The following is a 72089-nucleotide window of genomic DNA, read 5'->3' as shown; positions in this document are numbered from 1 at the left end:
TACAGGAATACACCTATATAAGTTTTTGGATACATCTTTCCACATGTTCAATGGTGTAAATATTTTACTTAATTTTATCACTATACTGCCCAGAAATTTGTAAGTTTATGCAAAAAATTTTTAACAACAGAACAGTTTATCTTAACTTAAAAAAATGAATAATAATTAATATATAAAGAAAAGCATTGCTTTATTTAACACCTTTACAATTAATAAAAATAGTAACAATCGATTTCTTACTTTTCATGAAAGTTATAAAACGAATTAACTAAAAGTTTCAAATTTTACAATTTAAATCCTACCATATAGCATTGTATCTTAAGGAGTGAAGATACCAGCTATCAACAGAAACATTAAAATGTACTTAATATATTTTGATTATAGTTATATTAAATAACCTATTTTAAGTCCTCTTTTTTCACATCTGGAAAGAAAACCACATGACATTGTGATATTTTTTGACATAGTTGTCATATTACATAAAATAAGAAAATTAATACTTACGTGTGAAAAATAATGCCCGGAATTTTTTTCGAGAATCTATTTTTGCATCCATATGCAATACAAGCTGACATGCTTCAAAAAGAAAAGAAAAAAATGTTGCAATGACAGACTTCCTTGCACAAGTCACGGTGATAACAGGAAGATGGCCGCCAAGCTTCACCATTTGAGTTGAACCTTCCCTCCTTCTATTCTAACCTCCTTGTAAAAACCTAAGCTGTAAACTTTAATAATGTAAAATGTAAAAATGTTGTAACTTTGAGGCATTGGTAAAATGTGTAAAGAAGTAAAAATTGTGAACTGCTACTGTTTGTGAAAATAGATGTTGCAAACTACTAAAGCTGTAAAGATTTTGAAAAAATGCTTTTGAAATTTTTTTTTTAGTAAAACTAAAATTAAAATTTGAATAAGCATTTAAACTGAATTAATTTAATATGAATTTGAACTAGAAAATTACAAATTGAAATAATAGAGAATTATTGTAATAAATGTTTTGTACTAGACTGCATTATAAAACTGAAGTTACAAGTTCAATCAAAACTTTAACTAAATACTGGCCAAAGCTAAGGAAAAAATTCTTCACTCAATTCTGGCTATAGTTGAGACTTTTGAAAAGAGTTGGCCCTTCATCAGTAAAAGGAAGGAATACAGGATTTAGAAAATATACATTTTTACAAAATTAATTAATAATTAATATTTACAAGTAATCCCTTAACTCTTCAAAACCCTCCATCACCCTCCAGTTAAGGTTTAAGTAAGTTTAAGGTAATATTATCATACCATAAAAAGTTAAAAAATTAAAAAGAAAAGTTAATGCCTGCCTTTTTAATATAGAATTTAATAAAATGTTTTTGGACTTGGTTATTAACTTGAAGAAATAATAAAACTAGTAATTAGTTTTATTATTTCTTCCTTTAAATCTTCTAATTCAATACATATATTTTTAATTCTAATTATTTGGCTATAAAAGGTGTTACCTATTACCTTTTTTAGAGATATTAGAGTTCCAATAAATTATTTTAATAGTTTCAAACTGGAACGTCGGTCCTTTTATCATATAATTTAATTTTGTTGTGTTTAATTATTTGTTGCAGGCCTAGGTATTTAATATTATAAATTCAATATTGATTACCTAGACCTGCTCATAATTAAACACAACAAAATTAAATTACAAATAATTATAATTTAAAATATATGTACTGAAATAGAAGATTTAAAGGAAGAAATAATAACCATGTCCCAAAATATTTTATTAAATTCTATATTATTATACTTTTCTTTTTAATTTTTTAATTCTTTATGGTATAATAATATTACCTTAAACCTTAACTGGAGGGTAATGGAGGATTTTGACGAGTTAAGGGATTACTTGTAAATATTAATTATTAATTAATTTTGTAAAAATGTACATTTTCTCAATACTGGATTCTTTTCTTTTACTAATGAAGGGCCAACTCATTTCAAAAGTCTCAATTATAACCCAAATTGAGTGAAGATTTTCATCTAATTTTTCTAATTTGCCTTACCTTTAGCCAGTATTTAGTTAAAGTTTTGAATGAACTTGTAACTTCAGTTTTATTATTACAGTAATTCTATTATTTCAATTTGTAATTTTCTAATTCACATTCATATTAAATTAATTCAATTTAAATGTTTATTTGAATTTTAACTTTAGTTTTACTAAAAAAAATTTTCAAAAGCATTTTTTTCAAAATCTTTACATCTTTAGTAGTTTGCAACATCTATTTTCACAAACAGTAGCAGTTCTCAATTTTTACTTCTTTACACATTTTAACAATGTCTTTGCAACATTTTTACACACAAAAGACACATTTTACGTTTTACATTATTAAAGTTTACAGCTTAGGTTTTTACAATAGCTCTCACAGGTAGCAGATTTACACTCAACTTTACATTGTATTAGCGCCCTCTATTTATACAGTTAGCAGTAACAAACTACTCACTTCACCTAGTTTAGCAAATGCTAGTTCTTCTCAAAAATTCAAATCTGTAGTTCTGAGTAAATTAAATTAAAACTTACTATTTACTAGCCTTTTTATTATTATTATTATTATTACTTTGATAGATTGTATATAGTTTATTTGAGGTTTACATGCATAATTCGTGTTGGGGAAGTTTCCAGTAGGCACGAGTTTCTAAATTACTTTCGTTTTCTAAAAAATTTGTTTTTCTACACTTAATTGACACATAATTAATTTTAATTCTAACCATTTTCTTGCTAATTTCTCAAAATTCCACTATTTTAGTTTTAATTTCGTTTTTAGTAATTCATCACATTCGGTTTTACTTTTGCTTTTGAATTTTACTTTTATCGTTGCCTATATGGATGACGAAACACTAATTGAGTAATTGAAGAGTTAGGTTTGGGGGAAACTTCCTCTTGATAAGTCTGTCTCCTGCCTGTTCAACAATTATTCACTTATGCAGTTTAATTTTTTGGAATATATATTTTTTCATGGTTTTAGATAACAGCACTTAATTTACATATGCTCTTAGAAATTAAATGATATTGTAAATTAGTTAGCGGCAATAAAATTTAATTTTAATTATTTTATTTTATTTTTTATTTTTATTATCATTTTCTTTTTTTTCAATTAAGTTTCTTAATTAAATTTTATATTACCTTTTTACTAATGAGAATATTTGTTATATTCAAATTTCATTCCTTGCAGCAATGGCGCAAGAGAATTATTTAAATTTAATTTAACTTTACTATTCTTGTGAAACAATTTATATTTTAAAAATAATACATGTTGTACTTTTATTAGTATTTTTGTCTTTTTAAAAGTACTAAAGAACGATTACCAGAAGTGTTTGTTTAGGGTTTGGTGGGATGGGGTAAAATAGAGGAAGGGCATACTAAAGAATATGTATTGTATTGTAGAATTGTACATAGACGTTCTTTGGGCATACTGAGCTTATTAAAATGTATGTTAGTTTTTTTTTTTTTTTTTTTTTTTTTTTTTTGTACTACTTAACACTACGAGAAACAAATGATCTAACACCACATTATAATTTAATAAGATTAAAATTACAAGTCAATTGTATTTATATTTGTAGCTTGAAAAAAAGGATAAAATGATAGTTAAATTTTGTTTAAGAATATTAAACTTTGAATTTAAATGCATTTTGACCCAGAAGCACAAGAATTTCTAACGCTAATCTAGGCAACTGTAGTTGTTACATAATTTTATCGTTATCATTACGTTTTATTTTGGATGCAAGTAATAGTGTGATTTGGAAGAGAAGTATACAGCAAAGGTACACCTTACATAGAAAACAAAAGGGTAGGTTGACAGTTCTATGTCACCCATTCTACTGGACCAATTGTCGAAATTTAACTTGCGTTTTTCATATCTCAAAACGCAATCTCGAAACACCAAATCGGACTTTTTCTGAAATAACGGACCAATTTTTTTTCCATATTTCGATTTTACGACTCAAATTATGTCAAAGTGCCAAGTTTTGTAAAAAATAGCACCAATAGTTTTTAAAAAATTAGCTCTCAAAATTTTAGTTCCTCCATGTTGATTGAATTTGGCATATACTATATATTAATATCTCTTTTTTTTTTATTAAACTTGTAGAGTTCCTCACTTTGGAATTCCAAGTTAATGTTGGAAATGAAGAATCTAAGAACTGATAAGCGAATAATCGCTTGAGTTCGGTGACAAGAAACAACAAGATAGAAGGGTAACTAACCCTTTATTATTCCAATAAGATTTAACAAAACTCTGCCTGGGAGTGTACAAACAAAGCCCGCACTTGGACTTGAACTTAAAAGACTAAGAATTAAACTAAAACTAAGATTAACTAAAAGAAGTATAGCCGAAGCTATCAAGGTTCAAATCGAGTTGGCCCCTTATCTTATTTGACTACGAAGCTTAGCAAGGGCCTGAGTACGGCCGAGCGTAATAACAGCTTTGAGAGAGAGAGAGAGAGAGTGGCCAAAAAGGCAGACGCGCGTAAATCAGAAACTCTGATTCTCTCTGACTCAGTAATTAACTTCGTGGTTTAAATACCGCTCCTCCTCATTAAATATTCAGCAAGATTCCAAAACTACGTTCTGGACGGAAGTAGTAAGTTGAAGTTAAGAATTTGACAGGAAAGGAACTTATTATCCAGATGAACTTAAAATTTAACTGTTAATAAAATTAACATAATCCTTACAAACTTATTCGATTCTTCCTTTCATATTTTGAAATTTAGGTTCATTCCAAATAAAATTCGCCCTCTTTTTATGATTTATTTTCAAAATTTGTATTTTTAAATAAATTTTATAAATTTTTCGAAAAACATTTTGAATTATAACCTGTAAAACTTTTGCCATCATCTTAAAGTAGATTCATTTCTAAACACACCTGCAAAAAATTAGACTTTTTTATTCAAAATTGCCTAAAATATACGTGAATTTACATTTTGAAGTTTGGCGTATTCGTTACAAGCGATAATAACGCCAACTGTGATTTACACACTTTGTTAAAGTTATTTGAAAGTATGAATGATGATCTTTCTTCCTCTCAAGCACAATTAAAAAAAGGGGGGTGAAGAAAAATAGATTGCTATAAATTAAGAAGTTTGCCAAGTGAATTATTCTTGATGCAAACTGAAAAAAATCCGCCAAGATAATTTTTAAAATTTCTCACCAAAATTTTCAAAATTTAATATCTAGGCAAAATTGAATTGTAGAATCGAAATATAGAAAAAAATTGGTATGCTATTTTAGAAAAGTCCGGTTGAAAAGTCCGCTTTTGTGTCAAAATACCTATGCTAGAACAATGCTATATATAAGTCTAATATATATTCTAAGTCGCGCTTTCGAGGCTTGGAAAGTGCAAGTTAAATTTCGGTAATCGATCCAATACAACAAGAGATATAGATTCTGACCTCTTTTTTTTTTTCGTCCAAAGGGATTTGAATCCCGAAGGACTATTAGTTTCGTTTTGGCATTTTGCGTCGGACGGATAAATGTCGGTTCACTTTTCAAACTGTTGCCATAAAATGTTAGAGTCCTGCATTATATTTGAAGAAATTAAATAATGAAAAATCTGCATAAATGTATGTACATTTCTCGTATTGTGATAAAACTACGGTACATAGAGTCATCGAATTTTGAATAACGTAATCCTCCAACGAATATGAGCATGTGGAAGACCAAATTTGAAATTTGAAATTTGTTTTATGATCGATTTCCTATTTTTTAAAACTTTGACGAATTTTTGATTAACAAACTCAAGGATTTCAAAGCGAGCAATGGCAACGTTGTGCATAAAAAACATTTTTATCTCCAGCGCGTGAGTCTCTGTATCGGAAATTCTAAAGATATGCTCGTTTTAAAACTATTTTGCGATATTGCTGTTGCACTGGATCTTATGGTTTAAGTGCGAGGAACATGATATTTAATAAAGAAAGGTAACACACAAAATGTTAAAAAACGCCCCTTTGGACGTAATTTAAAATCTGAAACATTTCAGATTTTTTTTTTTTTTTTTTTTCCCAAACGGAATATCTTCGCTGGTAACCTTTTACGCCTCATTTTCAAAACAAGTCACAACCATTTCTTCAGATTGATTGTTTCTTTCAATACTGGCATACAATTACATAGAATTTTTACAAGCTAGTTAAATTTTATGCCCTAAGCCGATTCGCGGTAATTAAGTCAATTAGAATGCTATCACACCGCTCACCCAAAAGCGAAAATATAGAAAAGGCAAAATCAAGAGTTAAATTCATCAATTCTAATCAGAATGCACTAGCAAAGTAAAGCACTATACGGTTTTACATGATTTCTGAGTAAGCTATTCGTACTAATTGAAATAATTCTTGCCTTAAAACTTGTATTCCAAATTAAAATTTAACTTGAAATTAATGTAGATAATTAGAGAGAATTATATTTTTGTAAAGCAGTTTTCGTGAGATGAGATCACTTTGGGTCACGTGATACGAACCAGCGAATCAGATTGTTGAACCATGAAAGCATAGTAAATTCTTAAATGAATGTCTTTTTACAAATTTATTATCTTTATTTATTGGCATTTTACAAAATTTTAAACCACATTAAAATGTTTATGCCTTCAAAATAAAAAATTCTTAAAACTAAATTCGTTAACATTTTTTATGTGTATACTGTATGTTGTCGCCAACAAAGTCTGCTTGGTGAGATTTGCGCCGGCGAAACGGAAAAGTACTTTTTTTTTTTTTTTTTTTTTTTTTGTGTGTGTGTGTATGTGCAAGGTGTACATCCCTTCCCAAGCACTATTCATTAACTATTCAAATGACATAAACTTTAATAAACTTGCTGCAAAATATTATTAAGAAACAATTTTTTATACGAGTCAAAGATTATGTTATTGTTATGGGAAAGTTATTAAAAGATGATATGTGGGCCACCTCAGGATGAATTTTATCGAAAATGAAAATATTAACACCAGAAAGAATTTCTTTTATATTATTAAATTAATCGAAGCTAAGTTGAAAGAACTTTTAACTTTGAGAGCTGGAAAATATTTATTTTCTTCTAAAAAATGTCATAAAAAGAATTAAAATGTTCACCTAAGTTTTATAATTTTCACTAACGTTTTAAATTCTTTGGACTATATACCATATGTTTGACTGTAAAATTTTGATCTATATTTATCACTGAAATATTTTGTTATTTCACTTTCATTTTCAATTCTTTGAATAAATAGAAATTTCTAAGTTAAAAGGCTCAAATTAGAATTTACTTTGTTTTTCCTTGCTTTGGGGAAGGGCCAGAATCTTCGAGTGAACTATTATAATTAAAATACACTGAAATGGTTCATCGGCTAATTCTGGATACAGAAAAGCAAGGATTTTTGTAGAAAAGATTTTTCAATTGATTTCAATGTTCCTCTACCCCTGACGAAGTGGTACTGAAGGTGACTGAATTCCTCTTCTGTTTTGTGCTTTTTTCTTTAATTTTTTTAAATTTGGGTATTGGTTGTTTAAAAGTTTTGGTTTTGAAAATTTTTTGTTGCATTTATAGGATTATTTGAAATTTATTAACTATGAATTTCAATTTTTGGCCTTTATGAAAAATTAGTTCTAAATTTCTTACTTTATGTCTCTACTGATAATTTTTCAGCAGCTTAATGCGCGAAAATACTAGACATATTTATATTTTGATTTAAAAAAACTGTTTTGCAGTTATATATTATATATATAAAGAAACTTTCCAGTTTTCTAGCCAGTTTAGGTTAAACTTTCTTAAATATAAATACTACACTTTACGAAAACCATTTTACTTCTATCACTTGCATTTCCAGCCAATTGGTTTTAAAATTTTGCAGGCAAGTTAGTTAATTTTAACTTCCTGGTTAAATCTTTAAATTTCTAATTAACTACTTGTTTTAAACTTTAATTTTAAGAATTGTCTCTTTTTTTTATTCTCCTATAATTTTGAATTGCATTTTAATGTCCTAAAATGTGTTCTTTTGTTTTTACTTTTGTATTTGAGTTTGAAAATGAGAATGTAGGGGATCTTCTAAAGTAAGTATCCTGCTTAGTTGTGTTCTTAATGAACAACTTTAATTTTGAAGCTTATTTGCTATTTATTTTGTTTAAAAGGATTCTTTTGGCTTAAATGGATTAATGTCTTTATCTTGATTGAGTATTAATTGTGACTTACTATTTGGATCTAGCAAAAAATTTGATGCTTGCTTAAAAGTAAGATGAAGCACTCGCTCTTAATTTAGTTGTTGTTAATTGATGGATTGGTTTATCTTCTTGAAAAGTCGATAAACCTGCAATCAATGACAATAGCTACTTTTTCAATATTTAAAAAAATTTTACTTTTGATTTTGGTATTTTTTGCAGTTAAGATTTTTCTTAGCAGAATTTTATGTTTCCAAAGCAGGTCTTGAAAATACTAATTTAAAATTCTAATTAAAATACTGACAAAATTTTTTTCTTTGGTTGTTTTAAATTGAATTTCTTTTCCTTGGACATGGTATATGGAAAGTTTTCTTATTATAAATTATTGGTTTATATATATATATATATTCTTATTTTAAGTTTCGCCTAAGGTCTCAACATTTTTAGCTATGTTACTGCCTATAACTCTGTGTAACCAAAGGTTTCGTATGGAAGGCATGTAGTGGTGAGCCGCCGTCAAGAGCGATCCCTTTTAAAAAAGGATTCCCCTTTCATCAAAGTAGTCGATTTCTCTTCCATTCGAGGGATTATAAAAGTTCCCAGGCTCTCTCCAAATAAAGCCTCACCAAGAATCACTCTGTGAGCTGAATCTCGACGCATCATTGAAGTGAAGATCACTCTAGTCTTACTGTGTTCAAGGATTGCATGCCTAGCTAAAAAAGAAGGTTTTCTTCAGCGATGATGAGGAGATACATCCGCTGATCGCCGGATGTAAACGGCTTACTTTACTAAACGTCTGTATGCAGTTTGGATGGAACTTGTTCTTTCAGGTGCAGTAGTGAACTTTTGAGACATCTTTCAAGTAGTAAGGACCTGAAGCAGCTTTCTATGATGCTGTGCATTTATTTAATGATACGTACCGGTTTTTCGTAATTGTAGTGACTTTTGGACGGTCCTCTTGGTAATGGCTTCCGTAGTTTGAAATTATTGCCCATAACCTAGACAGCATTATTCACGACACTTGTAACCACCAGTCTACTGATCAACTTTTAAAACTGATCAACTTCAAGGCCTATCGTTGCTTTGTATCTCAATCCATTGTGTAAAAGAATACTAGAACTCATATTAACTGAGATCAGTCAGTTTTTGAGATTTTTCTTGCAACAAACAGAACTGTAGAGGAGAATTTCCCAGATTCGATAATCTGTCACTGTGTTTTCTTAAAAATGTATTCTTTTAACCATTTAACAACCACTATAATTTATACAGCTTAGCTGACGTTACATTCGAAATCGAAATCGTTGCATTGTTTGGTAAGTGCGAGCTCGTGAAGTGGTAAAAAGTTTGTCACATTTGAATTGAAGAATGAAAAGTTTTAAGCGATAAACAAAGCCGAAAGATGAGAATCAGAACTCCGACAGAGTGAGAAATTAAAACTTCAAAACTACTACCCATTACCGTTTCCCAAATTATATGTAACAGAAGCTTAAAATACTTAGTGCTAACTATTTTGAATTCATTTGATATACTCTTTTTCAGCCCCAACTTTGCTCCTGAGACAGAGAGATCTATACCTGATGTTCACTTATGAAATCGAGAGAGTTGGGCTACTGGTGCTCTACTAAGGCGACTCCACTGTAGTGACTGATGCTGGTTGCGTTTAAACTCCACTTTGAATTAAAAATACATTTATTATACATCTACAGGAAGTTCTATTAACAATATAGTAACAACAATTGTAACATTGAATTCATAGAGGCAACTTATTTGAAGGTACGTTATTGTCCTTATTATATGAGGATTTTGCTAGCAGCAAGAGTTAAAAATCTTCTTCGAGAGAGTTCTGAATACTTGCTCTGTCTGGAACATTTTGCAGAATGAATTAGTCATGCTCTTATTCGCTTAATTTTTTGGTTGTATTTTACGTTCTCTGATTCATTATAGCAGAAGACTATATCAGGGGAGCTATAGATTCATTGGAGGGTCAGTCCCCCTTAATTCAGAGTCAATGACGGCAGACACAATGCAAATGGGTAAAATGCCTCGAGACTGGCCGTGAATTTGTGTGACTGCACACACATGAATTTCTTATTTTTGTGCGGTCCGCCGCAAAATTTTATCCAAAATTTATGCCAAACTATGGTTGCCTTTTTTTAAACCTATTTTACTAGTTTTAATTGTAATTTCAATTTTTACGAAGTTTTGCAATGACTAAAATAATACAAAGACTGTTTGCAAATTTTTAGACTATTTTACTTTGCTACAAAAAATTGTCGGCTTGGAAATTACTTTTTTAACTGCAGCTATATTTTTGAAAGTATAAATTATCATCTGCTGCTCGACAGTTGTGATTTCATGCAAAATGGAGCTTTTAAAGAAGCAGTAGGCGGAAGGCTATGTTTGTGCTTCTTCTGAAGAAACAGTTGACTTTTAAAAACTGTTTCTTCGGAAAAAGCACAAAACTCTTTACTCATATCCCTCGTAGCTAGTTATTAAAAACCGCTGTGAAAGCCATAGTTTTCCGATATCTAAAGCTATGATAGGCAATATCGTCAACAAGAAAGGCAAAAATGTCAAAGTTTCGCATTATGTGAAATGTTGTTTCAAACACATATCCAAGGAAACAACGGAATGTTTCGAATGTTGCAAAGAATAAGATATTTAATATCAAACAAAATCTGCCAAATCGAAGGACAATTACAAAGTCATTAAAATGCTCAGGGTTACAAGGTAATTAATGTTTATTTGAATCTTAAAGGCGAAAAAACATAATGTGCATCGTCTTTCTCCACGACATATCGCCAAACGCGCTGCAGAATGCTTTATGCAAAATAGTTATCCGAACAAAAATTTAAAAAAAATGTTGTCAAAATAGATGAATCTTGGGTGTATTTAAATGACTGCAACAAAAAGAGATTAATTTATTGTCATCAAAGGGGAGAAAAAAAATCCTAAAACATGGTTCAAAGAATCTAAAGAAAGGTTTTTAAAGGGATTTATGACTGTTGGCTTTTCATACAACCATCAATTAAAAATAAAGAGAGTGCAGAAAAATGTTAAGATCAACTCCACATATTTTCAGGAAAATATTTTATACCCAGTTTTCAAGTATGAAATACCTTCTGTTTACACACAGTGTCATCCAGCAGTAGAATTGCATCAAGACAAAGCAAGCAGCCACACGTCAAAATCCACTGTTAATTTTCTGGAAAAAATGGAACAAGAAACGAGTATCGCTTTACTTCCTATCCCTAGTAAATCGTAAATCTCCTGATGTAGTACCTATGGATTTTTGCGCTTTTGGACTTTTAAAAAGCGGATTCATCACAAACATCACATACATTCATCACAAATGTCGACCTTGAAAAGCTGTTGAAGAGGAATGGAATACTGAAGAATAAGAGTTATCAAACAGAAGATTTAAAATACAAAATTTTAAATAAAATATTTCTGTAAGTGAAATGAAAATCGTCTAAAAAATGTGCGAACAGCCTCTATATTTATAATTAATTTGAAATAATATGAAGCATTTTATTGGTTGTGTGAATTTTGATCAACAACCAGTGTTCTATTACCTTTGTTTTTCTTCCTTTCTATGCGATTATAGAAAAAGAAGACGGAAAGAAGGAATCTCAAGGGAAGAAAATAATGACGAGCCACTTTTTTGACATGAAAAAATTGAATAATCACTTTGTCAAGGGCAATACCGTATCGTCGGTGTTGGATTAAATTAGCGGTATCAAGACAAATTTATACATTGTAAACTCCTTTTTCTCTTTCATTTTTTACGCTGTTCCTTCGTGAATGAAAAATACGAAGAATCTCTACTAATAAATCTTGCTTATTATGCGGGCACTCGTCATGCAATCTTTAACTTTCCCTTCTTAATACAACTTAGAATAAAATTTTAGTGACACATATCTCCTTGATATGACGCTCCTTCTAAAGAAGTGCCTTTATGCGAGGCACACCCGCATGAAGGGTCCTCTTTTTGAGTCTTAAAATATTAATAAATCTTTTCTTTTTCTCATTTTGCATGAAAAGTAAACTGTATGGAAATTAAAACTGTTACTCCTTTTCCGAATATCGCATTTAGAGTTTATGTGCAATAATGCCGCCCTGACTGGTACAGTGTTTAGTGCTCGTTCGCTGTGCCCGAGTTCGAATCCCAGAAGGAGTAGCAAAATTGCGACAGAACTAGAAAAGTCGGTCTGTCACCTATGTGGTACTCAAGACCCACGCGGTCTTGCGCTCCTTGCCACGATAAAATTTGTGGACCTTGTTCTGATTAGGTCAGAAAAGTGAGATAAGCCCAACAATGCTGTATTATCATGGCAATGATGACCATAATTACCAACATGTATGCATGATCAAGAAACGCAATTCTGCTAATGTGTTTAGCAGATACAGGTAGACACTAGGCACGCAAAGTTTTTATATTATAAAATCACTACTACAGCTTCATACCAGAAAAGACATTTTTCGATAATAATATATTAAAGATATTGTTAGAAGCTTCGGAATTTATTGCCTCTTATAGGACGGTTCTAAACGTTTTGGTAGAGCATGAATAATAGTCGCGAGCCGTGATCAAAGAGCAGTAATCGACAGGGAAATAATCGCCTGTTGTTACATCATCTTAGTTCAGGATATTTTCATAGAATTGTTTAGGTTAATTTATTTATAACGGCAAAGCACTCCATAGATACCTGACTTAAAAGGCACTTTTTTTTAGAACTTTCTAATGAAAACTATCTTATATTTGCCACAATTAGTGGAACAAAAGGAATCCTATGCAGCTGGTCTGTTCATCGGAGAAAACAAATCTAGGGCAAACTATCCAAAACTACAATCATCGTTGTGCTAATAAAAAAGAAGCAATGTTTAATGCCAAAAAATTATAACTTATATTGTTATGAGCCTGAAATTAATCAGTTCTAAAGAGATTGGTAAAGATTATTTTGCATTATAATTATCACTCTTTACAAAAATTTAAAATGACAGTAAATAATATGTTTCATCAGTTGTAGGACTAAAAAATCTACTATAATACATTCCTAAATACATAAATAAAATAAAATAAATAATGAATTCAGATACCACAAATATTTTAAAAATATTTATTTTTCTACATACAAATAATTGATGTACAAAATATTTATGAAAATTATATACAGTTTTAAAATTTATTATGCATTTAACATTTTAAGACTTATGAAACCACTGCTGTTAAAATACATTCATCACAACCCATCAAAAAGTATCAATAATTTAAAATGGAATTAGGAACATTTTACAATCAAACAAAACATGAAAATTGCAAGCAAGTAATTAAAAGAAAATTCAGCTACAGTAAATACTGCAGAAGATAAAAGCATTTTTATTGAAGAGGTAAATGCAAAATTTTACATAAAGAAGGTATATTAATATTTAAATAGATACACTGTAACATTATATAAGAAAAACTTAACAAAATTATAATTAGAAAAAGAAACTGAATTTTAAATGTTACTAAAAATTTTAATTTAGTATAGAAATGTAAGCTGTACTCCTAAGGCTAATATATATATATTTCTATTCATTTACCTAAATAAGAATATTAAATTTGTAAAATATTACACATACATAGCTCAAAATGAAACTTACAAAACTATTTGAGTTTTTCTGAATCTACAAATGAACTACATTGGCCAAAATATAAGATCATATTTTTCTCAGTTAAAATACTTTCAAAAAAATGTTACCGCATTACATGTCAATAATATTAAAAATATATTAGGATAATTTATCACTTGTTTCTCAATGATAAAAGATAGCATGTTTAATTAAATTTTTATTTCAGGGTATCTTGGTTACACCATTTAATGCTTGCTTTTTTTTTTTTTTTTTTTTTTGTCTTTTTCTCCAAGATATGATTACAATTTATGTAAATATTTGCTAATATGTTATAATGGTACTTTTTATTTTCTACATTTTGTTGCATGTTAGTTTTTATTCATTTAGTTAAACATATTAGTAATTTTGCGTTTCCCTATCCAGCATTTTGTGTACCTTTTCTTCACATCCTTGTTGCAGGCATTTTTATTGAAGAGGTAAATACAAAATTTTATATAAAGAAGGTATATTTAAATTCAAATAGAAGCACTGTAACATTATTTTGTGGTGATTCCTTATACAACGAGAATGAAATATATTTTCAAGGGCGGGTTTCTCTAGAATTTTCTGCCAGTCTATCCCTCTTTTTGACTAGTGGGTTTATCACATACAGCAACGAGCAAAGTTATAAGCAACTTTTTAAGAAATATATATATGTTTATAAGAAACGTGTTCCTCTCAACACTAATTTGAACGGGAGGTTTTTAGCTGAAACTTTGCGCTTGACGATGTGTTACGAGGATGCAAGAAACAGAGATTACCGGAAATATTTCTTTTGACGCGCAACTGTGGGCAGCTGACAGGTCTGATACTGGTTTAAAGATATAAATAGACGACTATAAGAAACTATGGATTAATTAACCACCTATCTTGTTTTCAGAATGAAATGTACTTAAGTTATTTAAATAGTGATTTTAGCATTTGCTCTCATAACTCTGAAGTCATGAATGTTCGATTACAGTGACCTTGTATTTTTAGAATTGAGCCAGGGATATTAATGCCTGTATTAAAGATAATTTATAACACTACCTCTTATCATATCTATATCAACTCCCTTGAGCTATTTTTAGATAACAAAAGATATTTGCAAACATAATTATCGCAAGGAACTGCATTACAGGTTCATTTTACCTCTTTATCTGGCCTGCAGTATGAACATAAAAACGAAACTTTAACAAGTTCGTAAAGAAGGATTTTAGAAACTCTTAATATGTATTAATAAGAAGCTCATACATGTCAGGTTGTTTGATGCAAGGCACTTTGCTTCTTATACAGGAATTTCAGAAATGCAAGCTCATTTTATACATAAGCTATCTTATATTTGGGCTAATACAGTATTTCCAGTTTTCGTTCAAATTGATATAGTTAACAAGTAAAAGATGCTATGTTTCTAAAAATGAAATTGCATAAAGTAAATACACAAAAATTATATAATTTGGGAAAACAAATTTGCACCAACACAAATAATTTATTCTAATTTTTGAGCAATACAAATATTATTTTCGCATAATATGCAATATTATATATACATTGTACTAAAATACACTTTAATAAGTTACTAAAACTAAAACATTTACACAAGTTGTGTACATTATGCTAAAATTAAACTAAAATATGGGACTTCCCACTATTTTTTTATGAAAGGCAAAAGCTAAGAAATTTTTTAAAATATATAATTTTTCACACACACACAAACACATATTCATATATATATATATATATATATATATATATATATATAACCATAAGACAACAATATGCTAAACCTCTATTTATCTTTTTACACAACCTTTAAATATAAATAGTATTACAACAAAAGCTTAAGTAAAAATTTGTAGTATATATAATAAATTTATATTATTTTCCTCCAAATATGAATATTTTCAGTTATATGTACATATATTTTTTAGATATACAGTGGAATGAGATGAAGGTTTTAATTTGAAAGATATATAATGCCCACCACTTATTAAACTCACTGGTTAATAAACTAAACAACGAATACACATATTAATCATTAGAAAAACTGTCTTTTATTAAACTCATCTCCGCCATTATAAAACTCAGATTGGTAAAATAGTGATTTTTCAGTGCCAGAATATCCTATTTGTACCTATCAAAGCTTTTTGTAGTTCATCCATTTAAAGTATCATGGACTGTAGCTTTATTATTCAGGTTGAATCACTGGAAGAAGTATTAGTTTTAATTCTTCGGTGGTGCGATAATAAGTAATTCATTCCTCCCAAATATGTGCAATAAGCTGTAATAAATACATTTTAAGAATAATAAAAAACTAGTTTCCAATTTTAAATAATCCAAGCGCTTAGCAACTGTTTTAAGATCCTAAAAAAGTTCAACTAATATAAGTAACTGCTCCTTAATAGATTCATAATTTAATTAATAAGTAGACAATGATTTTTAAACAATAAAAACAAAAATCTCCTTTTCTGTATGACAGAGGGTGTTGTGTATAGTTAAAGCATTTTAAATATTAAACCATTTAAATTACATGAAATATATTTTAAAATTAAGAAAATTTAAAACTTGCAAAAAATTTCATAAAAATATATTAAAACAACAAACAAATTTTAAAATATCTTTCTGGAATTAATATTGAAAGCATATATTAATTAATCCACAATAAAGCAATACTAAGTTGCCATTAATTGTGTTAACATTTTTTGTTTATTTATTACATAAAATTAAGGAAATCACAGAAGGTCTGAAGTCCCTCTAACATTCCCTATTTTATCATTTTCCCAAGAAAGAAAAAACAAGATTAAACACTTTTAGATTTCCCATCTTAAAATCAAATCTTTGATTTCATTAGTTTTAAATATATATACTGAAAAGTAATAAAACCAAATAATTATAATTCATCAAAGCTTAAAGCTCAGTATGAACGATGGTATTATTGCACAGCGAATCTGAACTACTGTGTCGTTGCTGAAAAGCAGAATGCTGCTTCACATATTTTAACGCTTCCTTAAAAATTCGCAAAAATTCTTCACGATCAAATGAATAGTTTGTAAATTTTGCATGTGCTCCAAGGGTTGGATGGTGACCCTAAGAAAAAAGAGAAGAGGAAGGGAATTTTATATCTATAAAAAATAAAAATTAAGATAAATAAAATAAAAATTTTGCTATTTAATCAATACAGTTAAATACACTCTTTTTCAAAAAAATAGAAGCACCATAAAGGAAGTGGTTGTTTTAGATGAAATTGAATATGTATATAGCTCATATAAAGATAATAAAATGATTAAAAAATCAAGGTCATAGTACCTGTTCACAGCTCACAATCACCCATCGAGTGTTCAAATTAGTAGTTGGCCGAACCGCCCTTGGTGCCAATGCATGCTTGAAGTCGTCAAGGCAAGGAGTGGTAGAGACTCCTAATGTCATCTTGCGAAACATTCTGCCAGGCATTCATCAGTTGTCGCTCCAGATCTTCGATATTTTGTGGTGCCCGAATCTGGCAGTCCAGCATGCCTCAGACATGCTCGATTGGTGAAATATCTGGTGACCTTGCTGGCCAAAGAAGAGTATATCTCTGAACCGTACGGAGACAGTTCAGAGATATGCGAGCGGATGTGACCTGGCATTATCTTATTGGAAAATGGCATCAGAATGACATGCCATGAAGGGTAATGCAACGACCGCAGGATGGTATCAACATATCATTGAGCTGTTAAAAATGTACGGAGGATGACTAAAGATGACCTGCTGTCATAAGAAATAGAGCCCCACACCAGGGGTTACGGCTGCATGCCTTTGTAAAATAAAGACTGATTGGGACTGCTGGCCCTGCCCTCTCCAGATACGAACACGGTGGTTATCTGCTTCAGGGTGAAGCAGGATTCATCGCTGAACACGATGTGCCAGTCTGATGGCAGCCATGATGATCGGCTGTGACACCACTCCAGATGACTCTTCCGATGTTGTGGGGTTAAAGGCAAACGTCTTAAAGGCCTCTGTCAGCATAACCCCACCTCAGACAAATGCCGCAAGATGGTGGGCAGTACCACGGGAGGTATAGACATGGCTGTAGTGTGTTGAATAGTCGACAATGATACCGTTGGGGTGGTTCGGGCCTGGCGAATCACCCTATCTTGCCTCGCATTTGTGCTGCCTTGGCCTTCCAGAACCTTCATTTTGTTGGCAATTTCCTTGTAGCAACGATTGTTGCCAACATCTTTGCACAGCAGAGTCTGTACACTGCAGGTGGCGGCCTATTGCTCGGTATGACCATCCAGCTCCATGCAACCCTACATTTCGACCACGTTCAAAGTCGTTTAGTTGTCTGTAAGGTCTTCAATACTGTTTTAATGGCATCTTTAGTTGCTTCTTTACGCAATTACTATGGCAGAAAAAAAGGGGGGATAAATTTTCCGCCTCTGTTGCTGGTTTTATACTTTGCAAATTAAGCACTAGAAATGTCTGCTATGATCACAATTCCTGTTCATTTTCCTTGAAACTTTGATCATTTGCATGTTCGATCAAGATGTTTTTGCATACTAAATTTGTCATGATCAAAGTCCTTCTTTGTGCTTCGATTCTTTTGCAAAAGAGTGTATATTTAAGTTATATTTATACTACTGTTATTCAATATACATAACAAACATGAAAGAGAAATTATAAAAAATGCATAAAAATACTCCTGTGTTCTTTGTATTGTGGTAGTCGCATGTGTGAAACTTTGTGAGCAGCGAATGGAGTTACAGCATCTTTGGACCCCTCTCTCATTGTTGTAGTTTGAGAAAATGGCTCTTGTGAAAAGAAGCATCTGTTGGTTTTATTAGAAATAAATCCATCATATCACATTCACTCCCCCCCCCCCAGATTTTTCAATCTCTATCTCCACTATTATTTCTTATTACATGGTTCTATGGGGGTCAACATTTTCAGACAACCTATGCAAAACAGTACAATTGCTATTGTATGACAGATACAATACTTTCTAAACCTAAAGCATTTTATATATGCTTTAGGTTTAGAAGATTTCAAGAGCAATGGAACAAATGTGTGTGTTCTGATGGATGCTCTTCTGAAGGTGACTAAGTAAAAAGTTTTAACATTTCAAAGAAACCTACGAGTATATTCGCAAAGTTTTTGAACACAGCAGTATTATATTATATTCTCATCATTTATACATAAAAGGATAAAAAAAATGAAGTAATATTATAATTTACTAATAAACCATAAAATTACAACGTTTGTAAAATAGGTCATGAAGAAGCAATAGATAAATCATCAGTTTGAGAGCTTATCAAAAGGTAGGGCTACACCTTCTTATTTATAAAAAGTAGTGAATAAAACCAGAAGCACCTGAATACTAAACATGGAGTGACTAGTATCCATATCGACATGAAAAACAAAAATGAATTTCACTTAGTCGAATGGGAATTCAAACAAAAGCATTATGTTTTAGAATGACTTGAAGACTCCTTATGATACAGAAAATTAAGGTGAGGGAGTTAGTGAACATTCTGAGGCAAGTTGTGTGTAGTTTTTCTGTTTTAAGCAATGCACTGATTCACAATGTCTGTATTGTTGGTGAATCTATCATAGCAGATAAATTCACCAATAATACTTCAAAATAAAGATACTTATATATATTCAAAGATTAAAAATATTCAAAGATAAAAATATTCAAAGGAATTAGGTGAAATCATATGTAAAGACGGCTACAAAGATGTAAAAATATTCAACATTGATGAAACATCTATTCTGGAAAAACCTTCCACCATGAAGCTTTACAGCAGCCAATGAAAAGATAAGTATTGAAAACAAAACTTCAGAACACAATTTTACATTCTCAGACACAGATGATCTCTTTATGGATTGGCTGTTTAGTCACTGGTGCTAAAGATGCTAATGTATATCTGGAACACATTGAATTCCTCTGAATTGTTGCCTAAAGCTTGGAGACAATTAAACAACATTTTGTATGATTCCAAACTCCAATGCACTTATGGTGATTCTGATGTGTTTCTTTAACTTTTATGTAATCCTTCTGTATACAAAATCATTGGAATAATACATTTGAGACATGATAAAAATTTCACGATTTAAGTTTTTTATCCTTTCACCTCAAACTTTCTAACATATGCAGTTCATTTGTAATGTTAATTTCCTTTTTATTTGCATCTGAGTTACCATGTGATCTCAAAAGTGGAAATTTACATACTCACTGGCTTTGTAATGCATATATTTTAATTATACAGATTGCAAAACATGTTAAAACAAACTGATTTGTTGAATTTTGAGGCAACAGTTTTGCAAAATAATTTTTTATCTTAAGTTATGAACATGTGTGCATAATAAATACAAAATAATTTAACCGGGGGAGGGGGAAGAGATTTCTTATAAGGAATACGATTTCTTTACCTCATCTGCCGGGAAGATTTTCTCAGATTTTTCCCAGGTAAAATACTTCAGGCCTTTCAGTCTAGCTAAATCAGCATAACAGCTCTCATCTTCACAATTAAAACTAAGGTAAATAAATACATTTTATATTAAATTTCAAATTTAAAGTATTACAATTTTGCAAACAGTATGCATTTGTAACTAAAAAAGGTTTGACTCACATTTCAAACACAGATCCCCATTCTGGCATGAACAGCATATGTGTGAGGCCAGCACCATGTATACCAATCAAAATATCAGTATTGTAACTGATCTTTCAGTAGCACATATAACAAGAAAGCATTAACTATTATAACAGAATGCAGTATAATAAAAAATACATATTTATATATAAAATAAAAGACATATGTACATTCCACAGAATCACTGGCCTATGACTGCCAAAGTTTGCACTCAAAAAGTGGTTTAGATGAGATAATGCAGTTATGGCTAATTAGAGTAAGGCTACTTTCCCAAGAGAAGGGATGAATCTGTAGAAACTTTAGAAGAGAAACTAACTTTTATTTACATCGCACATGCAGAATCATAGAAAAATCTTAAGACAAACTACCAGCATTTTAAGTCCTTAACCCTTCAGCTACTGGTGGGCCAAAACAACAGGAAAAAAATTGTTTTTGGTTTATTTGGTTTAGTTTATGTGATTACGGTGAAGTATGGAGGGCCATCTGCCTAAGAGAATGGATGCCTTGGGGGACTTCTTTCTAAGGAAAACTGACTTGTATACACATTACACATGGAGAAAGCCATGAAAACGCCCATGCAGCCAGCACATTCGTGGGATTCGAACCTTTGAGCAAACTATCAATGTCCAGTGATTTTACCACTCAGCCACTGGTGGCCTTGGGTTTGTCTATGCTAATAGATTAATTTTTTGTTTACAATTTGTTGATTTTATTATATATGCCATTATGTTTAGGGAAAAAATTCAGGGTGTACTTGGCAAATAGGGAAAAGAAACATATCAGTATCAGTATGGCTACATCAGCACTATCAAAGAAACATATCAGTATGTGAAATGTCAAACTAGTGACGGAATCTCAAACTGGCACAGATTTTAAATAAAGCTATTGATTTCAAGAGTGAACACACACGGGGATCTTGGTTTTAGTTCCAAAATATTTTGCAGCAGGGGTGGAGCAAATAGCCAGTGGTAGCCTGAGCTACCAGGGAATAAAGAGGGCCTATCCTCAACTTTAAGGCTAATATTTACTCTTGTAAAAATTAAACAAAAAAAAAAAAAAAAAAAAAAAAAAAAAATTTAAAGAGATGAAATTAAAACTTTTGCAAAATAATATATATTTTTGATAATTACAGAGAACATCTACTGCATACATTACTGGGTATATGCAACAGGATATTAAATGCAAGCTGTAATAGAATGTTTAAAGCATCTTTACAAACTTTAAATTAAAGGTAATATTATTTAACAGTTTGCTTGCACTTAATATTTTAGACAATAATATGTAGCCAAAAAAATTTACAGGCAGTTATTTTTATTCATTAAATGATTGTGCAAATCTGTCAGTCGCTGCTTCTCAATCCAATTCATCTAACAGTTCCTTTCCTATGTATAATTTTAAGTTTTCAGGTAGTGATTTTTTAACCTTGTTAATATAATCCTCATTTTACAAAATTTTCTTTCGCACTGAACTTCAGTAACAGAAATCTTGATAGTGTTCATAAAAGTTATCAAATGATTTATCCGGAAATCTGCCATATACAGAAATTTTAGAAAGTAGGATAAATCTTTATGTAAGATGATCCAACTGAAAGATGCAGAATTTTGGAATGAAGTGTAGAAAATAGAATAAGTAATTAAATAACCATTACATAACTACTTACGTGTATACTGCTGAGAGATTGACAAGTTTAAGTTTTGAAAATGACATCCAATTAAATGGTCACCATTTCTGTCAAGGAGAGTTTCCAATAAAACTTTCTTCTTCCTTTAAGTTGTTTGGTTCTAGCAAGTTAACTGGCAGTGCCCTATATAGAATACAACTTTGTGGCAACCTATGGCAGCCGTTTAGTGATCTGATTATTTCTGGATTAGGCTGCATATCTGCCACCTAAATTCTTCTGACTTGATTGCCAATTTTTTTCTTGTGAAATCACTTTAAAGTAAAAACATCACTGGCTTGCTACTGTTGAAGAACTGAAGCAACAGATTAATGAAAAAATATCAAGGATTTATGGACATATTACATCAAGTTATGTAAGATGTTTTTTGACAATCGCAGGAATTTTTGTTTAGAAATGGTAATTATCTCTTGGATATCATATTCAACACATAAACCTACCCTTCTTTCATTTTACATATGAACGTACAGTATTAGTACTATTCATAACCTCTTTTAATGATTTATTTTTCCCTCTGTTTCTCCATTTCAAAATTTCCCATCCTCTTGATACTTCTTCATAAGCTTTTGAGTTATGCAATGCTTGAATTTAATGACTGGACAATGCAGAACATTATTATTAAGTTAAATACATTTATTTGAAAAATCAGCTAAGAATCTGAAGAATTTTCTTCATAATGCCTTAAAGGCAGTCCATATGGGAATATTTTTCTTTCTTCTTTAAAAGAGTACTTTTCAACTGACAATGTTGCTAACAAGGGGTCAATTTACAAAGTTGATTTTCCAATATATTACAATTTGAAATATTCCAGTGCCCTTCCCTTTTGCAATCACTATGAAATGTTCTCCTCTTTCAAATTCGTTTTAGGTAAATCAGGTTTATTACTTGATTACTTATCGGCAAATAATTTGACAATAGGGGTGTAGTTTCAAACATATGCAAGTAAGCAAATGCTACCATACTATTTAACATTTTAGATGATTTTTAAAATAAAACATTTGCTACTTTAGTTTTTGATTCATCTGAATAATGTATTATTGATAAGTACATCAATACCTTTAAAAATAACTGACAGTGGCATCATCAAAATGTTTGAATACAAATATTCCCGATGATCTTGCTTCACCAACCAATTACGTTTAATTCTTTCATTTCTACCTTATCCCAGATATTTTCCAACAATTTAATTGATACAGCCATTCTTTTATATGAAGCTTTCATTAAAATTGCTAAATTCTGGAACAAAGTGGGAAAAAAAAAAAAAAAAAAAAGCAAGTGTATCACATTTTGTTCATTCTATTGTCATCAAATTCGACTGACATAACATAAACATGGGTTTAACACCATATTTATTTTAGAATCTTACTGGATATGGTAGTGTGCATCCTAATCTACACAATCATATGTATAATTTTTTGGATTATTTTTAAAATGCTGTAATGTTTTGAGCAATTTAAAAAAAAGTCATATTATATACCATCAACATATGGTGCAAATGAATGTGTTGCTCAAAGATAATAACTTTAAACTTGGACCAAACAATAATGCTAAACTGACTGAAGGAGAAATTATTTTTAATCTACTTATATAGAATAATATTCTCCTTGAGTAACTGCATGGTCAGTTCTTCATTATTCGGATTAGCATGTACACTGCGGGGAAGGGGAGGAAAAAAAAAGAGGACAGTTCCATATCTCCCGTTCTACTGGGACGACTGACGAAATTCAAATTGCGTTTTTCATGTTTCAAAAGCATGACTTACAATATGTATTAGATTTATATATAACATTGTTCTAATATAGGTTTTTTTCACACAAAATCGGACTTTTTCTGAAGTTACATGCCAATTTTTTTCCATATTTCGATTCTACGACTCAAATTATGCCAAATCGCACGAATAGTTTTTAAAAATTAGCTCTAAAAATTTTAGCTCCTCAATGTTAATTGAATTTGATATATATTTAATAATATCACTTTTTTATTAAACTTATTTGATTCTTTTTTTCACATTTCGAAATTTAGTTTCATTCCAAATAAAATTCGCCCATTTTCTATGATTTACTTTTAAAATTTGTATTTTAAAATAATTTTTATAAATTTTCCAAAAAACGTTTCGAATTATAACCTTTCAATTTTTATCATCATCTTAAAGTAGTCGTATTTCTAAGCATACCTACAAAAAATTGCAGTTTTTTATTCAAAATTTCCGAAGATATACGTGATTTTATATACTGGCACGTTTTGAAATTTGGCATTTTGTTTAAAGCGATAATAACATCAAATGTGATTTAGGAACTTTGTTAAAATTATTTGAAAGTAGGAACGATAACTTTTTCCCTCCTCCATAAAGGAAGGGAAAGGAAAAAAGGTTGCCATACATTAAGAAGTTCGCCAAGTGAATTATTCTAGGTGCAAAGCGAAAACATTGCGCCAAGATATATTTTTGAATTTCTCTGTAGATTTCAATTTTACAAAATTTAATATTTAGGCATAATTTGAGTCGTAGAATCGAAATATGGAATAAAAATTATATGTCATTTCTGAAAAAGTCCCATTTTGTGTCAGAATACCTATGTTAGAACAATGCAATATGTAAATCTAATATATATCCTAAGTCGCGCTTTCCAGACATGGAAAACGCAATTTGAATTTCGTCAATCGGCCTAGTAGAACGAAAGATATAGAACTGCTCCCCCCCTTTATTTTTGTACAGTGCACATAGCTATGCCATTCACACATATAACAAGTCTACTAAAGCCAATATTTGGAACCTTTTCTTGAATAATTTTTCTTTCCACAGACTCATCTTATGTGGCAAAAACATGAGATGCCCCAATACAGTTATATTTTGCCATTCTTTGCATTTAAAAAAATTCAGAAGCTCATTATCCAGAATAAAGTCTGATTCATTTTTGTTAATTCTGGAAAGAAAGTTTATGCTATTTTAATATTTTTATGTTGCCTAAAATCATCATGATACTACTCCTCTGCTTACAAACTTCCTTTTAAGTGAATATACAAAAAATTATTTTAATGTGCCATCATTAATCACAATGATAAATTGCAGAACATTTTGACAGGTGTTATTGTCGATTCATATTGAGCCAAACTTATACGGCTAATCTACCTATCATCACTAAAACCACACATAAAGGGTATGCATTACATGTGTTATATGACTTAGAAGCCAAATAATATGAAAAATATAAATACCTATTTTCTTTGGCCACTTTCTTGGATCTGATAGTACCGACAGACATCATCAAATGGCTAAAATGGATTAAGACACAATAACACGCCGAATAAATACTAATTCAGAAGACAAACAACAAAAATCAGCGTTATATTTACAAAATTTCCACAGGACTAGTTTCGATGGTTTTACCGAACCACCATCCTCAGCTGCGAAACCACAAATGAACATGATAGGAAAAAATGATTAGATAAGATAAGAAAGCCTGGACAAGAATAAGCAAGTGGCGCCATCTGTTGGTGAAACCAGAACTAAAACATAATTTCTTTAAAGGCCGAAGGCAAATTTGGATTGGAATTAGGATCGTTAACTAGAACCACTTTTCGGACCAACAATGTTGCACAACAGAAGACTTCTGTGTTTCCTTTTTTCTAACATATGCCTCATGTTCCTTGACGACAAATTTTAAGGCTCTCTTAGTTTGGCCAATGTAAATTAAACCACACTGGCAAGGAATCCTATAAATACCCCATGAATTCATATCCGGAATGGGGTCCTTAAGTATGGAACTCGGAATTTTATTGATGGGAGAATAAACAACCTGAAAGTTAAATTTCTGCAAAATATGTGCAACTTTATAGCTAATTGATGGAATGAAGGGAATGACAACAGAATTTTTATGATCTCCTAAAACAAGAGTGTGCCTTTTAGTGTGTTGAGATGAGAATTTTTTAACTGCTTGATTAATAATGTTGGGTGAAAAGCCCCTGTCAATAGCTATTGCTTTTAAATAATTTAGTTCTTCATCAAGGGCTAGTTTGGAGGAGCAAACTTGAAGAGCACGGAAAACATAGGAATAAAATGAAGCTAACTTTTGTTTAGTCGGATGACATGATTTTAAAGTGTGGTGGAAGGCAAACCGATGAAGGTTTACGATAAACTGTAGTACTGAAGTTGGATGTGTTACGTGTGACCAGAATGTCGAGAAACGGAAGAGAATTGCAAGTCTCAAGTTCAAAAGTGAACTGAATAGCAGGATCAATAGAATTCATTGTTGATAGAACTTTATTTAAATCATCTTTATTACCTTCAAACAGGGTAAAAGTATCGTCTAAGTAGCGGAACCATGCCGGGAAGTTTAAAGTTTCAAACAATTTTGATTCATAATAATGCATGTAGATATCAGCCAGGATGGGACTGAGGGGGCTTCCCATGGCTAATCCCTCAGTTTGCTTGTAATATTTATTTTGGAAAACAAAATGTGTTTGTTTCAAACAGAGTTGAATGAGAGAAATTAGCTCATCAATTTCGATGCAAGAGAAATGAAATTCGCGAAGTCTGGCTTCTAGACATCTTAATGCACCCTCCACCGGGACATTGGTGAATAATGATTTTACATCAAAAGAAACCATGAGTAAATTACTAGGAGAAATGTTTTTAACCTTTTTTACAAACTCTATTGAATTTTTTATGGTGTAAATGTTATTGTCTAAGAGAGTGGAAAATCTAGAAACCAAATATTTAGCTAATGGATAGGAGGCAGTACCTAAATTTGATACAATAGGGCGGAAAGGAATACCACTTTTATGAATTTTGGGAAGAGCATATAATCTGGCACAATTCACAACAGATGGGATAAGCGATGCCTCGTATCCATTAGCTAAATATTTGGTTTCTAGATTTTCCCCTCTCTTAGACAATAACATTTACACAATTAAAAATTCAATAGAGTTTGTAAAAAAGGTTAAAAACATTTCTCCTAGTAATTTACTCATGGTTTCTTTTGATGTAAAATCATTATTCACCAATGTCCCGGTGGAGGGTGCATTAAGATGTCTAGAAACCAGACTTCACGAATTTCATTTCTCTTGCATCGAAATTGATGAGCTAATTTCTCTCACTCAACTTTGTTTGAAACAAACACATTTTGTTTTCCAAAATAAATATTACAAGCAAACTGAGGGATTAGCTATGGGAAGCCCCCTCAGTCCCATCTTAGCTGATATCTACATGCATTATTATGAATCAAAATTGTTTGAAACTTTAAACTTCCCGGCATGGTTCCGCTACGTAGATGATACTTTTACCCTGTTTGAAGGTAATAAAGATGATTTAAATAAAGTTCTATCAACAATGAATTCTATTGATCCTGCTATTCAGTTCACTTTTGAACTTGAGACTTGCAATTCTCTTCCGTTTCTCGACATTCTGGTCACACGTAACACATCCAACTTCAGTACTACAGTTTACCGTAAACCTTCATTGGTTTGCCTTCCACCACACTTTAAATCATGTCATCCGACTAAACAAAAGTTAGCTTCATTTTATTCCTATGTTTTCCATGCTCTTCAAGTTTGCTCCTTCAAACTAGCCCTTGATGAAGAACTAAATTATTTAAAAGCAATAGCTATTGACAGAAGCTTTTCACCCAACATTATTAATCAAGCAGTTAAAAAATTCTCATCTCAACACACTAAAAGGCACACTCTTGTTTTAGGAGATTATAAAAATTCTGTTGTCATTCCCTTCTTTCCATCAATTAGCTATAAAGTTGCACATATTTTGCAGAAATTTAACTTTCGGGTTGTTTATTCTCCCATCAATAAAATTCCGAGTTCCATACTTAAGGACCACATTCCGGATATGAATTCCTGGGGTATTTATAGGATTCCTTGCCAGTGTGGTTTAATTTACATTGGCCAAACTAAGAGAGCCTTAAAATTTCGCGTCAAGGAACATGAGGCATATGTTAGAAAAAAGGAAACACAGAAGTCTTCTGTTGCGTAACATTGTTGGTCCGAAAATCACACTTTCAATTTTTCTGCTGCCAAAATTATTCAAAAAACATCTTCCATTGGAGAACTGAATTTTCTAGAGGCATTTCACATTCATAAAAATCTTTCTGTTCTAGTTAACGATCCTAATTCCAATCCAAATTTGCCTTCGGCCTTTAAAGAAATTATGTTTTAGTTCTGGTTTCACCAACAGATGGCGCCACTTGCTTATTTTTGTCCAGGCTTTCTTATCTTATCTAATCATTTTTTCCTATCTTGTTCATTAGCGGTTTCGCAGCTGAGGATGGTGGTTCGGTAAAACCATCGAAACTAGTCCTGTGGAAATTTTGTAAATATAACGCTGATTTTTGTTGTTTGTCTTCTGAATTAGACTAAAATGGATATTCAGGGAAAAAAAAAAAAGTTTCAAATTTCCTTGGAATAAATACCGAAAGATTCCAGCCATTGAACTTTTATTTGCAATGATAATATTTACTTTCTCTGTACTGTATGTAATAGCTTGATACAAAGCTGCATAACACAATCCCAGGGTTAAGAAACAAAGCCAAACTTCATCATTCATGTATCAGTAATATATAAATCAATGCATTAGTTCCATAAACATCCATGCATATATAATGTATGTACTGTACTTCACATAACATGAATCAGAACTATTTTATTAGAGTTACTTATTACATTCTTAAATCTAGAGCATCTTTGAAAAATAATTTTATTCAGTTGCTTTATTCAAAATAGTAATACATTAGAAATTCTACTTTATCTGATGATATTAAAACTCCTATTACTTTTTTAAATTACTACAAAATAATTAATGCATTGTTTAAAGGTAGAAAGCTTGCTTCATCAAAGGTCTAATTGCTGTCAGATGAGCTGATAACATAGCTTGTCTGCTACCACAAATAGCCAAATAAATGGAAAATGAAAGGACAGAATAAAAAAAAAAAAAAAAAAAAAAAAAAAAAAAAAAAAAAAAAAAAAATTAACACTATCTTTGAGAGGGAGAGGGGGGAACTAAGCTATGATTTTAAAGAAATCCAATTCACCAAAGCAAATGAGCTTCATGGATAATTTTAGCTAATCCCACTGTTAGCAGCTTATCACAGTTGGTTGCTTAAAGACAATTTGACTCTAGATCAGGTAAAATTATCCATAAAACTTTTCCAATTAGGAAACTGAAATTTCCTTGATTTCTTTCAAATTCACCAAATTTAACTACTGTAATTAAAGATATTAATTATAATCACGTTTTCCTCAATGTTATCAAAATGTTCATATCTCAGCCTTTCCCATTGATATATTTTTTGCTCAAAGGCACTATATTCATTTCAGATGAGGGACCTGTGACAGGTTGCCCTTGAAACTGAAAGAGATTTATTTAAAAGTTATCCCAAACTAAGCCGGTTTTATTGCATAATTTTACAAATAGTCATAACATAACATAAAAAAAAAAAAAAAAAAAAAAAAAAAAAAAAAAAAAAAAAAAATTCAGATTTTAAATCACATCTAATAGGTTTTTTTTTTTTTTATAATGTTTTGTGTGTTACCTTTATTTATTAAATATCATGTTCTTTGCACTTAAACCATAAAATTTAGTTCAACAGCAATGTCACAAAATAATTTTAAAATGAGCATATCTTTAGAATTTCCGATACACAGTTCAGCTGGAGATAAAAAGCCCCCCCCCCCGGTAGAGTGTTGCCATTGCTTGCTTTTAGATCATTGAGTTTGTTAATAAAAAATTCGTTAAAGTGTAACAAAATATGAAATCGACAATAAAACAAATTTCAAATTTGGGCTTTCAGATGATAATTCACAGTATGATTACGTCATTCAAAATTGGATGGCTCTAGGTACTGTTGTTTTATCACTATGTGAGAATCATACATATATTTATGCAGATTTTTCATTATTTAATTCTTCAAATATAATACAGGTGGCAGTATAATATTATTTGGTGGCAATGATTTGAAAAGTGATACAGCCTTTTAAAGTTTTCAACACAAAACGAAAACTATAGTCATTCAGGGACAAAGCCCCTTTAGACTTAAATATATGTATATATATATTGCAATTTGAAAATTAAAGATTTGGTAAACACATTTTGTTTAAAACAAGATCATGGACCCCTTTTGTGGCAGACTGAATTTTACATGATCTTGAATTTAATACTTAGGTTTGAAGATGACAAATAATAATTATATAAAGCTGTTGTATACTTTTACTTTAAAAGTGAGAACACACACAAAAAAGGGGAGAGATAAATATGCATTCAAAATGATAAGTAAAAAGATAAATGAACTTACTTCTAACTGCTGCATGAAAGCCATTTGTCGATTAAAATTTACTTTCCTCACAACTAAATCAGGAAAAGTTTTCAAAGAAGATATAAGCTGCAATAAAATTAGGTTTATAATTACACAGGCCATCCCAAACTGATTTTATTAAATTATCAAAACACAGGAATTGCAACATACAGTTCTTGGAAAATAACATCTGAAAATAAGTCATACCTCATCTTCATTTAAAATTCTTCTATACTGTGTGCTTCTGGATATAAGAGTAACTCTTATTTTGCTACCCTGTTATAAGCAATTTTATATGTAAGAAAAAACATGAAAAACCAAATGCAAAGAAGATTTAAGATGAAACAAATGTAAATAAAACACAATGCAATAAGAAGGTGTTAAAATAATAATTACTCTAATGTAGGAACTTTAATTTTAAAGTAATAATTTTAAATAAAAGTTATTTAACAAGTAATCAAATCCAGAAAATTATATTCAAATACTATTTTTATTTCTTAATAAGAAAGTGACTTAGTAAGAAACAAGAAATACCGAAATATGCAGTTCTGTCTTTAAGTAGTCAAATAGCTGCTGCGCTCTTTCATTATTAAGAAAACATTTTGAAAATTTTCACTGATAACACACTATTTGATTAATTAATGTACAATTAGTCCAGCAATTAGACAAAAAATTACATTTTTGCACAATGTATCAAAAAAGTATATTTCATTTTCTCTTTATTTATAAGGAATGGCACCTTAATTAGAAATAAAAAAATTATATAGCATCTTTCCATACCAATAAAAAATGCAAAAAGTAAAAATGAAAATTGTTTGATTAAAAATTTATATTTATCATTTAATTAGCAAAATGTTTGAATAATGAAACTGAATCACTAAAGGTAGTCATGAAAGTCGAGATTTTCAGAATTTCAGCTTTCATTTTAATTAATCAAAATTTTGTACTGAATTGCATTACTTTTGAATCAATGGGAATTCACTACATTTTTAAAACATCCTTCTCAAAGCAGTTTTTAAAAAATATGCTATAGAAATGCTGTTGTTATGCCAAACTTCCTAATTTCTATGTGAAGATAATTCTGCATAACAATACTGATGTATACACAATTAATTGAATAATTGGTATAAACATAAAATTGACACTTACTTGCTTAAAAAGAGTAAAACTTGTAAAGCAAATAAAAAAGTTTGATAGTTAAATATTTTTAAACTGCATACACAAAATGAATAAATATGTTGCTTATTCCATTGTACATGAAACAGATTACTTCACCATATTTACTAATTAAGCTAAAAATCCTTAATATCAGCATTTGTAGAATAAAAGATTTTCAAGTAAAGCATACAGAACACTAATAAAATTTTAAATATTTATTATATATATTTAAAATTTCATTTTAAAAATTAAAGTACATGAATAAAAAAAATGAGTCACAAACTTAAAAAATAATTAAATACTCATATCCCAAAAGAAACATGTAATAGAAAATTAAAACAGAGATTAAGAAAACCAATTTTCAATTACATAATGGCATATTTTTCAAATACTTCTCAATCAAAAGATAATTTTTTATTTAGGTATATGGTTATTATTTGAAATTATTAATGCGAAATTTTTGTTAAAATACAAAAACAGCATTGAAAAAGAAAATAATGTTTGCAATTTTGTGAGTTTTAATATAGAGCGGTGATTTAAATTTTAATGCATATTTTTAACAATTTACGTAAACCTTCGTTTGAAGTAAAACTAACAGTGAAACACACTTACTTGAAAGCTATCTTTTATCTTTAATCGATATTTAAGATGCTGTGCAAATGCATGAAATAAGCCACTACCTTGACAGCCAGGAATCTATATAAAAAGTAAAATTACTGCTTCCTCCTCTCTCACTTTTTTTTTTTTAAATATGAGAACAGACATAACTTAAAAATTTGGTACTTACATATTATTTTCATTAATTATGAAACTGTATTTAGTGCCAATTATGAATAAGTATGACATCACAACATACGTGCTTTCTTTTGATGTAATGTTAATTGATTCTCTGTGCCATTATGATCTTTTGCCGTTATGAAAAAAGCTATAAACATGGCTATAACTGTTATTACATTTTTTCTATCCATTTAGTAAAAAATGAATACAATTTAGGACCTGCCTTCTACAAAGCAGCAAAAAGTAAATTACTTTCAAAGTTATGGGATTCCCCCCCCCCAAAAAGTAATTATGGACACAATACAAGTGACAAATGTAATTATGAACACAATACAGGTCAGCTGAATAAGGTGACAAAACAGTAACAAATTGGAACAATTACTTGCAGGAAGTTTCGACTCATGACAATCTAAACAACCAGTAAAATTGGAAGGCCTAAGTAAAAGAGTAAAAATCAATTAAAACCTTTTCACGAAATTAAAAAATAAAATAAAATAAAATAAACAAATAAATAAAGGGGGTCAAACACTGGTTGTTTATCAAATAAAAAGGTATCAATTCCTTCATAATTTCATGGGAAATCTACAGGTGGCAGGATCTCCAACTTTTATGTTCGATGGGTTAATACGCAAGTACCAAAATTTTACATGTTAAAAATATTTTAGTAAAATCCTAAGATTAATACTTAGGCATACAGAAATTAAATCTAAAAATCACAAAATACAGGTTTCATACTTCATTTAGTCAGAATGAAAGATTTTCATATTATGCACTATACTACTTGACTTCAAATTTTAAAATGCCTATATTATGATAGATTTGCTGTCTGTAATTGATACACTCAACTGCAATAGAAATCAATTTACCTAAGCAAACCGAGCTATGACACTTCAGCTAATGCTTTTTTATAGCCAGTAATTAAAAGTAAAAATAAAGACCTATAATAATAATAATAAAAGGAAACTTTAGGAATTCCTATACTATGGACAGTATGATGGTTTGATGGTTAGTGACATTGACTGCCCTACCAAAGGGCTCAAATCAGGGAGGAGGCATGAATGTTTGTAAACATATAGGTAAAAGGGCAATTAAAATACATGGTGTTAAATATAAGTTTATGACTATATATCCTTAGATTGCCAATAGATGGTGGTAGCGTTTGTAAAAAGAAACTGTGATGTTATGTATATGTATCAGTTTGTCTTTGGTGTTCGTCAATAAACGTTGTGTGAAATAACGCTCTCTGTTTATTACTTTTAGTTCGATCCAGTCTGATTTATTAGAGACTTATATACATTTTGTTTACATGGCAAGCCAAAGTCCTATCACAGTGAAGCTGATGGTAGGGAAGAGAGATCCTCAGACCATCTCCTGCCATATTCTCTCTCAAAACTGGGGGGGGGGGAACTGTACAGTTAGTGCAGTGGAACATGTATGACCAATGGTGAAATTCTAGTCTCTTGCTAACTTTTACTGTATCAGAATTGCGCACTAAAGCTCTGCATCAGTCAAGCAACAATAATGGAACATGCTCCTGTAAATTCCAAAATAAGAGCAGAAGAAACTTGTTTATGCAAAAAGCTCATTCTTTTTTTCTTCCCCTTTAATCTGTAACTTTAAAAACTTGTTTAACAATAACTGATAGAAAATTATTATTAATCACATCTGTCAGTCATCAACAAACAGATATTCCAAATGATTCTAACATGTTTTGAAATCAATTGCAGACTTTCTTTCTCATTTTGGAGACACTTGTGATATTCCAGAGAAGTAGAAAGTGGCAAGAATGTTTATCATACACATGCATGACTGTATATTATTAGTATATGTTTAAAGATGCCCAAATACAGCGAGTCATAAAATAAGTCTCTTACTTGATATATTCAAGTAAGTTCTACACTATATTCAAGAGTAGTGGTTGCTAACAGATGTGCTAAGACATTTTAGAACTGTGATAGACACAGGAAAAACTGTAATACAGAAATAAGGGAAAACATATAATATGTGCAGTGAACAGAATGTTTATTTAGTATAGAAACCAAAAATGATATAGAATCACTGCTCTAGGATGTATATACTAAGTAGTAGATATATACTGAACCAGACAATGTACTGATGTAGTATATATATCTAACCAGTAGATACTGATGTACATACTGAACCAGTAGAATAAATCATAATAATAAAAGTTTGATAGTAAAACCTAAGTTTAAAACATGACATACTTAAATTGTGTTCCTACAATATGCAGTGGAACAAGTTCTTGTTCTTTTTCCCTTCCCCGTTTTCTTACTTTTGGTTTTTTTTTTTTGGGGGGGGGGACAGATTAATTGCTTGAAGCTTGAAGATTTTTTTTTTTTTTTTTTTTTTTTTAAATGTGTAAAATTGAGTAAGTTTCATGTGTAAAGTCAGTTCCTTTCAAAAATTCTTTCAAATTCTCTCCATATTAAGAAAACAGTCCTTGCATGATTTTCTGCAATTTAGAAATCAAAACTGGAGCTTTTATGAATGATCTAGATATTAGTAAGGAATGTCTCTGATGTCTTATTCTATTTCCCCTTTATTCTTAACACTATCACTGTGCATGGAGATCAGATTCAGAATGATATGATCATAAAGAGTGTGGTCTTTGCTATTATTTGCCATAATGACCATTCAAATGTAGTACAAGAATTGGAATTTCTCTGTTACAGCCCATATTAGTACTGATTTTTATCTTTTTCTATTTTAAAATTATTTTTATAAAAAGGTTTGTTTATGATTTCAGTTTCATTCCAGATTTTTTTTAAATATGGATTTTCACAATATATGCATGACTGAAGACATGTTACTTTCATCTATGATGATATTATTAGGGAGTCTTATGGCTTTCATATACTCTTCTATTATAAAACTTTGCCCAGAATCAACATCTAAGTCAGATTTAAACTCAAACATATTAACTCTCTATGTTCAAACATGTTAACTCTGCAGAGCCAATATTTAAACGTTGCTATTTATAATTTAATACTAAGAGAACCCATGTATTTTTCAATGGTATAATACTGCAATCAAATGTTCCATATATTCTGAACATAAGCATTATTATAGGAAGAAATAAAACTAGTGCTTTTCTGCATCCAGTATCATTTTTTGGGGGAAAGTAGGTTGTCGGTTAACACTAAAGAAGAACTGATGCGGAAAATCTTGCAACACACAGTATTTGATGTTGATGCAGAATCGAAATGTGACATTTTCTTAATTGATAATTCAGTGATATGGGAAGCTATTAGTACATTAGTGGTCACTATTGCTATGTATTTGTTATATGGATATAAACAACTGCCATACATTTTCACAGAAATGGTCACTTTCTTTTCTAGAACAGAAATGCAGATGTCAACCTAGCTAGATCACACTCTCAGGCTGAAAATTCCCCAACTAAAAGTTATGGCTACTTCAGGGGTTAACTGATTATAAGTCTACTGAACTTGCAAAGAATAGTTTACACATAGCAAGATCATAACATTTTTCTTTCAGTATCAAGGATTTGCAATTTTTTTTAGCATGCATTATTTATTTAACATCAGTAACAATAAAACAACAGATAGATAAAAAGCACAGCAAACAATAAGTTTACCTATTGGTCAGATACAGAAAATGCCAAACTTTATACTTGTTTCAAGGACCACTAAGAGAATGATCCAATAACATTTCATATACAGTCTTGCCAGTGGTGATTTAGGATAAATGGGCCAAAATACAGACAGATATGGCAACACTAATACATTCAGTACTTTCTTTCCATGGAAAGCCCAATCATAAGTACAAATATGCATGCATAATTCGGGCTGATGTCCCACTGATTACGTAGTGCTTTGAGAAAAAAGCAAAACTTTTTATTGTTCTGTCATGTTTTAAAAATGTATGTGATACTACACAATGCAGAAACAATTTATTTGCAATGCATTATGATCAAGGCTTAAATGCCAGAATTCCTTAGCTTTGTATGCACAAAAGAAAGAGAGTACATTGCATCATATAAAACATATAAATACTTATTACTTCATATAATTTTGACAATACTTTTTAAAATATGTAATTTACAAATTAAACAGACTGTCCTTCAGTATTGGGGGTAATTTTACTTAACTGCTGTAGGTCTTGGAATATATTACCCAAAATACAAGTACATTACTGTATACATGCAAAACCACAAATTTGGGGAAATAAATTCAATATATTAAATTTTAAATAATCGTTCAATATTAAAAATATGTGTTTTAATCCATTAATTTACTTACAAGAGGCATATTGTAATACATCCCAAAGATCATTCTAGGAAGTAAAGGGAATACAGCATCTTTAAAACACACCTAAAATTATAAATTACAGAATATTAAATTAAGTAATGTTACATTTTACTCCAATAACTAGACAGACATGGAAAAATTAACAATATTCACCTTCTTTCCTTTGAAGTTACCAAGATTCATCAGTGGGTGTTTTGTAAATGCTTTCCAGGCAGGAGCAAAATTACTCATGTACGGTATCTGCAGAAAATTAAAAATTCCAAAACAGTAATGAATTACATATTAAACTATGTTTGAAACAAAAATAAAAAAACTGAAGAATAATAATTACTAATAGAAATGCACCAATATAATATATTTCTATAAATATGCCCTATTGCACTGATTAAAAATGAAAAATTCTAAATTGACTGAATTGATTAAATATGAAGACATAATGCAATCGCAGAAATATATTTGAAGGGATACTTAACAGCTGTTTAATGTTCCATCACAAAAAAACCTTGGTTAAGACAGCAGTTTTCCGCTTTCTTAAAATCTTCCTCTATTGACAGCAGTTTTCTGCTTTCTTAAAATCTTCCTCTATTATATTTTTTATTTTCCAAAATGATAATTTTTATTTTTAACTTAAAAAAGAAAGTGAACTTCACATTTATTTGTTAATATTTAATATTTCTCATCAGTTTTCCTATTCAATATTCATTCAGTATCTTAAACTAATTAATTTTACAAATTTCGTGATATTTCAGCATGTTTTTTGAAAAGATCAATAAAATCTAAAATAATGTTTTAAATGTATATTATTAAAAAAAAAACACCTTTATTTTTTTCAATTATAAAAATTAAGTAAATAAAGTAATAAAAAATACCAAACTGAGAAAACTTTTCAATTTAAAGCCTCTGCCTTTTTATGTGATTCTGGAAACTTGATTACTGCTTTAACTACAGAAATTGTGAATCTATTGTAATTAAGAGAAATAAAATTGAAATGCAAATTTTGGGATTAAATTGTATTTTTACTGGTATGTTCTGAGATTTCAAATTTGCTAGAGTTTCAGAACTCATCATAGTGGCTAAAATAACGAATATAACCTGCAAGACATATAAATAATGCAGATAAGATTCATGAAATACTCTTAAGATGTTCTAAATATGATACTGTTATGAGATAAATTTATGAATACCTGAATAACACTTTGGTCTGAAGCTTGAAATTAATCACAAATAAAATACAATTAAAAAAGCTTTCATTTAAAATGAATATGATAATTAATGTACTAAACGGAGAAAAAGAATTTATCATATAGTTTAATGAGACTAATAAATTAAATAATTCTATTTATAGAATTCATCTACAATTTTATATTGCGAATAATAAAAGCTTGAGGCGCCCATAATAAATTAAAAAAGATAATGGCTTACAGATTTGATAATGCAATCAAAGCAATAGATTTCATTATTTAGGTGCTCCATGCTTTTACTATTTATGATACAAAATTGTAGATGAATTCTATAAATATAATTGTTTACCTGTTATTCCTATTAAACTGCATGGTTTTTCTTGTTTTAGAGCTTTAATTATCATACCCATTTTAAATAAAAGCTTATTGTATAAAACCTTTTCCTTAACTGTGTTTTATCTTCTGTTTTTTTTAGTCTCAATGACATGTTAGCAATGATGAAAGTTTTAGTTATTATTAAAACATCGACAATAAATAAATAAATAAATAAATGAATAAATAAACATTAAAAAAAAAAAAAAAAAATTTCAGATTTTAAATTACGTCCAAAGGGGCGTTTTTTTAACGTTTTGAGTGTTACCTTTATTTATTAAATATCATGTTCTTTGCACTTAAACCATAAAATTCAGTTCAAGAGCAATATCGCAAAATAATGTTAAATTAAGCATATCTTTAGAATTTCCGATATACACAGTCTCGTGAGCTGGAGATAAAAGTATTTTTTTTCTATATAACGTTGCCATTTCTCGCTTTTAAAGCACTGAGTTTGTAAATCAAAAATTCGTTAAAGTTTTACAAAATATAAAATCTATAATAAAACAAATTCCAAATTTGGGATTTCAGATGCCCATATTCGCAGTAGGATTTCGTCATTCAAAATTCGATGGCTCTATGTACCATTGTTTTATCACAATGCGAGAAATAGACAATCATTTATGCAGATTTTTCATTATTTAATTTCTTAAAATATAATGCAGGACTCTAACATTTTGTGGCAACAGTTTGAAAAGTGAACCGACGTGAGTCCGACGCAAAATGCCAAAACGAAAGCAATAGTCCTTCGAGACTGAAATCCCTTTGGACTAAAAAAAAAAAAAAAAAAAACTGAAATGTTTCAGATTTTAAATTACGTCCAAAGGGGCGTTTTTTTAACATTTTGTGTGTTACCTTTCTTTATTAAATATCATGTTCCTCGCACTTAAACCATAAGATCCAGTGCAACAGCAATATCGCAAAATAGTTTTAAAACGAGCATATCTTTAGAATTTCCGATACAGAGACTCACGCGCTGGAGATAAAAATGTTTTTTATGCACAACGTTGCCATTGCTCGCTTTGAAATCCTTGAGTTTGTTAATCAAAAATTCGTCAAAGTTTTAAAAAATAGGAAATCGATCATAAAACAAATTTCAAATTTGGTCTTCCACATGCTCATATTCGTTGGAGGATTACGTTATTCAAAATTCAATGACTCTATGCACCATTATTTTATGACAATGTGAGAAATATACATACATTTATGCAGATTTTCATTATTTAATTTCTTCAAATACAATGCAGGACTCTTAACATTTTATGGCAACAGTTTGAAAAGTGAACCGACATTTATCCGTCCGACGCAAAATGCCAAAACGAAACTAATAGTCCTTCGGGATTCAAATTCCTTTGGACTAAAAAACCTCTCAATTAATATTCTTTTTACCATTCTTTTTTCAAAAGAGGGCGAAAAGTTTGTTTGATAATCTGTGAAAATTTCAAAACTTTTTAAACATTGAAATTTTAAAATCATAAGTATCAAAGAATCTAAAAAATTAAAAAATTTTCAAAAATTACTCTCCTTCCAATTCAGAAAACTAAGTTACATTATTCATGCAAGTTTCACTGAAAATATTTTTTTAGTCCAAAGGGGCCTTGTCAATGAAGGACTATTGTTTTTGTTTGCAATTTTGCGTTTAATCACTATAAATGTCGGTTTCACTTTTCAAACTGTTGCCACCAAATGTCCTGCATTATATTTGAAGAAATTAAATAACAAAAAATCTGCATAAATGTATGCATATTTCTCGCATTGTGATAAAACAACGGTACATACAGTAATCGAACTTTGAATGACGTACTCCTAATGCGAATATGGGCATGTGGAAGCCCAAATTTGAAATTTGGAATTTGTTTTATTATTGATTTCATATTTTGTAAAATTTTACGAATTTCTGAGTAACAAACTCAACGATTTGAAAGCGAGCAATGGCAACAATCTATGGGGGGGGGGATTTTTTTTATCTCCACGTGGAACTGTGTATGGGAAATTCTAAAGATAGGCTCATTTAAAAATTATTTTGTGACATTGCTATTGAACTGAAATTTATGGTTTAAGTGCAAAGAACATGATATTTAATAAATAAAGGTAACACACAAAACTTTAAAAAATGCCTCTTTGGACGTAATTTAAAATCTGAAACCTTTCAGATTTTGTTTTCCTACTATATTGCATAATGAAAATAATAAAATTCTGATATTTTGAAAACACTGCTTCCCTACATTGCACTATCATCAAGAAACAGTGAGGGAACTCGATAGATTAGGTTAAAATTGATGACAAGATTTCACATGCAGTGGAACAAAAGCTTATAAAAAAACGATGTTTAATAAACACATTTTTTTACATGTTTAGTTTACATACATAGTCATGCTTTACATATTTAGTAATATTTTGAAAATATCTGAATCATTTCTTCTAGTTTTACTAAACATGCTCATTTCATTTTCAAATAGTTAGACAGTTCTCTAAGATGAATTCAGTTTGCTTTAACAAATAATTTCTTATTTCAGTTTCTGCTACCATATATTTCCAGCATAACCATAAATTAACTACAACCACATGATAAACACAGGAACAGTGGTGATTATCAGCCATTTTGAGCCAAGAGAAAAACAATTTGCAGTGGCTACAAGAAATAAAAATTTTTTTGCCATTTTTAAAAATTGACCACTATATATTTCTGATTTTTAATCTTATCTATTACATATGCAACACACAATACTTCCAATTTTTTTTAATTAATCATAAAAATTTTAGTTTTTAGAAATTACAATCAGTTTAAATTATCTTCTTTTTCTTGGACACCAGCTAAACTTTTACAATAAAGTTATTACTAATTTGTTTCATCCTAGACTGATTGTTTCTTACTGTTATTCTGATAAATAATTATTGTCTTATGTTTGTTGAAAATTCACACTGCATTATTTGCAAGAATTATTAGCCATGTGCTGTGCCATTTTCCTAATTTATTATTTGCCAAATTTCTTAGTTCCTTTTCACATAACTTACTTGTACATTAATTTTTTCTTAATCGTAATCAATGTATTCTCCCTTGGATCATTACGTTTTCTACAAATTTATTACAGACTGCTGTATACCTATAAGATTGTATCAATCACATACCTGTTAGCTTGTCATTTATTTTTGGATTTTTCTCTCTCGTCCTTAGTAAAACATTTTAGCTCCATTTAAAATATTTTGCCGAATAAAAAAAATTATCTTTAAACATTTCAGCTATATTTACATGTCAAAAGAACTCTAGCCAGATGCAGCAACCATCACTGGTATCTTATGTTTTTGCTAAGTTTGTTTTTATATTAACATACCTGTTCTTTTTGTATACTTATTAATTTCTTTACATAAGCTTTATTTTTTGTTTTTTACAGAGTTTCAGTTAAATATTATTTTTTCATTCACAGTCTGCTGGGGTTGGGAACTAATGAGCAACTGGAAGATATTCAATTAATTTAATTTAATTTGTCCTTATTAAACTTCTAATTAGTTAGTTCAGAAATAAGTTGCATATTTAGCATTTCTCAGGACAGCAACTCCCTGATGAGGATATCATGAGAAATGCAAAACCTTTTCTGGGTTTTATGAACTTCTTCATGAATTTTTACATCTGAATTTCACTTATTACACTTTTCTGCAGTAGTTATTTCTTGACTCCAGTGTTCTTATTTTTCTTATTTAAAATTAAAGAATTAAAATTACTGCTATTTCTGTGGACTACAAAGTTAAGACTAGATCAATTAACATTCTTCTCTTTATATATTTATAAACATACGTTAAAATATTTTGCCGATTAAATAAATTTATCGTTAGGCATTTCAACTATATTCACATGTTACATAGAATCTAGCCACATTTGCAGCGACCATCATTGGCATCTTATGTTTTTGCTAAATTTCTTTTTATGTTAACTTACCTGTTCTTTTTGTATATTTATTAATTCTTTTACATAAGCCTTTATTATTTGTTTCATACTTTTAAGAGAATTTCAGTTAAATATCATTTTTTCATTCACAGTCTGTTGGGTGTTGGGAACTAATGAGCAATTTGAAGATATTTAATTCATTTTAATTAAATTTATTTAATTTGGTCTCATGAATTGCTGATTAGCTAGTTCAGAAATAGGTTGTGTTTTTTGCATGTCTCAGGACAGCAACCCCCTGATGAGGATATTGATACCAGAGTTAGATTTAGACTTGATAAGGCTCTAAACTATTTGAGATATGGGGTCCTTTATAAGTCTGTTATACTATATTTATACTATATTTTCATTTTTTGGGCCCTAAGCTATAGCTTGTGTAACTTATACATAAATGCTGCACTGAGGATATCATGAGAAATGCAAAACTTTTTCTGGTGACCATTTTCATGAATTTTTACATTTGAACTTCACTTATTAGTTTTCTTTAGTGGTTATTTCTTGACTCCATAATGTTGTTACTTTTGTTATTTAAAAATAAAGAATCAAGCATTAGAATAAAAATTTTTGCTAATTCAATGGAATATGAATATAAAATTGACCAGATCAATTAATATTTTTTCCTCTATTTATGAAAACACTCATACATTAAAACTTCTTTGCTTAGGTAAAAAATGAAATTCACATTTAGTGCATTAATTTTCAAACATAACTGGGAAACCACACACATGACTTAAAATGCATTTAAATACCTACAAGAAAAAGCTGATAAAAGAGAGTTAACAGCTCGTAATAGTTTTATTTACAAATGAATAAAATGATCTAAGACTATAATAACACTATAAAATGATGAATGAAACATTATAAAATGTTCAATAATAATCAGATGATATTACTCAAGTCAGGCAACTGAACTGTAATTCATAATTAAAAATTACAGAATCATTATTTAGTACTCACTGTGTCCCAAATGAGAATGTTTACATCAGTAGAAAAACTATCATTCAAATGTAAAGTTGCATACAAATTCAAAAAGTCGCAGAAATGATGATACATATTTACAGCTGTAATGCATTCAAAAACTGATATTAGTTCATTCATTCAGGAGAGAATTCAAACACAAGAAAATAATGTATGATAAAATTAAATCAACATAGCAATTTAATAAAATTAGTGTATGAGCATCATTATTTTAACTTTAAAGAAAAATTTCATTACTACAGAGAGGAAAGAGAAAACAATTTTAGCCTGGTAACTATATATGTTTTAAAAATGAAGAGGAAGACTCTTAAAACCTTAATATCAGCAACAGGTATGTAAAATGAGACATTTACATCAAAGACATATTATCAAAACACTAGTATTTGTACAAAAGAATTAAGAAAGGAAATGTTAAAAGAAAAACACAAAAATCAAAACGTGTTCATTAAAATAGGGTTATATAAAACTGCATATTTAAAACTATGAGAGCTGTAACATGACTTATCATCCCTCATATTGCTTTTCCAAACTAAAATTGTTGTATATAGAATTTTGTTTCATGATGTATAGGCAAATGTATAGATGAAAAAGAGCACACTATATTTATAATTTGGCAGAATTCAACAATAGATTACTGTTGGTTTTATAGAAGACCGGTATGCATTTCAAAAGAAATCTGTTAACATCAGTAGATTATTCTTTGAAAAAGATAAGATTCATATTACATTTTTCATGAAATGTATAAGCTTTCTATAAAATTTCTATTAAAATTCTATTTCTATAGATACTTAAATTTTGCCAAATTTTCAAGGGGAAAAAAAAAAAAGACTGCATACTACACTAATGTAGCTAATGACACCATTTAATTCAAATAAATTTCTCCTTTAATGTTTTAAATTCTAGTTTTGTGATACAAAAATGTAGTTGCATTACAGATTACTTCAATCAAATCAAGTTTTGAGGTAAACTGTAAGCACAGAAATCATCAGAGAAGTTAAAATGCATGAGCACACATAAGCTTAGAGGAAAGTTTGGTTCAAACTGCTCCTAACATGATAAAATATATTAATTTAATATTATAAATGGTACTATTCCGTTAGAGCGGTGTCAGTTAAAAATGCACCACTTTCTTTTTGACTAGCAATTGTGGCCAAGTATAAAGTTATGAAATAAAGTTCAAAAGTCTAAAAAGAACGTTCTGTAAAAAGTTAATTTTTTAAAATTTCTTAATTCTTAAAGAAAAAAAAAATTCTTTTTTAATTTTTTAATCTAGAATATTCTACACATAAATAAAAAATAACAAAACAAAACAAAATTCAATCTAAACAGGTGGCATAAAATTACAAATATCAAATATTGCAGAAAAAATTTCACTTTTTAATTTTGTCACTGACATCACAAATTTTATCATATATTAAATGGTGGCGAACAGTGTCCCCTGATGTTTATTTCTCCATTTAGCACTGCTCCACAGTTTGAATATGGCATCTAGTTTCACAATCTACAAAATTATAACTGTGATTCACAGTAAAATGTTCATATCCAGCATTTCTTAATTCCTCTTTCTTATATCCTTTCTTGCAGTCTGAAAGTGTAATGCCACCATTTGTGAAGTTTTCCTTAATGGCAGTCATCAATACTGCAGCACAAGGACTGGAAACGATGACCAGAAAACATTCTTTGTTTTCCTGGCATAAACACCCAATACCTACTGTTATGGATAAATACGTCTAATGTTGTTTTTTCTTTTTGTGAAAAGACTTTCATCTATATTCAACGATTTTGTTGGCTCCACCGATTTAAATTCTTTCATGAGACATCAAACAATTTGCACATATCTCCCTCAAGTAGTTATTCCAATCTACTGTCATATTATGGTTGATATCTAAATGAAGCATGCAAAATTCAATAAACATCAATTCCTGACACCACAGATAGGTAAAACAAATGGCATTGAGGTAAGAAAAACACAAGCCTTCAAACCATGTTTTGGTTCTCAATCTTTTTTTTTTTTCACAGCAAAAATGTACATAACAATGGCATATATAAGCTTTGCTCGGGTCAAAAGTTAACTTCATTGGATAATTTTGAAAACAAAATCTAATGTTATGAATTGGCGAAATATGGCAAAAAAAAAAAAAAAAAAGTTACGAGTGACGATATTTCAAATGAAAGCTAGAAATCTTGATCTACGATATTTCAAATGTTAAATTCTTCAGGCACGATATTTGGTGTGGTTGTTGATGCATTTTTAACTGAGGCCATTCTAACAGAATTGTACCTTATAAATTATTAGCATGCTCAACATCAAATAAGATTTCTGGAATTACTGAACGTTTCCAAAGATATTTATCCTTAGTTTATTTCATAACAATTAGACTCCCAACATAATTGAAAAAAGATCAAATAATAAAACTACAACTAATAATAAATGTTATTTAATACTTTAATAAATTTTCACAGCAGCTATACAAATTTAGTATTTGCATCATTTACAATACATATCTAAGAGAAGGTAATTACACCTATATTTTATCCATGAAAATATAAAGAACTGAAATAAGAAATGGAAGCAACAGGAATTTCAAAATACAAAATTATGGATAAAAAATATAAAAAAGTCACACAGCCAATTTCACTTACTAGCATCAAGCTTCATGATAAAGATCGGTTCATCTATTATTATATCACACAGGTTTTTATTCAAAGCATCAGGTAGTTCAGCAAAGTGCTCAAATTCTGCATACCTGTAACAAAGAATATGTGGAAATATGTGATTTGTTAAATAATTTTCTTATATTACATCATAACTGAAAAATTTGTAACAGTTAATGTGGTGAAAAAATATAAAAGATATATTAATCATTAATAAGAAAAATTTTTTTTAGTTGAATATTTAAGCAATTTGTAATTTGGTAGAAATATATTTCAGGGTACTCCTTGGTGAAAATTGGCGATTTTTTGGCGCCATTCCTGTTTACGTCCAATGCTCTCCCCAGTAAAATGGCATCCAAAGCATAATGCAATAAAACATAAGTAAAACAAAAAATATATAATCTCAATAAAATGCATTTTAAATCAAACAAGGAGATAATATAAAAATGGAAATGCATATTATCTAAAGTACACAGTACAAAAAGGAAATGTCGACTTATCTTATTTAAAAATTTCCATTCCTTCAATATGTGTGAGACACAGAATTTCTTAACAGCACCCATAAACTGTCTATCATGATCTGAACTAGAATCTGTATACTGCCGTCACCACACAAATTCACAAAAATAAGAATTAAATTTAATTCAGTCTTAATAATTTTAGTATTAGCTTCATACCCCACATTCATGTAAATATCAATATCTCAATAATACTCAAATGACTCTTCTCAAACAATGATCCCTTTCTAATGCAACACTTTATATAGTGAGCATTTGAACCTTTGTTGCGACAAACCCATTCAAAGTCATCTGAACGATCTTTATGTTTGACCATATGCATTTTTTTTGTACAAGCAGGACACATATAATTGATTACTGAGTAAACCTTCATTTATAACAGTCAATTAATGCTTCTCTTACCATTCATTCCAAATCCTACAGAAACTTCAGCTTAACCTTATCACAGGCAGCCATTTTACAGTGCGCAGCACAAAATAAGCAATGCACTTCCTACACGACATCTGATGCAGAAATAAACTCTGAGAAATTAAAATCACCATAATGATGCATTACAAGCATAGTAAATGTTACAATGTCTAGCATTTGTACACATTTACAAACAATCATGTCATAATAGGGTTTCCATAACGTTCAACTACTCAGGTTAACATAAATGAAAGAACAACTTGGCGATAATCCAAGGGGTACCCTAAAATATAGACTAACCTCTAATTCTTATTATCTCAACTCACATTCTCTTGGAGATTATTATTATTATTTATTTTGTTTGTGGCAAGACAGTTTCTGGAAAAAAGATACTTTCAGTGATATTTTGGTAACTCTTAACTGTTTCTAATATTTTTTCAATATAGTTTTTTTGTCAATAAAATGGTCATCCTTTGTGCAACAATGATGTATCTTCTTTTTTCTGATCTTTCTGTATACCCTTTTTTTCTAACCTATTTTTCTTTACTTTACTGACAAAGCATTTAATTAATACCAACATGCAAGTATAGCTTATACAACTTTCTGTAGATGGAGCTAGAAAGTATAACCAGAGATAAACATATGTTATAGCTAAAAATAGTTGTATTCTAGCATTAATTGCCATTTGCTGATAGAAAGAACACAAACTGAATACTATTTCAAATCTGCTAGTTTGAAAGTTATCCTAATGTTTAAAAATGTTTCAGAGTTCTTGATATTTTAGCTATAAAATAATAATTAAAAGTTGAAGATATGTATCAAGTGTAGATGATATATCTTAGTTATTTTATGATAAATACTTTAAACACTTTTTTCTTTTAATATTTTACTTTCAGGTGAATTTTTCTTACTTAACTGTTATAACTTCAACTGACACAATCTTAAATATAATTGTATAAATTAAAATCTATGCTGATTGATGCTAAATAATTGAGAATCATGAATTACAGAAATGCTTTGAAGTTGTATTAAACAAATAGCAAATAACATGAATTTTCTTACACATTCAATAAATATAAGAAATTATTGCTCACCATGATTGCAGAGGACTTTTATGTTGTCCTTGTTGTTTTAAAAGATTTTTTTTCAACTTGCAATAACCACCAACTTGACCTTCCCTGATAACATCATCACGATATCTGTATGGAGTAAAAGAGAAAGAAGAGCACGCTTCATAAGCAGACCAGAACATTAAATAAAATATTTTATGGAAAACAGAATAAAAATGGATAAAGCGCACATTAAAAGTCTCCGAAAAGACTACACAGGCCAATAAAATAGGTATGCATTTCTTAGTGTGCATCTATGTAATTAGTTAAAAACTGTTTAACTAAGTTTGAAATGATGGATTTATTTAATTTCTGTGCAGACAGAAATATATGAGGTTAATATAATTTTTCATGTATTTTTTTCTTTCTGTTAAAAGTTTCATTCCACAAGTATATGATATTCAGGCAACTGAAAATACCACAGTGTGATGATAAAAGATATTTAGTGCAACGATTCAAAGCAACCTCACTTGTTGTTTTGCCTGATGTATAATGATTTGCTATTAGAGGCTTGCTTCATTTCATCAAGCATCTTTTTATGATTTAAACTAGGGATAATAGTGAAAATATATTTCATTTTAAACCCTTTCATGTATCAAATGAATACTTTCATGAATATGAACAAAATATTGCACAAAAATATAACAGTACTGTCACAGATAAGAATTGCAAATATCGTCTAAGACTTGCTACAGCTAGTTAATAATATATTTATGTTGTACTGGGAATAGGTGAAAATTAGCTAATTCAATTTTACAGCTAAATGCAAGTTATTTACAAAGGAAGACAACTATACTCAAATGATCAGTATCCTTAAAAGTGATGAAATGGCTTTAGACACTTCTTTGTTAAAATGGATACTGTGCTTAATCATCCTAACCACAGCATTCACGTTTTAAATATTACCTATGCAATAGCTTTTTATAAAGGAACAGTCTTTTATTTCTAAATGTTGGGTAAAAATTATCTTGAACACGTTACACACAAATACGCTAGAATGTTAGTTTACCGGATCACTAACAGCATGTCACTAACTCATATACTTAATAAAGTCTATATATAAACACATTTCTAAATTATTTTCCAATAAGAGTTTGGTTTAACAAATCTAAGCTGATTTTAACCAGATTTTTTTTTTAAAAAAATTATTTAATTTTTATTGATCAATTACACAGATACTAGTTTCAAACATAACGAATATTCCTAAACTACTTTGGAAAATATTCTGAATTTTAGTAGCAGAACCTTAGATGGAACAACAGCCTGATCAATAGCATGCACACTAATAGAATCTCACCATGAAAAAAATAATATGAAGTACAGAACTACAATAGTGATCCCTAATTAACTCTAATTAGAACAGAAAAGGTATAGTGCAGATGCAGTTCTTTAATCCAGACTTAAACATCGACCATGGCAATTTCTCAATGATGTAGTATCAGCAGCCTCTGATATATTAGTTCAAGGGTGAAGTAACATACTGCTGTGCATAATATCAGAACTATTCAGAAACAAGTGCCATATAGGGTTCTAAAAATTTTTGGAATACATTAGAGTCACAAAGGTAAGATCTGAAGAGTGTGCAGGGAATGGTACAATAGTTCTCAAAACCATCCATATAGTAATTACTTCCAGAAACATCACATACATGACAATGAGCTATGTCACTGAAGATAACAGCTGGTGTGTTTAAAAACCAATATTGTTTCTTCCACATGACTTCATGGTTTCACCCTTGAAATAATATACAAAATTTGTAGATTCTTCATGAGTGAGAATCATGTCATAATAAAAAGTACATTAAAATAAGCAAGTCCTTAACTTTTGTCAAGAATTTTGTGGATTTCTTTGGATGCACTGTCCTGTAATAGTACTTTTTGTTGGACTTAGATTTCAGTTTAACTTCATTTGAGTGGGTTCATAATTCTTTTTAATCTGATTTACCATCTTCATGATAAATGCTTCACACAGATCCTAACAGCTTTTTAATATAGTCAAGCTTTAGTCTTCACTAGAAGCCCACCATGGCACAACTTTATATACATACAGCCACCAATTCAAAAATAATTTTTTGATTAGTAGATCAAACATGGCTGTCATTAGTGCATCTGTAAAGATGATCATCCAGACTTAGTGATGAATCAACTTAACAGGCCTCAACAAGTACTTTATGTATTTTTATGTGGTACAACCCTTTGCAGTTTAAATTTGACAATTTAGAAATGCTCCTCTAACTTGAAAACCAAGTTTCTAAATTAACTGGCTCTTCACTGATTATGTAACATTAATATATATATATGAAATATATGGAAGGAATCACACTGTATGGATGGAAATCCTTGAAGAGGGATGTTTCTACATTGTTCTACAAATATATGCACCATTACTATCAGAAATGTATATATCATTATTTCCTCCCAGCAATCTGCTATGATCATATTAATTTCCATACATTAAAATTAAAAATATGTTTCACAAATTTTTTAATTGTCCAGCAACACACTTAAAAAAGCATTGTAGAGATATTAGGCATTTTTTGGAAGCAGGCAAGATGAAACATTAGGAATGCCTTCGCCGGGAATCGAACCACGGACCTTTTGGAATACCTGCCCAGCATGCAGAAATAGTACACAAGGAAGGTGAGAGAAATACCTTATATACTCCCCTTTCTAAAGGGCGACTGGGTTTTTTTTTAGGGGACCTAATCGCCAAATCCTGGGATCATCATTCAACACCCTTTTAGTTCGGGCGCCAGTGTAGAGACATTAGGTATTTTTGGAAACAGACAAGATGAAAAATTAGCAACGCCTTCAGCGGGAATCAAACTATGGACCTCTGGAATACTGGCCCAGCATGCAGAACCTTTACACCACAAAGGCATGCTAGGAAGGCAGGAGAAATACCTTATATATTCCCCATTTTAAAGGGCAACTGGGGTTTTTAGAGGACCCAGTCGCCAAATCTTGGGTGAGGAGAATCATCATCCAACACTCTTTTTAGTTTGGGCGCCACTGTAGAGACATTACGTATTTTTTGGAAGCAGGCAAGATGAAAAATTAGCAATGCCTTCGCTGGGAACCGAATCGCGGATCTCTGGAATACTGCCCCAGCATCCAGAACACACCACGAAGGCAGAAGAAATACTTTATAGCATATATAATAACAAAAAGTATACAGGAAGACCAGAAATACATACAGCTTAGAATCTTAGATAGTGCAGATTGTAGTTTTATGGATTTCAGGTCATAAATTGAAAACATCTGTTTACACTAGTTTTGTTTGAAAACTTATGACTGGTCTGATTTGAACCCTCCCAAACATATAAAGAAGTTAAATACTTTCTGATCAATTGCACAGTTTTTCACTTTAAATTAATTTTTTTTTTCATCATCACTTACAAGAAAATAATGCATATGTTTAGAAGTTACCATTCTTCTAGTCATAATTCTAGTCATAATAAAAAGTATGAATTTGGATTTTCTTCATTAATAGGGCAGCAATCATTGCCAAATGCTGATGGAAACTACAGCATGATATAATAATGATAACTCCAATAATATAATCAAGGCACACAATTTTCCCTCCCTTTTTTGAAGTAAAGGGAAAGGTGTATTTGAAAAAAATTTTGGGAACCATATTTAAATGGAAATATCCATTTTGACCATTCCCAAACACGTTTGCATGACTTTGTATGTACGGATAAAATAAAATATTTTTATTTTTTCAAAATGAATTGTATAATAGATTTAAAATGGATTCAAAAGAGATTTTTTTTTTATGTATACATATGCACGTACACATGTATCTTGTATAACTCAAAAATGATTAGCTGTAAAACATTGAAATTTTGTACATTGGTCTACTATAACATCTAGTTGTGCACCTCCTTTTTTTATTGAAATCAGCAATACCAAACACACACACACACATATACCCACTTCTTTACCTGGCTTAACCCTTTGACGCGCGCAATATTATTTTTATAATTTTTTTAACTAAAACCTATAGAAATTGAATATAATGATCCTAGAGACAAATAATATATGAATTAAAAAATCTACTTTTGTCCATTGTTCTGTGGGTGGTGGTCGCACTGTGAAACCACCCCGCGTCTAGGACTTTGAAACTTACTACTGAGGTAGTAGGGAGGGGGGGGGAAAGGAGAAGGGGGAAAAAAACTTGCCTTTCTATGTGCGTGTTTCTAATAAATGGCAAAATTTATGAATTTGAAAAAAATGTATGTACGAATTGCATTATATATAATTGTTTTACATTATTTTACAAAGTAAATCATCAGAAAAAATTAAAAAATAAACATTTATGTAATTTTTCTATAGCAGTGACAATATAAGTACCTACATAATAAAGACATTTGGCTAAATGGATAAAGAAACTCGGTAAAATGAGGATAAGAAAAAGACTAAGTCCTTTTTTTTTAATTTCAAAGAACAAATTTTTTTGTGACGCTGTTCAAAGCATGTTTTGTCTTTTTGGTGCATGCATAGATCCAAGTGCACATTCCGTACATGTATCCTCTATGAGGTTTCTACCTTGTGCTACAAAATGCACACTGCCTGGATCTAAATTTCACTGGTATATGTCCAGCGTTATTTAGCTTCTTCGATCTGGCATATCAAATTGTGGTTTTTTATGTTAATGGGGGGGGGCTTCGTTTTGTTTTTGGCTTTGGTATGGATCATTCGTTTTTCATTCATACTTATTTTATTCGTATTTCGTCTGAAAATATTTTAAATTTAAATAAAACTTTAGGCGATTTTTATTTTTAATTACAGTATATTTACATTAAATTTAAACCACAGGAAATAATTTATAAAATCACAATACTAGCTTGAGGAGCAAATGTGTTGAGGTCAAAGAAAAGTCTCTGGAAAAGAAAGATCTTTTTACTGGGCAGGTGCATGTATTGTTTAGTAATAAAATAACTCTGTGATTTCAAAACCCCTTATCTATACCCGGGTAAAAATTAATATTCGTATTTGAGAAGCAAGCAAACGCCATTGTGAAGAGCAGTGGTTTCAAGGCGCGACCACCGACCCCCTAGAGCATTGTGAGCATTAGACACAATGCTCTAGTGGCACAGTGGTCGTGCCCAGAAACCACAAAGCAAATGCCTTACATATAGAGGCTTTTTTTTTTATTATATATGCAGTTTAATTATTGCTTTTTTTATTGTTTATGATAGAAAACATGATGTACGATGAATAACTTTTGAAATTTAAAGTTGTTTATATTAATAAAAGCAAGTTATTTTGTCTCGTTGAAAACAAATTTTAAAAGACATCCGATTTGAAGTACTAAGACCTAAAACATGTATGAATCTGCAGTCATTTTGTGTTATTTAGAGGTAAAAGATCAGTAATCAATTGATTTTTACTCAAAAATTGCGGAAAGAAGAGAAAAAAAAATTCGAAAATTGGTGATTTCGGGGCGCAATTACCGCGAGTCAAAGGGTTAAAAGTACTTACCTTGCCTTTATTTTTGCAATTATTGGTTGTAGTCATATATAATTCCAGTTACAGAAGTGTTTTATATGATGAAAATATTCCTGTTTGGGCAATGTCAAATTAAAAAAAAAAAAAAAAAAAAAAGAAGGCTTTCAGATTTTACATTATGGCCAAAGGGGCATTTTTTTTAAAGTTTTCTGTGTTACCTTTATTTATTAAATATCATATTCTTCGCACTTAAACCATAAAATTTAATTCAACAGCAACATTGCAAAATTTAAATTATTTTTAACGTTTTCTGTGTTACCTTAATAGTTGATGGAAACAGTTTGAAAAGTGAATCAACACAGAAAATGAATCGGTGCAAAATGCCAAAATGAAATTAATAGCCCTTCTCAGCTAACGCTCCTTTGGGCTCAAAACTGATAAATAATGTAATCTAACTACGTACATAATAACAGTTTATATAATATGTAATTAATCTAACAATATTTAATACCAGTTTGTTTTAAATATTTAACAACATTAAATAAATATTTATTGTTGTAACAAAAATATGTAAACAGGCCATTCAAAGAAGTATTGTGGTATCCACATCAGATTCAGAATATGTACATTTGAAAAGAATATTACGGAATTTTTTCATAGAATTATTCCATTGAACTAATTTTGGGTTCACTGTGCTTTCTTGTCTTGGCATTACCGTTGCCTTCAGTGCTATACTAGAGATATAACATTAAAACATAGCTTGTAATTACTTGAACAACATCTTTCATAACAGATCATTCTTGAAAGTATTTAATTGCCAACTCTTCTTCATCTCATAATTGAAAAATTGTACAATTTAGTTCCTTTTTGTCAAAAATTTGCATGAAAACTAGTTTGGATTAGAACATAATGGGTCACAATCTTTGGAACTAGTTTCCAGACACAAGACTGCAACCAATGGTGTGCATGCATACATTTTGGCTTTTGCTCCATTATTAGAAGAGAACTAGAATTCCAATAACTGCAATCTTGTTTAGTTAAAATAGCACAAGACTAATTTCAGTTACAGATGCAAGTTTAATGACCCTTGACAAAATATTTATTTAACTGGCGTTATCAAAGCAACAATCAATACAATATGGTGTTTCAATATTGTATGATAAGATATGTTGCCAAAACTATCCTTATTTCTTTAATGAAATCAGACAGGTTGCCTGGATTTCATGCATTGGTGGAATTTAGGATATGGGAATTTACAGTATTAAGTTTTCCAGAAAATAAAGATCATGGTAGTGAAAAGCTATACATTAAAAAAAAAAAAAATATATATATATATATATAGATATGTATATTATTAGACAACAAACAAAGTTTTAACATTAAACAAAGGGTACTTACGTATTATCGCAACCAGGTTGGCGCGATTTGTAAGTTTCAGTAAAAAAGTATGAATAGAAAGAAAATGTACATTTACTAATTACAGATAATTTTTAATACAGTTTTTTATATTATTTTGTTTTAAAATATAAAATAGCAATTAAACCCTTCCGGTTTCGAATTTGAATAAGTTGCAGAATTATTTTTCTGGCGGAAATTTTTTGGCTATTGCTTTTAGCACTGATTGAAAACCGTCTTCGCCATTAACAGCTTGAGCTTGGCGCCATATAAATTCGATAAGGTATGAGTCAAGATGATGACGGGCTCTTCCTCTCTGTTTTTTGTTGCGCCATTTGGCTGAGCCCCATATGCGCTCTACATGTTGTGTGTGAATGCCTGTTTTGGGATCCACAAAGTTATATTTGTGATTAACAGTTCCATGCAGAAATCCAGCATTTTCGAACTCACTTGTATTGTATCCTTTCTAGCAATCCGAATAAATGATGCTTCCTTCCTTGATATTTTCGCAAATTTTTTCCATAAGGGTAACGGCGCTTCTGTTAGGTACAGTAACCAAAAAAGTAATTCTGCAAAAAAGTAATTAAAGTATTTCAGGGCATTCAATCTAACCAGTAAGAAAAATAATTTCTTTACGGAAAAAACTACGTATAACACGTAGGGTTGCCATAAGTAGGGTCGCCAAATTTGGCGATTTATGCGAATTTTGGCCTGGTTGCGTTAATACGTAAGTACCAAACAAAGTTTCATAATGAAAAATGTACTTCCGAATGTGATACACACTAGCCACTACTTCACCAAGGATACTGCACACACATTTAATATCATTACCTTTGTGTGCTCAGAAGTATGCACGTAAAATGTGCCAAAGAAATATTTTAACTTAAAAAAATACCTTACAGAAGTCCCTAAAAATCAATTTAATCTTTCATTTAATGTATCTCACATTAATGTTACTTAAAAAAAATTAAGATGTTGCATAAAATAAATAAATAGAAAATCAGATTTTGAAAAGTATTCCTAAAATTGAAGAAAAAAGGATTACTATATATCGGTGGTTCTTAATTCTTTTTAGAGGTCAGCACCCCCCTTGAATCAAATAAGCTCTTGCAAAAATGTATGTAAACTTTTTAAAAAAATATTTATTGCATAAACAAATGCCATGTTTATTTACAATATATATTACTATATATTATCAAAAGCAATAGTTAAATCTTTAATAGCTAGATTGTTATTGTTTATTCATAATAATTATACTAAAATGAGGCTCTTTTTTTGAAAGAGCCCCGAGTAAGATGCATTTAAGCGGTTTCTAGCTTTCGTTTTGATGTGCAAAAGTTCTGAAAAATCCCATTTCAAAAATGTAGGAGGTGGAAAATAGTAAAAGTGTCTCTAGTACTGCTTTTGTAAGATGTGGATAAGCTTCTAACTGTTTTATGTCTAGTTTTTCAAATTTTAATTCCATACACACATTAGCTCACATTTTGATATGATCTTTTTTTTTAAAAAAAATTGTTGTCATCCATGGAATTTGCATCAAACAAAAATGGATTGAGCATCCATCTATTAATTTGCCTGATATTTCCTGTGGGGAAAAAAGTATCCCTCAAATGATTCACTCAAATAATTTCTAGTATAATTATTATTTTTTCCAAAACCACTAAATCCAGTAAATGAACGTTTGCTAAATTCCCATGTTCAATTCGACATCTCCAAAGTTTAAATTTTTCAATTAATGCAGATAATTTTTCACTAGCTGTTATTATGTTCTTGCCAAATTCTCCCATTGAAATGCTTTCTTCAATCTTGTGGTTAAATATATCCGCTAGGTGATCTAGCCAAAGCAATGCATCTCTATTTCCAAAAGTTTCCATTAAATCACCAATTTGGTTAATAAGAAACTGTATAATTTCTTTGCACAATTCAAAAATCGTGGTGAGCATGCGCCCATTGGATAGTCACTGTTTTTCCATGTGATAAAGGATCACAGTATGAACAGAACCGATTTCTTCACACAAAGCATGAAAAATATGATGATTAAGTGCTCATCTTCAGATGTACTAAACTATATTCACTGCTGTAGTGAGATATCGTTTCAAATTCTCTTACAAAGTTTTCAGTGCAAGTGCATGATGATGCAACATGTAGTGCATTTTTGTAACTTGCTGTATTTTTCTCTTCATATACAAAATAAATCTGCAATTTTTACCCAACATTGCAGGGGCACCATCAATGCAAACTAAGCCTATAATACTCAAGGGTATTTGGTGATGTAAAAAATTAAAGTAATTAAAAACATCAGTGCCTTTCATCATAGAATCAAGCAATTCACAAAATAGAAAATCTTCTAGTACTTTGTTTTTTTAATGCATTGGGAAAATACCAATAACTGACTGCAATTATCAACATCAGTTGGATGTTTATTTTTAGAGGGCTGGCTTTGATATCTTCTGTTATTTGTAGTAAAATATCATCACTGAGATATTAAATGCATGATTGAATCACATCATTCAGCAGCAGAATTTATTAAATTTTCTTTTGCACTTAGAATCGAACAAAATTTTAGCAATTTCAAGTGCACATGGTTTTACTAGTTCTTCAGCTATTGTACAGATCTTTTTTTTCTTAGTACATATATATGCTACTTGATAAGAAGCTTCTAGCAAAGGCTTTTCAACTGCTGCAATGTTAAATTTTGTAATAGTACCAATGGCATCAAATTATGCTTTCTTAGATTTCAAGATGTTTAGATTATATCCTGCATATTCCCCACCATAATATTATTGAAACATTCTAAGAACTTAAGATTTAAGATTAGAATTGGAAAATATTTTGCAAAAAAAAAAAAAAAAAAAAAAAAAAAAAAAAAATACACTGTGGTCATTGCAAGCCATTTTTTCTGCTGTACAAATGAATCAATAAGTGATATAACTGTCTTTCTGTTAATGCTTTTTTGACATAATGAGGGTTACTACAATTTAAAAAATTTAATTAATTGGTATAAATTTTTATCTATGGATAAATTTATTTAATTTCAATAAATACTACACAACATTAATTAATTAAAGTAATACAGGTACAAACTTTGCTTATAATCTTATTCAAGGTATGTAGCATGTCTCAATTAGTTTCTGCATGTGACAAAGTGCCTACATTAACTGCATGTACTGACAACTGATGACAAGCATGATGTGCTGAGCAAGGATGTTAGAATAAATGGAGCAAACCTCCCCTGTATGTCATATGTAAAGAAACATCATGGTATGACATCGCAACTTATTGCCCCTGCCATAGGTTGTTTTTGTTTACATTCTAACAGGTACTGTTTGTTACATGCACAATTACCTTATTTATATATATATATATTTTTTAATTCTGAAATGGTGGAATGGTGTCTCTTACAACCAGGGATGCACACACCACAGGTTCAGAACCACTGTCTAAGGCAGATAGGCCAGGTGACTTTGCCATATTCAAATAACCTAACTAACCTTCTTTTAAAATTCATATAACTACCTTTTCACAAATATTAAGAACAATGAACAAAACTATAAACAGGAATGAGCTTTTCAATTAAATAAATTTGTAAATATTATCAGTAATTATAGCACTACTTATTTCTAAATGCAAATGAAACAAATTCCATGAAGTGTAACAAATGTTTTCTTTTTAAATAGAAGGAAACATGTAAATAAATATATAACAAAAAACTTTAAAATGTTTATAGAATTTCAGTTCCAGCATGAAGTTTACTTGCTTTCAGGAAGTGTACTTTAAAAATTACACAAGATTTTAAAGTATTTATAGCTAATATAAAAATTAAAAAAATATTCAGTCATACCTCATAGGTTCAGGTAATTCTAGAAGGGTTTTGAAATCGAACATGATATGTTTTCCTCTGCAAAACCTCATGTACTTTGCACATTCAAAAAAGGTGCCATTCTAAAATAAAATTTTAAAAAAATCTTTCAGAGAAGGGGGAAAAATATATAAAATAAGAATGGTAGAGTTTTGAACAATTGAAAATTTCAATTAAATAAATTTTCCACATACTTTATGCTTTGAAGTACAAATTGGAATGATCTCATCCATTCGTTCCCTAATGTAACCAAAATCTCCTTGCTTAAAAAAAGTATCAGTTTGTTCTTGCTTTGATTTAGCCCTGTGAACAAGATAAATAAAACAATAGACAGGACAATTTTTAATGCTATGTTATATCCAAACATTTTATCAAGAACAGGCTTTAATTTTTGCAATTTTAAAACTTTATTACTAAAAGATATACACAACATTTTTATTCAACTTTGGAATTTAATTTTCAGATCAAAGCAAAAGCAAAGAATAATTAGGAGCTATTTTAAAGAAAGCTGCAGTATTTTTATGTAAAATACACCAATTTAGGTACTCTTCTGTTATCGGGACTGGATTCAGAAATGTATGCATGTGTGCCTGTATAAATGGTGTGACGTGATTGTGATTAAAGCCTCAAGAGCTATCTGCTTTTGGGGAGGGATGCCTTCGTAAAGGACTTTCTAAGGGTAACTGGCTGATATACATGTTACACATGGGGAAAATCATGAAAATGCCCATGCAGCTAGCCTGTTAGTGGGACTCAAATGTATGACACATATATTTCTTAATCCGGTCCCAATAACAGTATACAGTCAAAAGTCGTTAATCCGGACTCATCGGGACTTCAGCGATTCCGGATTATAGATAATCAGTTTAAATCTGGTAAGATGGCATGCAGAAATTATAAAATTAAAAATATGAAACCGTAATTTATGAAATAAGGAACAATTATGATCTAAAGGGTATCAAAATTTACAAAAAAAAAAAAAAAAAAAAAAAAAAAAAAAAAAAAAAAAAAAAGGCTTAATATTTATTTGTTTACTTTATTAAACATTTCTTTCAATGTAAGTTGTTTAAGTTGCTTCGTTTTTTATGTGATAATACATTCTCTTTAATTCTATAAACAGACATAACTTCTTGTTCATTTACAAAGTTCCACTGTTCAAGTCTTATAATTGCTGTGTCGGGAACACCGACTAATTTGTCAATTGAAATGTTTTCGTTTTCAATAACCTCTGTCACTTTCTTCGCTATCGGAAGCGCATTATAATGACGAGGAATTTGATTTAAATCATATCAAAGACGGAGTACATCGAGATGAAATACTACATTTAGTAAGGAATTATAAGCCAAATAAAATAAAAACGTCTGCCCTGAAGATAAGGATAGTGCTGAGAGATCAACTTGAAATTCATTGCGCGCCGTGGCGTTAAAGATAAACAAAGTTTAGATAAACAAACGTTAAAGTCTAGATAAACAAAGGATATGCCTTTATCCATTTTTTGCAGCAATTCCACTTTTTGTTTAATGGACTTCGAAACATACTTTCGCTTTGTAGATCCTTTACATATTAGTAAATATATATCAGAAATTCTATTTGACATAATCAAAAGTTCAAGCTTACTTTTATAAAATTGCTCTAACAGTCTGCAAAAAATAATAAGCTGAATCCAAATCGAAGATTTGTAGCCTTGGCTACTAATGTTTAAAATTAATTTATGACTAGGAACAGCATGAATTATAAACAAATAGCTAAGTTATTGCATTTTATTTTCCAGCTATCGAAATGCGACGCTACGAGCAACGTTTTGAAACTAAAACCTCGCAATCATGAATCAGAACTAGAACTAGTTGCCATTCAGCATAAAGGAATTTAAATATAAATATGAACTACTTATTGCCATTCAGCATAAAAGAAATATAAATATGAATATTAACAAAATATTAAAGTTAATTTTATAAAATAATTAAACACATGAACAAATATATGAAATAAAAAATAATTATTTCTCATGCAATAACTGGGCCACTACACTACTCCCCCACCAGTAACTAAGTTACGTTACGAAGATGGAGAAATAGGTAGTAACTAGTATTGCAGTGTTAACCACTATCAAAATAATTTAGTCAGTCCTTGAATCTAACAGGTAAACGTATAGTTCTGCCTGTGCGAGAATGTTTTTGATTCACATGCGAATTTGAGTCCGGTCTCTGAAAATTAGTGTAGTCAGGTTGTATCAACTGAGAATTTTCCTCAGCTAAAATATATGCTGGTTTTAAGCGATCCAGGGATACATTAACATGTTTTCCTTTTATGCTAATAGTAAAATATTTGTCCTTGCGATCAATAACAGGAAATGGTCCTTCATAAGGAGGTTCCAGAGGTTTTTTTTACCCGATCTATTCGCTGAAACACATGAGAACAAGTTTTTAAGTCTTTATGTACAAATATCTGTTCAGATGAATTTTTACGAATTAGTCTCGGTCCAACAACTTCCATCTGTTTCTGGAGTTTATTAGCAAAAGTCTCCGATGCTGTCTGGATACTTGGTTCGCTGAAAAACTCTCCAGGAAGTCTGAGACTCTGATCATAAACTACTTGCGCAATAGAATGATTGGTATCTTCTTGAATAGCAGTACGCAAACCCAAAAGTACTGTTGGTAACGTGTCCGTCCAAGATATGTTGTTGTGGGCTTTTAATGCTGTTTTTAATGTTCGATGAAGGCGCTCAACTTTGCCATTACACGAGGGGTGGTAGGCAGTAGTGTGTTGTAAATTGATGCCACAGATTTTGGACAAAGCTCGTAATGTATCACTTTTAAATTGGGATCCACGATCACTGATGAGTTTACTTGGCGTTCCGAAACGCGCAATCCAGTTGCTATAAAAGGCTCTTGCGACGTTCTCAGCGGAAATATTTTCTAAAGGAATTGCTTCCATCCAATTCGAAAATCTATCTATGCAAGTAAGACAATAAATATTCCCTTTAGATGGTGGAAGTGGTCCTATGAGATCGATATGGATGACAGAAAATCTTCCTGGTGGTACTTCAAACTCACCTAATTTTGTTTTGGTGTGCCGACTGATTTTAGCTTTTTGGCAAGGAATGCAGGTTCTTGTCCACAACTGTACATCTTTTTTTATGTTAGGCCAAATGAATTTTGATGTCATTAATTTCATAGACGATTTTATTCCTGGATGTGATAAACCATGAATTCGTTGAAAGACGTGTTGTCTGAAAGCCTGAGGAATATACGGCCGAACATGTTTAGTTGATGTATCACACCACAAATATTTCCCCGAAGGTAGTGAACATTGCTTGAAATTCAAGGAAGTAGTGGTTTGCAAACTCTTCAGTTCTTCATCTTGAGTTTGTTCATCAGCTATTTTATCATAATCTATCGATGAAATTTCATTAACTCTAGATAATGTATCCGCCACAATATTATTCTCACCTTTTACATATTTGATATCAGTCGAAAACTGGGAGATGTATTGAAGTTGGCGAGCCTGTCTAGGTGCTGCTTTTTCGAGTTTTTGACGAAAGGCGAATATTAAGGGCTTGTGATCTGTATAAATTGTAAATACTCTTCCTTCTAGATAATGCTTAAAGTGTCTAACTGAAAGATATATGCTTAATAGTTCCCTATCATAGGTGCTATATTTTTGCTGAGTATCACTTAATTTTTTAGAAAAAAATGCTATTGGCTTCCACGAGGAGTTTTCATATTGTTGCAACACTGAGCCAATCGCCGTATCTGAAGCATCTGTAAATAACGCCAGAGGTAATTCAGAATTGGGAAAAGACAACAGTGCCGTGTTCACCAGGTCATTTTTACACGTTTCAAACTGTTTTTCAGCTTCTTCAGCCCATTCGATTTTACGTTTGTCCCTCTTTTTAGCTCCCTTGAGATACGCATGTAACAATGCTTGATTCTTCGCTGCATCCTTTATATAACGACGATAAAAGTTAAGTATTCCAAGAAAGGTTCTAAGTTCATGAATTGTTTCTGGTCGTTTGTAGTTAGTAATAGCTTGAACTCTTTCTGGCAAAGGACGGGAACCCTTAGGTGTAATTAGGTAGCCTAGAAACTCGATTTGGGGAACAGCAAAGACAGATTTTGAAACATTAATTCTTAACCCAAAGGTATGTAATCTTTCGAAAACTAATTTAAGGTGATTTTCGTGTTCTTCATGGGTACTGGATGCAATGAGTATATCGTTTAAATAGGGAAAAACGAATTCTAATCCTCTAAAGACTTCGTGAATAAATCTTTGGAACGTTGCAGGAGCATTTTTTAAACAGAAACTCATTACATTAAATTCGTATAAACCGAAAGGAGTGATGATAGCCGTTTTACATTTGTCTTCTTCTGCAATAGGAATTTGAAAATAAGCTTTGAATAAATCAATTTTAGAAAAAATATTTGTACCTCTTAAAATATGATGAAAATCTTCAATGCGAGGAATTGGGTATCGATCAGGTATCGCCTGCGCATTCAATCGTCGGTAGTCTCCGCAAGGACGATATGAACCATCCTTTTTCGTAACAAGGTGCAAGGGGCTTGACCACTGGGAGTTTGATGGACGAATTATTCCATTGTCAAGCATAAATTTAAATTCCTCTTTAGCTATAGCTAAGCGTTTTGGATCGAGCTGTCGTGCCTTTGAATAAACGGGTTGACCATCAGTCGTAATAAAATGTGTAACACCATGTTTAATTTGTGTAGGAAAAAGGTTAGGTTTAGAAATTTCGGGATATTTCGACAGTAAATCGAAAATTTTTATGGATTTATTTAATGTGGTTACTGAGTAATCACTGGAAATAGCAGCGACATCACACTGGACACAAAGCTGTGTTACGCCATCAATTAATTTTTTCTTATTTATATCGATAAGCAATTTATATTTGTGAAGAAAGTCAGCTCCTAAAATACCTTTTGTGACATCAGCAATTATGAATGGAAACTGAAAATCACGACGTAATCCCAAATCAAGAGTTAGCGTTTTTATGCCTAAGTGGAAATATGTGTGCCATTAGCTGCATACAGTTTATATTCAGTTTTACATTTATTCTGTGAAGTAGCAGGAATTATGCTTACGTCAGCTCCGCTATCAATAAGAAAGTGCAAATTTGATCTTCGGTCACGAACGAATAAACGAAATTTGCGACAATCCTTCATATTTTCTGCAGCAGCGTTTGCCGCTGAACCTACTGCAGATTCGAGTTTTCCTGGTTTTTGAAATCGTTTTTTACCCAAGCACACGGAGGCTTGCATTTCTCTGGAATGCATTTTGCTCCAAAACGAAAGTGATAAAAACAAAATTTGCCAGTAGGGTCATATCGTTTACGAGATCGGCTTCGACATCGTGAACGTGAATTACGTAAATCCGAGTCCCTGCGTCTTGAGCGAATGGTTATTTGATCAATTTTTTGTTCAAGAAAGGTAATTCTTTACAACAAATCATTTGCGGGAACGGAAGGAGCATTAGTACTAAATACTTCTGGTTTCCGATTCATATCACTAATTTTATCTGCCATAGACGCTAACTTGGTTACATCTTCATCACTAACTAATAATATATTTTTTATGGAGTCAGGTAGCTTCTCCAGCCATAAAGTTTTGATTAGATTTTCAGACACATCTGTAGTAGCAACTGATCTCAACTTCTGCAAAAGTTGGCTTGGTTTCATATCTCCAAGTTCGATACCAGTAATCAAATGTTTAATCCGTACATTTTCACTTTCTTTGAATAAATGTAATAACCTAATTTTAGCATCCGAATATTTTGTGGCACTATCGTTCGTTACAATGTCCCAAATATTTTCGACGAACTTAGGTTCAAGCTGTGAAACTAAATAATTAAATTTCGTTTCTTCTGAAACGATATTACTAAGTTTGAACTGAGCTTCAACTTGAAAAAACCATATTTCCGGTTTATCAATCCAAAAAGGAGGTATTTTTACACTCACCTTATGAAGCTCCGGTGACTGCATCGTATCTTTCATAGCAGTTTCAGAAGAGTCATTTGTTGACATTTCGAAAATTAATCAAGGTCACCACGATGTAGCCTTGGCTACTAATGTTTAAAATTAATTTATGACTAGGAACAGCATGAATTATAAACAAATGGTTAAGTTATTGCATTTTATTTTCCAGCTATCGAAATGCGACGCTACGAGCAACGTTTTGAAACCAAAACCTCGCAATCATGAATCAGAATTAGAACTAGTTGCCATTCAGCATAAAGAAATTTAAATATAAATATGAACTACTTATTGCCATTCAGCATAAAAGAAATATAAATATGAATATTAACAAAATATTAAAGTTAATTTTATAAAATAATTAAACACATGAACAAATATATGAAATAAAAAATTATTATTTCTCATGCAATAACTGGGCCACTACAGATTAAGGAACAACGCAATCTGCAACATTAACTGAATTAGATAATTTTAGCTTAGCTTATACTGTCAATTATACATTAAACGCGCATTCGTAAACGTATTTTGCGCACGTGAACACGCATATTCGCAGCCGTAAAGGTCTTACGCGCATTCGTCAACGCGACGCATGCGACGCGTTGATATTGAAGTTTGTATCTTTGAGGTCTGGATTATGGGTGTCCGAATTAATGACTTTTGACTGTAGTATCAAATTTTATGCTACAAACAAACAGGACATTTACAAGAGTATTTGGTATTCTTAGGCAGAACAAATTTATGTTTTATGATGATAAGCACGCCTATATAATATATGAAATGAAACCTCCCATATAGAACCGTTTTCAGTTCCAGATGATTTAGGTTTTTTATGAAGGTGATCACTTTACAAAACACGACTAGTGATGATAATACTATTATTAGTTCAAAGGGGCTTTGTCCCTGAAGGATATTTGTTTTGGTTTTGTGATTTTGCGTTGATTCACTACAAACGGCGAATTACTTTTCAAACTATTGCCACAAAGTATTATCGCCCTGTATTATATTTAAAGAAATCAAATAATGAAAAATCTGCATAAATGTATGCATATTTCTCACATTGTGATAAAACAGCGGTACATAGAGCCATCGAATTTTGAATGGCATAATCCTCCTACAAATATGGACATGTGGAAGACCAAATCTGAAATTTGGAATTTGTTTTATTATCGATTTCCTATTTTGTAAAACTTTAACGAATTTTTTATTAACAAACTCAAGGATTTCAAAGTGAGCAATGACAACGTTGTACAGAAAATACATTTTTATCTCTCTATCGAAAATTCTAAAGATACGCTTATTTTAAAACTATTTTGCAGTATTGCTCTTGAATTGAATTTTATGGTTTAAGTGAGAAGAATGTGATATTTAATAAATAAATGTAACTCAAAAAATTTTAAAACAACGCCTCTTTAGACATAATTTAAAATCTGAAACATTTCAGATTTTCTTTTTTTTTTAATTATATTTTCAAATTATAGTTGTTGGCTTTTACAGGTATTTGTCTTCGTGAGTAATCTAGTGAAAGATTTCATTACATAGTGAACCTTCTTTTATATAAGACAACAACTCATAGTTTCAGATGATCTGATATTTGATCATCATTGTGAAGTTGATACCTGTTGGACATTGATTTAAGTAATATTTAACTAGACTTCAAAATCAAAAAGAGCTAGTCATCTTTGTTTGTTCATGAGGAAAATATGTGCTCCTGTATCTTGGTGCCTCTGGCAACATAGCCTTGCTAAAAGTAAAAACCAGCACTGTACATAAATACTTTGATATTAGTAAATACCGGATTTTAACAGTTTCCTGTCACTGCAAATATCATCTGTGCAAACAGTTCACGTTGTCGGGTTTAATCATAATTTGTCAAACAATTTGTGTTGTAAAAAAAAATATCATTAAGTCTGAAATGGAACTGTCATGCTACCAGATAAGAACCATCATTTACTTCCACTTCTGTCACAAAATGTCATCAAATCACGTGTATAGCTTAAGGTACTAATGCTGTATCAAATGATACTGTGAAGGTTTGGTACCAAAAGTTCAAAAACATAGACTATGACATTCAGAAAGCAGAGCACTCTGGTCAGCCTACTGATGTTGATGAGGAAATCTTAGATTTGGATGGTGATTACCACCTGCACTAAAGGTACTGCTTTGATGTTTCCCCCCCCCCCTAACTTTTACTAATAACAATTTTTGGTGGAAAACTTTCATTCCAACCACATATTATTTTATTCCATGACATAATAAATGATTATGAGATAACTGTATTAATCATCTTTAGTTATTCTTTCGGTACTTTTTCGTTTGGCTGGCGCAAATCTCGCCAAGCAGACTTTGTTGGCGACAAGACACAGTACACACATAAATAACAAATGTTAGTTCTAAGAATTTTTTATTTTGAAAGCATAAACATTTTAATATCATTTAAAATTTTGTAAAAAAGACAATAAATAAAGGCATTAAATTTGTAAAAAGACATTAATTTAAAAATTTACCATGATCTCATGGTTCAACATCCTGATTCAGCGGTTCATATCACATGACCACAAGTGATCTCATCTCTCGTAAACTACGCTACAAAAATCTAATTCTGTCAGTAATTATCTACATTAATTTTAAGTTAAATCTTAAATTAAGCCTTATGGAATACAAATTTAAATGCAAGAACTATTTCAATCGTACGGATAGCTTACTAAGAAATTATGTAAAACCGCAGTGCTTTACTTCACTAGAGCATTCTCATTAGAATTGATGAATTTAACCCTTGATTTCGCTTTTTCTATATTTTCGCCTTCGGGTGAGCAGTGTGATTGCATCCTAATTGACTTAATTACTGCGAAAGCCCTTAGTGATAGAAATTACTTAAATGGCAGATATATTTTGAAAATATAGTAGAAAGAAATAAGCAAAATAACTAATAGTTAGCTAAGTAAATAAACATGTAACGTGCATTTGTGGTTTGCTTATTTCTTTCTACTATATTTTCAAAATATATCTGCCATTTAAGTAATTTATATCACGTTATCAACACGATATGCTCTAAAGAAGTTTATTTAGCAGAAACAAAGAAGAAATTTTGACTTTTCCGAAAAAAACAAGAAGCAAAATCCACAGTGGCGGCAAAGTTAAGCCTAACACGTTGAAAGTAATTTCTATATCTTAGGGCATAAAACTGAACTATCTGGTAAAAATTCTATGTAATTTTATGCCAGTATTGAAAGAAACAATCAATCTGATAAGAAATTGTTGCTACTTATTTTGAAAATCAGGTGTAAAAGGTTACAGCGAGGAAATTCCGTTTGGCATCGGTTTTGCCATTTTTGGTGACTTTATCGCCTGCACCGGCAAAATGGAAAAGTACGTTTTATTCAATCTGGCATTTATAGCTCTTTTATTTTTTCATTAAAAATAAATACCAAATATACAAACAATGAAAACAGTACTTCATACAACAGCATATTTTTAAAAGGAAATAAAATAAAAATGTAAAAACATATTTCTGCAAAATAAATTAGTTTTGATTTATAGGAAAATTTTTAGCTTCATACTTTCCAATTCTGAATTATAATAAATCTGATGTTATATCAATTATCAGATATTTAACATCAAGTATATCATCACATAAAATTAAGGAAAAGTTTTTACCATCCTTTGCTACTTCTGTTGCAGACAGGAACAGAGAATCTTTGGTTTACAGCACAATTTTTCTCATAGCCCCAGCATTTATTAAGACCAATAAAATTCTAAGGAAGGAAAAAAATATGCCTATCCATAATTAATTACATGAGTTATAAAATTTTTATTAAAATAAAATAAATCATTTTTGAATATTAAGGAACCCTTTATTATTAGCATATACAAGACAATGGATATAACCATCATTTTATTTTATACAATTTTATTCTACACCTAAATATAATATAATATAAATAAATAAATAAAAAAACAATAACAAACAAACAGCAATTAACAGTTTGTTTGTGTGAAGTGAAATGGATATCCATAAAATATTTTTGAAATTTAACTCAGAAAATGGTAGGCAGATGATTGCCATTTTAAGAATCTTGCAAATACAAACAAACCTTTTCTCAAAGAGTGAAATTTCTGCATTGTCAAAAAGAGTTAAAGAGTTTCATCTTTTAGAAAACAAAACCCCAAATTCTGAGAAGTTTTGTAAAGTCTGCTGTGTACGTTCCACACAGTGCTATTACCTTATTTATGATAAATGAAAAGAAAACCTGTTCAGACATGGTTAAACATCTAATTTTTTAAGAAAGACCCTTCAGAAATCAGTGCTTCTCGTCGACCTAACATGTCAACTTCTTTAATCTCTCATACAACCTCTTCATTACTAATGTTCAATTGACTTGTCATTAAGTCTTCAGAAGGCAAGTCAGATGTTGGTTCATCCACAGCCATGTAAATATCTACTAGACCCTTCCTCACCTCCCCCAATGGTTCAATGACAACAATCTAAAGCACATACTGTAAATAACTAAAAAAGTCACACAGCAATTCATTATTTATTTATAATTTTGTGTTTGTAATTCACTGTATTTAAAAGTTAAAAGGTATTACTTATTTTCACATTTTTAATTGTTTATTTGAGAGTATTTACAACTTGTATCTTACAAATATTGTTAGAAGATGTGCAAAGCAAACCAAGAAGCATTTTCGGATAAATTCCAGGGATGAATGCTCATTCAGATAGCAACTTGTTTGCAAGGTGAAAAGCACTGATACTATCACCGAAATAAATTTCATCAGAAATATTTCATGAACAGTCATTTTTTGTGACATACCTGTAGTAGGATATCATCAACCTGCTTTTACTTTTATAATTAAGGTTATAAATTTTTATTTTGACATGCATAAAGAAAACAAACTTCTCTATCAAGAAGTTAACAATATTGTCAAAAATAATATTTCTGGGACTTTTACTAACAGCACAAAAACAACAGCAATTACAAAGACTTGTAATTTCATTGTGATTAAACAGACCTCTCTTCCAAATAAACATTTTATTGCAGTTGTCATGGAGAGGGGAAAAAGAGTAAAAAAACTCACACTTTAGTTTAAATGAAATACCAATATTTTTATATCAACAGAAGTGATGAATGCTGGAGATACTCTATTCCTAAAATCAAAGGGAAGACCGGGAGGGGGGGAAGAGAAATGAGGAGTATATGCACAAGTTTTGAAAGGACTACAGTTTTCAAATTCAGTGATCAATGAACCACTATTACTTTTTTATGCCATCAAGACTATATGAAAGTGATTATCTAAGGTATGAATTCATTATATATGACTGTTAAAACATAATTTTTTATGCTTATATTTTGATAACATTTCAAATTCTGGAACAAATACAAATGGAGGGAACATGTTTCTTTCATACTAGTAGTAAAATGAAGATTTGTGTACAAGTACTTAATTGTTTAAATTCCATTTCGCTTTCCAAATAGATTTTCAGTGTTACAGCCATTTTGTACCTCAACACAGAATATTCAAAGAGGAAATAAGGAAATATAACAAGTTGTTATATTTTGTAACAAAATATAACATTTGTGTATTTGTTATATTTTACATTTTTATAATGTACTTGTCATATATTATAACAATATATACAGAAGCGTAGCTAGGGTTTTCAGCGCCCGGGGACAACTGAGATTTTGCGCCCCTTTCTGTGTACCAAGAATGTAAAACATTTCATTCTAAAATTTCATAACATCAATTTGGCGCCCCCTGGATGCTGCGCCCAGGGACAGCTGTCCTTCCTTGCCCCACTCTAGCTATGTCCCTGAATATATGACAAGTACTGCATTTTGTCTTTTTAACCGAAAAATTAATAGAATGACTTTAATAATATCATACAAAATACTAGTCCGAGTGCTATATTTTTTTAGAATTATTCTGGCTTTTGTTTAAGGCATGCTCTTTAAGTGACTTAAATAAATTCGGATATGTATAATATTCCTATATTCCAAAGCATGAAACAAATTTTCCTCTTTTAAGACATATTAGTAAATGTGAAAATGCTACTGGCACAATTTTTAATAGTACTTGATGCATCTAGAATAAAATGTTTTCAGTAATAAATTGAATGTAGAATTAATAAGCATTTGTACCTTATATGGGCAATGATCTGACTCCTTACAAGCATTTGATGCTGCAGGATGGCTCGTAAAATAATATGCCATATGTTCCGGTGGTAAACTTAACTCATAATCTTCGGATTTTACATCCTCCGTCCAGATATGGCAAATTATGCACAAGATAAACAATGATAGAAAGCAAAACTTCCTGAAAAATTTCATAAATTCAAAAATAAATTGCATTTCACCATCAAATATATTTATTGCTAATGACAGAAAAAAACTGAAACTTACATTTTGATAATAAAATTATGTACACATGCTGAAAATTCAATTCATCAGATTCTAAAACAAAACACCGGTTTTAAAAATTATTTAATGTCGTCCTTTAAATAATATTATCGGCATACTAACACCGATTTAGAGAACATAAACATTATAATTAATCTGTAACTTGATATCTAACCATCACAGATGATATGGTGGTATGTAGCTCTCATAATTTATAGATGTTATGCGAAGAAATAACAACTTCTCCGGTTGTTGACATTGACAACAGGATGTTGTGGGTGGTTGCTCACAGTTAAGGAATAGTAACCGTCAAACCAAATGTTAGCAAAGGTGAGAAACAAAATTAGAAATAGTTGGGAAAATAGCACGCAAACTGGAGCCTTAAAAATTGAAAAAGTTAACAACAATTTTGAGTTAAGTTTAAGAAAAAAACTCTCAGTGAATTTTAAGAGGGAAAAGTGCAGAATCACCCACTGCTTGGCGCGTTTTTAAGAATTGCACATACTCGGTACCCATGTACCCATCGACCTATTTTCACTTAAAAAAAATATCCCAGAATTGCACAAAAATAGCATTTTGCACTCCCTTGGCATTATCCATGCACACGTCGACCTATTTTCACTTAAAAAGTCAAAGAAAATTGACAAAAATCCAATTCTTCTTACTCTTGCAAAAAGCGATAAACAAATAAGTGGGTGATTCTGCACTTTATCCTTTTAAGATATGATATTATTGGTCTTGACGACAAGGAAACGATTTAATATTCCTCCTAAAATTAAATCAAAATCATCACCACTTCAAGTTAATTTTGGTTATTCTAATATAGTAAAAGCATACGAGAGTTATCTGAGACGGGAAGACAGGACTTCTTCATGGAGGATTCTTTTCTTTCTTCATGGAAAATTTTCGCGTCACATTACCTTATACAGTAAACACTGAAAAATCTATGAAACCAGCCCTTTCGTATGTGTTCGAACCCGGGTTGAACTACCAATATCAGTTCGAGCGACTTTACGCACTTGCTATTAGTGGAATCTAAATCACTCAACCACTGTTGGAGCTATTTCAGTCGTTAGTAAAATACTACAAATCACAATCGTTTAAATATAATAAGTCAGTGGCCGAGTGGTAAAATGCTGAACGTTGATAGTTCGACCTGAGTTCGGATCCTAAGGGGTGGCTGCACAGGAGTTTTCGCGATTTTTCCCAATGTGTACGAGTCAGTTTCACCTTTTGCAC

The 72089-nt window shown here is 30.5% G+C and overlaps 1 protein-coding gene across 3 annotated transcripts; it reads right to left on the bottom strand.

Annotated features, from left to right (window-relative positions):
- Positions 1-13242: 13242 nt before the first annotated feature.
- Positions 13243-71129, bottom strand: Eogt (EGF-domain O-GlcNAc transferase). 3 transcript variants are annotated; one of them, XM_085820118.1, is made up of 17 exons: positions 71026-71115; positions 70854-70904; positions 70593-70767; positions 68110-68207; positions 58664-58772; positions 58452-58552; positions 47748-47852; positions 45716-45819; positions 43052-43155; positions 36755-36841; positions 36593-36664; positions 32145-32228; positions 30582-30650; positions 30375-30461; positions 20382-20473; positions 20182-20284; positions 13243-16857 (listed from the first exon to the last, which is right to left on the bottom strand). In XM_085820118.1, coding segments are annotated over exons 2-17 (1572 nt in total). In that variant the 5' UTR covers positions 70856-70904; positions 71026-71115; the 3' UTR covers positions 13243-16677. The 3 variants fall into 3 exon arrangements, with proteins under 3 accessions (XP_085676244.1, XP_085676246.1, XP_085676245.1); XM_085820119.1 differs by lacking the exons at positions 13243-16857; positions 20182-20284 and adding an exon at positions 25294-25350 and having other exon boundaries at positions 20383-20473; positions 70854-71129; XM_085820120.1 differs by lacking the exons at positions 68110-68207; positions 70593-70767; positions 70854-70904; positions 71026-71115 and adding an exon at positions 60087-60284.
- Positions 71130-72089: the final 960 nt, after the last annotated feature.

This window comes from Stegodyphus dumicola, chromosome 7, assembly GCF_044657685.1.
Source record: "Stegodyphus dumicola isolate Sdum_Otavi_A_Nest chromosome 7, ASM4465768v1".
NCBI classification, from domain to species: domain Eukaryota; kingdom Metazoa; phylum Arthropoda; class Arachnida; order Araneae; family Eresidae; genus Stegodyphus; species Stegodyphus dumicola.
The sequence above is the reverse complement of the archived record's forward strand: the minus strand, read 5'-3'. Positions and strand labels throughout refer to the sequence as shown.

What these genes read in the sequence shown, in the direction of transcription:
- Eogt (XM_085820118.1), bottom strand. An exon ending in CAGATCATTGCCCATATAAG is followed by an intron (nt 68,208 to 70,592) that starts GTACAAATGCTT and finishes TTCCTTCCTTAG; the next exon opens with AATTTTATTGGTCTTAATAA. An exon ending in AAAAGTCCTCTGCAATCATG is followed by an intron (nt 45,820 to 47,747) that starts GTGAGCAATAAT and finishes TCTTTGTTACAG; the next exon opens with GTATGCAGAATTTGAGCACT.